Source organism: Lactuca virosa, chromosome 9 (genome assembly GCF_052849685.1).
Source record: "Lactuca virosa cultivar CGN04683 chromosome 9, Lactuca_virosa_CGN04683_v6, whole genome shotgun sequence".
Classification (NCBI taxonomy): Eukaryota; Viridiplantae; Streptophyta; class Magnoliopsida; order Asterales; family Asteraceae; genus Lactuca; species Lactuca virosa.
The window spans coordinates 288,872,249-288,944,337 of NC_136434.1; positions in this window are offsets into that span (position 1 = coordinate 288,872,249).

A 72,089-nucleotide genomic window follows, 5' to 3' on the forward strand; every position below is an offset into this window, starting at 1 on the left:
CTAAGAAGTTACGATGCAAGATGGTCGACTTAGTGCTAGTCTGATGGAAACATTCGAATGGGCCAAATCTCACTTGGGAAACAGAAAGTGACATGATGAGTCGCTAACCACATCTGTCTGCCGATGCATGATTCCGAGACGGAATCATCCTAAGGGGGAGAGAATTGTAACGCGTGGGTTTCGGGGCTAAGCATTATCAGATGATGTAATAGTCTAGGTTAACTATTGTAACTCTTTTTGAGATAATAAAGATGAAATATTTGAGTATTATGTGAATTATGTGCCTTTATATGCTTATTTACTTATTTATAAATGTGTAATAGATAAAGAATAAAAATAAGCGTCAAAATTTAAGTGTGAAATAAACCCAATATCTCTACATAAAGTTGTAGTGGTCTAAACAAGGATTCCGGAGATATAAAGAACGCCGAAATCCGAATTATAACGAAGAAGTTATGACCCGTCGAAGTTTCGCGACGGAACCGGCACGGCACCGGGAAGCGTAAATAGTGAATTTATGATAGAGCGACTTTTAGCCTTAGCGATCTAAACGAAAGTCGTAGAAAATGTTAAACCGAGAGCGTCCATAAAAAGAACGCCCAAATCTGGCTTCGTATGAGGAAGTTATGATTTTTCGAAGTTTCGGCTTAGCAGTGTACATCCCGAAGTTCGAATATTAGATCGAGCGGTTTTTAGCCGATACAACCTAAACGAGAATCAAAGATCTCGTTAATAGTAGCATAACGATAAAAAGACAGACGAAAACGGACGTCGGATGAAGAAGTTATGAGTTTTTAACGGACCAATCCTGTCCCGGCCTGTTAAAAATATAACTTTCAAAATAAATTCAAAATTAGCCGACGGAGTCTAAACGAAAGTTGTATAGTACGTTCCCGCCTACGCGTGGATATAAAGAACGTCGAAAACGGAGCTCGTATGCGAAATATACGAATTTTAGAAGTTGAGAGTGCAATATGGGAAATCTGATGCGAATAGCGATGACGTGGCAGCGCCACAGCCGTCCGTTGATGATCAGGAACACACTTCGGATTCAGACACGTCGCCCCTTGCTACGCCCCGCGTCCGAGGCCAAGTACGCCCAACGTAATTCAGTTCTTATCCGTTCCGAGTGCGAGACAGCTGGGAGCTCGCTCGCAGCCTTATCCGAACTACGCCCAGCGTAGTGCTGCTGAACACGCAGCGTAGTCTGAAGATGCTCAGCCTATAAATAGGTGCGAAGGGTTCCGAGGAAAATGCATCAAATCTCTTTCCCTCTCTAAATACTTTCTCTCTCTAGGGTTTCTAACCCCCCCCTAAGCCTAGGTAAACCCCCTAGCACCCGAAGGAAGCCCCGAGGCTCCCGGAGTCCCGAGAAAAAGGGTCTTTCGTTTCGGAAATGCTGCTCCAAGCAAAGCCCGTTTTCTATAAAACCCGCTGTAAGTGAACTACGCCTACGCTATTTTTAATATAGCTTTTATTTAATTATAGTAACATTATTAGGACCTTAAAATAATTATTTGGGCTATTATTATTAGTTATATAGAGTGTTGTTTAACGCTTATATAATAATAATAATAGCTAAACTATTAATTAGTCGCGGTTAACGTTAGACTAAACCCTAGTGGTATTGATACTAGGTTTTGTCAAGGGAAAAATTGTTTTGAGATAACGAAGCGCTGTCCGAGTACCGAGTCACCACCCTAAGAAGTGAGTGCATAGTCACTTTCATCTTACACATAGATATGAAGTATTTAATATAAATTACGTGCTATGTGTGCATATTGTCTGAATACTTGCTGTCTATGCTGATGAAAGATTTTTTATATATGTTTTAAATGATTTAAACTGTATATGTATTTTATATCTACAAAATGTTGGGGTAAAACATGGGTAGATGTAATAGACGATGTGTGATAAAATGATGAGAGGCCTTGATGTTGTTGTTGTTGATTCTGTCATCTAGCGGAGTATGGATGACAACCACGGACTCTTCTAGACAGTCCAGTGGAACGCTAGCAGGCTCGCAACCTGTAGGTGTTTGTGAACGATGTGTTCACCGGTGTACTCCATCCCCTTCATGGTTGCCTTTAGGACATTTATTGCTGAGGAACCCCCTTAGCAGTAGTGTCCATCCCGATGATGATCCTTAGGCTAGGTCCCTTATGATAGGTGTTTAGGGACGTAATGTGAGGATAACGGGAACGGGTAATCGGGTTATTGTTGATTGATGAAATTAATAAACTTATTTATTGTGAGTTGAAAACCCTATGTGCTCACCAGGCTCCCAAGCCTGACCCACTCAGTTTCATGTATTACAGGTAGTGGGGCTCGAGCATAGATGTGATGTTTTGGATGAGGGATTACAGATATAGGCCTGTAGATATGAAATAATGTAGTAAGGCTTATATTGTACTGTTTATGCTTTTGATCTATATCGAACATGACATCCCGAGTCTTTTTAATGAAATACATTTCTACGGAAATGCTTTGATAAATCTTTATCATATTTTTATTTTAGGAACAAATTCCGCAACACTTTTACGTAAAATGTTACTCTGATTTTCAAACAAGCATAAACAAAATCGGTATTTTCTGGCCGTGAAAATGGGGATGTCACAGTTCTGAACGGTACAAATTCATATGAATTAGTTGGTCTTAAGGGGTTGACTACCTTGTTCAAAGTAGTGCTAGTTTGAGTCACGATACTCATGTAGAAGCGAATGTGATGATCGACCCAAGGGTTTCAGCCTGAGGATGGGTGGTCGACCGATGGATTAGGACATCACTATGATCGGGTTATGTTCTACAAACCTCCCACGTTTGAGGGGGGGTAGGGAAGGGATTGGATGTGTATCAGTCGATAGATATAAGAAAGGGAGGGTGTTCTCCACATATGTTTTGTTGTAAGCGGGTATCGTTTGATTCGTGGTAAATCATATTCGTCTTTCAGCAAGGGAATGTTCGAGACTCGACTGTTCTTTTGGTTTGGTGGCCTAGGTGAAGACCATGTCGCGAGTCAGATATGTGGCACTGTTTTGAGAAGATCGGGCGTAACCAAAGGGGATCGATATGTTCTAATTCGGAAAGGAGAGTTCTATTGATATGCTAAGTCTCTCGGAGCTATTAAATAAGTGTATTTAAGGGATTCTTGAAGCTCCAGAGGAGGATAAGGTCGTGGATAAATTCTTCTAATGCGAGTTTTAGTTGCACGAAGTTATGTTCATAGGATTCCTAGTCAATCCAACAGTATTATGATCGATTTCATTAAGATTGGGGTGCCGTTGATGGAAAGAGTTTTCAAGGTCTCCGTCTGAGGTTCAGGGCTTCTTTATGATTGTTGGTGATTATTTGAAGGATTTTCATATGCCATTTTGCATACCGAGAGTTAGTGTTGGAGAGTACATGGCTGAGTTGGTATGAGGCTTTAGGATTGCATGTGTTAATCAATAGTAGTTCGAACCCCAAGTGGGGGAGAACTAGGAATTCTGCTTGGAAGATTATTGGTCTACCTGATTTTGTGGGGTCATTGTAGGTGGAACGAGGGAATCTATGCTCAAGTGTGCAAGGTTTTGGTGCAGGGTTATTGTTGCTAAAAGGGACGAAGTTGCATTTTTAGGAGGTTTTCTAGTGGCGTTTTTCAAGAGTCTGTCAAACCTTCCTTGGTCGCGAAGAATTTAAGGATTTGTCAGATTGTGAGTGTTGAGCAAGTTGTCGTCAGACTTATGTCTTTAAGAATGCATATGTTGTTCACTCAGTAGGAAGCCGATGGATAAGAACATCGTTGTGGTCCATAGTCCCTAGTAGAAGGGCCAAGGATCTTGAGAGAGAAGCGTTGAACCACTCAGGTTAGGTATCAGATATAGAGAATGTGGTTAACTCACGGTGTGGGTTGGTTATCTCTGGTTGAGATGGACAACTATTGACCCGTCGGTCGGCCTTGGAGTTCAGAAATAGTATTTTATCATGTACCTTGTTCAGTTGTGTGGGATCATTGGGTTTAGTTTTCGAACCATTTCCGGTCGGCTGGTCAGTTCATACCTCACTAGCATCTAGGAGTCTTGCGAGGGTGTCCAAGGAGTATTAGTGGAAGGTGCAATTGATGTGTCAACCGTTTGTCACGTTTTATAATGTGTATATATTGGTCTCTGTGCTTAGGTACCCTTACTTATTTGGTTGTCAAATTATAGTCTCTAGTAGGATCGAGTTTGGCGATTGTCCTGGTAGTGGAGATTCGAATGATGCACTGTCGTTGGTAATCTTCCTGGTATGACCTCAGGTCTGCTTATGGTCTAATTTTGGCATATCGTGCCAACTAGGTTGGTACTTGGTTCAATTTAATGGCATGTTTCTTGTCTGATTTATTAATTTCGAGTTGGATTAGGCGTTTAACTGTCTATCTTATTTTATGGTTGTGTGCGACCATGTTTTCGTTTGATGATGCATTGGAAGAAGCCTGAACTCTGGAAGGGTTGCATGTGATAGAATGGTATGACTCTTGTGGTTTTTGGTAAATGTTAAGTGGGATGCCGACAGGGTTTCTGCTGGTCGGTGGGATGATGGTTGTGTGCCTATAGGCCCACTGGGTGCTGTTCGGGAGTCTTCATGTCTGTGGTTGGGTGATGGCAAGAACGGTGAGGAACCATGAGATTCTCATCCCAATGGTTGGATGGTGTGACAGCATGTCGTGAACCATCGTGGATTTCACTTATATATGTCGGGCCGAAATTTGGGTCGTGGAGATCCGTATATTTGGTTTGTTGGTCATTGTCATAGTTGGGTATTTTGAGCAGTATGGAAATACTACTGTTGGTTTAGTACTCTATGGGCTTGGGTTGGGCTTTGGTAGGATTATGGCTTGTTGGAAAGGTCACAATTGTTTCAGTTGTTCCTCACGGAGTTTTCATAATGGATCTTTATGTGTGGTTGCAAGAACCATTCCAAGTGAGTTGAGTTTCCAGTGATGAAGCTAGGAATCTTGGATGATTTGTTAAGTGGTTATACCCGTGAGCGCATGGAAGTGTGGTTCCTGCCTAAGATTTTCTTTTTAATTGATGTTACGCTCATGGGAGCGGTGGGATAGAGATGACTTGTCAAAAAGTCAAGTATATATATATATATATATATATATATATATGTGTGTGTGTGTGTGTGTATTTGAGAACTTTTAGGCGATTTTTGAATTTGGGATGGGTGGAATGAGACCTTTTATTATTTGTTTAGTTGTTCCTCTGTTTAAACTTAAGGGTTGTTAGGGCCATGTTGATGTATAGGCTAGGTTAGCCCGTGCTCGCTAGGCTTTTTTTTGGAGTCTATGTTCTTCCGTGAGTGTGAGTGTGGGTCCCAAATTTTTTTATGGAATTTAGTCTTCAGTCTATCCGTTTGATGGAGCAAGGTTGGTAAGGAACTCGGCCAGAGCGGACCTGTGAGTTCCTGGTCAACAAGGTTGACATATAGGATAGGTTTGTTCTCCACGTTGTCGGTCACAACCTCGGAGCCTTCGATTTAAGGGTAAGAGCTTGTTTTCTCAAGATTGGTTAAATGTTATGTTTGGGCTGTCATATCATCATCGGATCAGTCCAGTGAGTCGTGATCAGCACAGTTAAAGTTTGGGAGACTCTATATATCTGGAAGTCAGACATGATTATAAGATCCTCAGATTATGGTTAAGGTGTAGTTCTTCTCGATGTGATCTAGTTGGGAGACATTAGTGTTGTCTCCTAGATGAGTCACATATTTCTTGCTAAGGATTGAATTGGATTTTGGGATATAAGGAAAATGTCTGTTTTGAGCATTGCTCCAATGTTGTAGCGGTCATGAATTCAATCTTCTCGAAGATTCTGCTCAGGTATGGTTATGCACTTGGTTTCGGAGATCTTTCCTTTTGTGATTATAGATTCTGTCACTCGCTGTGGTTTTGGATGATGGTAGGAAGTAGCCTTAGGAGAAAACACAAGGAGTTCAAAGGGTGTTCAGGGAGTTCTTGGTAAGTGTTGGGTCACTCAATTGTATAGATTTGATGATGCAAAATATATACACTATAGTTATAGTTAGTTAATCTGAAGATATGCTGATGAAAGTTCATTTGTCGAAGACAGAAGAATATCCCCTGATGATTGAAAGACCCGAAAGACTTTATCAACACCAAAGGCATGAAGACACCATATACTGAAGACTAATCAGTGTTCCAAATGCTTATGGTTATACACTGATGACACATTGATCATATAATACGCTGATGATACTAACTAATGGTCATTCACTATCTGCTGAAGCTGAAGCTAGTCAGCTTGAACCTGACGCTTATGACTGAACCTGAAGTTGATCTCCCTGACACTGAAGTTGATGCTCTGATCAGCTTCTGAAGTGTTGGTGCTGATATCTGAATCTGGAGAAGATCTGATCTGATCCATTCCATATTTACATGATTCATTTTATATTTGGATTAGATACAATCCCTTGATTGAAGGGATTCACCATATTAGATTAGTATATATACAACACTAGGGTTAAACCCTAGTGTGTGAGTGTATTGTAGAACGACTTGGTGTCGTGACTGTGATTGTGACAACCTGTTTTCTTGGTGAAAACAAAACTCTTTCTTGGTGAAAGAGACAATTTGGAGAATCTCTTATGTTCTTTACTTTTTCTATTATTCATCGTTCTTTATTGTTCTTTCTTGTTTATATTTGATCTACGAATATACAAAGGGTTTGGGACTTTCAATTGGTATTAGATCAGGTTAGAACATTTTTTCTAGGATCTGTTGAAGATTTAGAAGTTCTTTTACTATTTAGAAACTCGAAAATCAGAAGGAGAAGAAAAAGAAGAAGATATCCTATACAGTCATCCAAATATGAAGAATACATCATACATTCAAAAGAAAGAGTATAGTATGTTTTCCTATCTTTGGTATTATTTAACTGTATCCGGTATGTTTGGTCCTTATAATGTCTCTCATATGAGAGAAGAATTCATAAGCGGAAGGATCAAAAAAGATACAAACGTTCTTGATGAAGAAGAAAAACATAATAGTTCGAAAAATAAAAGAGCGATGCAAGCCCTTTATCATGTTTTCTAGAGCTGGTGTATGATCCAAAGGTTCCTCTATCTATGTTCTTCATTGCTGAACTTGATCTGAAAGACAAAATCATCAATCAAAATAAAGAAGATATTGAAGTGTTGAAGAAGGAACTGATTGAAAGGAAGAAAGAAATATAAGATCTAAAGGAGAAGATTAAAGAAAATGGTGTGAAGAAGAAAGTACCCGAAGAATGTTCATCTTCAAGAAGCCGTAGCCATCAGCATGATGAACATCACATAAGATCTTGCGCCAACAAGCCTCATGCTGACAAGCTTCAAGCTGTGGAAGTTGGTCACGCTGGAAAGTCAGTTCACGCTGACAAGTCGAGTTACACTGCCACTCCAGTTCAAGATGTGAAGAATCCATCTCACATTGTCAAGACTCATGCTCCAACTCCATCCTCAAACATCAAAATATATCTTGCTAGTAAGTTGTCTTATGTATGTTCTTGTTTTAACAACTCTTTTCACAGAGCAAATTTCTCAAAGAAAAGGAAGTCGAATCACACTACACCAAAGATGGTGTGGGTTCCAAAGAAGCCATCTCCAGATTCAAGGAAGATGAAGCCAGTTTGGGTTATCAAGAAATCATCTTCTAAACCTGAAACAAAGCCATGTAAAGAAGTCAGATCAAACAAATGGAATTTAAAATGTTTTGGAAAGGTTGTTGATGAATGTTACAAAAAGAAAAGGAGAATTCAAAATCCTAGAGTTGGTGGTTCTTCATCTAATCAAAGGTATTCTGAAGAAGAAATGTATGTTTCTAAATCCAATGTCATATGGGTTCCTAAAGTCGTTTGTTAATTTCTAAGGATTTGAGGGAGTTTAAACTTTTAAAAGTCCATATTAGTTGTCTCTCTCACTGAAGAAAGGTTTGATTTAAATTATTGTTGTAACTTTTTTAAGTTTTTCATAGTTTTAATTCAAATTTTAGTTAAATAAAAAAAAACATTTTCATGTTTTAATTAGTTTTCATTTTAGTTTAACTCTTTTTACTTTGATTTTATTTAGTTTTGATTCATTTGAATTCTATCTTTTATATTTATTTTCTCTTCTTATATTTTAAATCCAAAAAATAAAAATAAATAAATAAATAAATAAAATCTTTTAATTTCCTTTTAGATAAATTTTCTTTTGTATATTTTCGTTCACAGTTGTTAAAATTATTTCATTTTAGTTTTGTCTTTTATATTTTTTTGTTATGGTTTAAATCTAAAAATTCATAAAGATGTGTTGTGCAGGTTTTCCCAGCACAGTTTTTCAAATGTATATTTTCTATCATCTTCGTAGAAACATAAATGGGAGAATGCATTGAAGTTTCAAGGAGTCAACCTTTCATCTCCGGGGGACAAATTTAACGATGTGTCTGATGTTCAAATATCTATGAACATTAGAACTTATTTACCCCCTAAAGCTCCTAACAGTTACATTTTTTTTGTGTGTTCAAAGTTTCTTGATTTCAGACACCGATTTACAATTGAATGAGAGATAGCATGGATGTTTGATCATGTGATGTTTTTAGATGGTTTCAAATAGGTCTTGGTGATGGTATACTTAATGTGTCAATACACATTTGGTTCAGAATTTGCAAATTCATTTACACCATTTTGATAAAACCGACGAGAAATGGCATGATTTATGATCATACATTGTGCTTACAAAGTGTCTCAAACAATGAATCACAAGCATAGGGGGAGCAATCAAGGTTGACAAAGGGAAATGAGCTAAAATTAACAGGCAGATAGAAATGGTTTTTGAAGTTGATACCTATGCTTCATCTGACTTGGTCTTTGTGATGATATCAATGTACCATACATGACTTGACGATGGCATGTCTTTAGCCAAGTATGTAACTTTTGACTAGATAGTGTCCCTAGAAGCATGCTGATTTATGTGCCTAAATCTCTCTAAGTATCTCATCAGTGAGACCATATGTCGAGATGAAGTTGAGTCACCGGATCATGCTGATTGTCTAGAATTGTCTATACTTTCAAAGTGAGATTGCCAGGTCCACATCAAAAAATTATTGCAAGGGTTGGGTGTTTATTTTTCTTGATTAATCATCTTTTACCTGACTCTGTCCCTGGAAGTATGCTTGCCGTATGCATCAAGTCTCGTGTTCTGATGAAACATCGAGCATAACTTAGTGGTATACCGTAATTACATAGTCATCGTCGTAAGAGATATTTTTAGGTCCTTAAATGACAAATGGTTATTCATGTCCTTGACCTCCTAGATTGAGGTATGACATGGTACCACTACGAATTGACGATGGATATATTCCAAGATTTTAACTCTTCTCTACAAGTCTTCTAATATAGAACTTGATGATTCACTATGCAATACCACACACTAATAAAAGTTCAAAATTCTGTGCCGATGGTTAGTCTATGTACCCTAGGCTATCACACACACCAACCCATTCTTGCCCTTATCATTTTTCTTAAAAGTTTTATGATTCAGTGTCAAATACCCGACACTAATGAGAACTTGAAAACTCTATGTCGATGGGTATATCATGTATCGTGATATATTACACGCACCTATCCGCTCTCGCTCTTTATTCTTCTAATAAAAGAAGTTAATGATTCAACGTTTAAAACCATACGTTGATGAGACTTCGCAATTCTGTGTAAATGATCTACTATTGCACCAACACAATAGTGTGATACACCTATCTTATCCTCTAACTTTGTTTGATGTTTTCTTTTTATTTCAGGTTACTTGTTGTCTTCTTAAAAAAAATCAAAAAGAAGGCAGTACCTATTGATGTTATCAAAAAGGGGGAGAAATGTCTAGTTCTGCTACATTGTTACTTGATCATTCTTTGTATAGCAGACACTCCTGAAAGAAGAAGTTTATTAATCTGAGGGGGAACAAAACTTAGATGTTGTTTATCTGAAGGGGAGCAAAATCTAAGGGGGAGAAGACATTAACATTCTACTTCAGATGTAGTTATTCATTCATTATTTCATTATTTATTAGCTTAGTTTTGACATCATCAAATAGGGAGAGATTGTTGGTCACTCAATTATATAGACTTGATGATGCAAAATATATATATACTATAGTTATAGTTAGTTAATCTGAAGATATGCTGATGGAAGTTCATATGTAGAAGACTAAAGAACATCCCATGATGAATGAAAGGCCCTGAAGACTCTATCAGCACCAAAGGCATGAAGACACCATATACTGAAAACTGATCAGTGTGTCCAGACGTTGATGGTTATACACTGGTGACACACTGATCAGATGATACGTTGTTGATACTAACTGATGGTCATTCACTATCTGCTGAAGCTGATCATCTAGAACCTGATGCTGATGACTGAAGTTGAAGCTCATCTCCCTGATGCTGAAGTTGATGCTCTGATCAGCATCTGAAGTGTTGGTGCTGATATCTGAATATGGAGAAGATCAGATCTGATCCATTCCTTATTTATATGATTCATTTTATATTTATATTAGATGCAATCCCTTGATTGAAGGAATTCACTATATTAGATTAGTATATACACAACATTAGGGTTAAACCCTAGTGTGTGAGTGTTGTGATATGTCTTCAGCTTAACTCCGTTTCCTTGAGGGGAATACAAGGTAAGCCTAAGGATCACAACAAAGAAAACAAGATTGCAAACGTCGTCCGGGAGGCGATCCCGGAATGAGGCTCTGACGGTCAAGTTAGTGAGTTCCTTTGAGGAAAAGTCTACAACGGAAAGTAAGAGACTGGGATTCAAAAGTTGATCCCTTGTCTTGGGGGAGAAAGGACCTTTTTATGCCTGTGGTCAGGGGGACAGATCCCCGATAGTATCTTCTACTTTTTCAGGTATGGGAGGACAAGACGACCTTTGATTGGTAGATCAGGCCCTGTTGGTGGCTGTTTACTATTGGTGCAGAACGGCCAGTTGGCAGATCAAGGAACACTACAACTGCGGCTCTGGGGAAACTGGTACTCCTTTGTCTTATCTGGAACGGGAATTTCTCTCCTAAAAGGAGTCCAATCCTGATGCCAAATTACCAGTGCTAGAACATGGGGTCTTATGGACTATAGTCCGCTCCTGGCTCTTGTCGAGTAATGGGTTTTTGATGGGTTGTTCCTAAGTTGACGGCTCTGTTATCCTTTGACGTTTCTTCAGGTGAGATAGATTAACAAATCCCCTAGGCTAGTGGACGTCAGCGTTTTCCAGGGCTAGCGAGGTGTTCATCGACTGTAGTTTCTGCTGGCTGTTGATGCGACGGAACCGTCTGGGTTGGCGGTTTCATCATTGTAACTATTCGGGTTTCCCGCCTGCATTTAAGACCTTCCACACCCGATCTGATTTTTGTTTTCCTTTGCTTCTACTTTCCTCTAACATTGCTTCTTTCTTTTCGTTCCTTCCGCATTTCTTCTTCCTCATTTTCGTTTCCCCTTTGCTATTAGGCCATGGCAACTCTGAGCACAGGTGTCGCACCATCTTCTGAAGAGTTTTTTCGGGTTGTAGGAATGATTCGGTTTCCTCCCCGATCATGGGGTTGAGTTTCCACGCAATGAAGTCGTCATCTCCCAGCCACCAGAGGGTAAGGTCGGAATTCCTATCCCCATCTTCGAGGCAGGGCTCCGGCTACTGACGACCGCCTTTTTTGATGAGATCATGCGTCACTATGGCTTCACTGTCGACGACCTTATCCCCAACGCTATCAATAAAATAGTTGGCTTTGAGATGACATGTCGGGCTCTGGGTGTGATTCCCCAACTGTGGGCTTTCAAGTACTTCTTCAATTCATTGACTCAATCAGGAATTCACACTTTTTCTCAATGCAGAGGTGTTCATGCTTTCATCATGAACCAGAAAGCGCCAAAGAAGAATTGGCAGGACAGGTGGCTCTGGGTGAATTGGAAGTTGTTCGGTTATGGTTATCCCTGCAGAACCAACTTTTCTGGTCGGATTCCTACTCTTTGGGGGGCTAGTGAGCAGGTTGCCAAAACTTTGAAGAGCGTCTTTTTCATTGGGGATGACTAGGTGTACTGTATGTTGGCCGTTGTGGGTATGAGTGCAGCTTGGAGGTCTCGAGGAATGATGCCCCAATTTTTCATTGTGAATGATGGTAAGCATTTCTCCCTTCCTCCCTTTTTGTTTTTCTTTCCTTCAGTTGTGTTTGTGTTCCATAGTGTGGCATGCCCCCCCCCCCCCGCCCTTTTCTGTTTGCTTGATCTTCTTTTTTTGTTGTTAGGTTATGAGAGGGCCATTCCCTTCGAGAAACTTCTGAGAGGTTGTTTCCAGGGTGCCTATCTTCATCAGGAGGTGTCGTTGGTGGAAGTGCTTCCGCCGCCAGTTAGCATCGACTGTGCATTGGCTCTCTTTGGGCTGATCACTACTCCAGATCTAATGCCTGACACTCAAGCTGATCCGAAACTGGTCTACGCTCCTGTCGGCGGTGTTTCTCATGATGATCCCTTGCCTTCTGACACGGAGGAGGAGGCCTCGACCAGGCTGGAGCGGCAGGATACCCGCGTTCCCTCCAAGCGACGAATTTCTTGGTTGGATTCACAAAAAGCGGAGTCTACCAGGACTAGCTCCTCGGGCTGACGCCTCCTCAAGAGGCGGAATGTGGACTTCCTTCTTGGGGAGTCCACCATGGTAGTGAACATCCCCGATGATGACACTCCGAAACAGTTGGAGGGGGTGAAAGAAGGGGCGACGAAACTTCCCCGTGAACCCAAAGAAGAGCCAAAGGAACCTATTGCTTTTGGTGAAGGCGTTTTTCGGTGTTGACTCGGGCGTTGCTCACAAAGATGTTCCAGACTCTTCAGTCCTGCTTCTGACTGGGGACGGTGCTACTGGGGATTCGACTTTTGTTCCTCTAACGGCACCGACCATATATGTGTCGGAATGGGGGATCACTCGGGAGTCTCGCCTCACACAGCATGCGGTGACGTATGAATGGGTTGCCACACTTTTCCCCTGCCACCATCAAGGCTTCGGAGCTTCTATCTAACTCTCATCTGTCAAACTGTCTTTTGTATGCAGCTGCTCAGGTTGGCTCATACATGGTGGCGACTGCTCATCGCCTTCGTCAGGACAACTTGAGTTCTAGTAAGCTTGCCTTGATTAGGGCCGAGCGAGATGAACTGAAGGCGAGGATACTGGTGTTGGAGGGAGAAAAGCATACATTTGATTGCCATTATGATCTTTTGGCCAAGGAGAAGGCCTATTGGGAGGAACAGGTTGCAAAGCTGGATGGATCCATGGAGCGTTTGTCTCAGTGTGTGGAGGTGTTGGTTGAGGAAAAAAGGGTATTGGAGGGCCGCGTTGAGGAGTGTTGTGGGCAGCTGGAGACAGAGAAGGTGAAGTAAGAGAATGTGGAGGCAGATTTGTCTTGGATCCTGAAGAAAGGGATTGTTTGGATTGTTGATAAATTGATGGAGAGCTCCGAGTTCACACTTGGGATTAAGCGAATGAAGGCTGCATGTATGGAAACCGAGGTAGAGGGTGGTAAGTAGGTAATCAGGGAGTAGGTTGTTGCCGAGACGTTTGCACCTGGTGAGCCAAGCTCCCTTCTAGAATATACCCAACCTATGCATGCTGAGGTGAAGTCTTTCTTTGAGACCGATTTCTCCTCATATCTCCACCTTGGCGAGCTGGACCCGAATGGTCTTTGCTTGTTGTGTAGTGACCCTGATGTTGAAGGGGAATGCCCTGAAGGAAATACTTTTGGGGTCAGACCTTCTGCCCCTGCCCCAGGTATGTGATCTCTGCTATCTCTCTTGTTATGTGCGAATTGCCTTTGGTCGGTGATACCCATACAATATTTTCTTGTGGATGGTTTTTATTTTAATGAACAGTTTTGTCAATACTCGTTAATCATTCTTTGAATGGCCCTGTGTGGTCATCTGCTAAGCTTGGGGTCTGTCCGGTAGACACTTTGTTTTATCATATGAAAAAACATAGCTTTGTGCTTTGTTTGTGATTTACTGGTGATTTGTTCGATTTGATTCGTGGGGGGTTTATGTTGGCCACCCCAGGGCTGAGTTCTTTTTTGGACCTTGGTCAGTGCTGGGAATGCTATTCTATGTTGTTGTTCCTGTTTAAATTTGTATTAAGTGATGGATTGACAGACAATTTTCTCTGTTAAGCGAGGGTTAGCCACTTTGGTTACTGTCCTTCAATTCTCTTCCCCTCTTTTTTCTTTTAGACTTTTATTCGGAGGTTTGGGATCCCGAAGCCCCTGTCTTCAAGTTTGATTATCTTGGTTGTGCCAGGATTGTCATCCTGGGGCTTTGACTCTTAGATATTGCTTTTGTTGTGAGGCGAAGGTTATGACCCTTCATAGCCTCTATTTATTCCACATCCTAATTCTCACCGTCCTTGGCCAGAGCGGGATTTTATTAGGGAATGGTTGTGAGGCTTTGAGGCCTATGGTTGTGTTTTTTGTGATGATTTCATGTATATGGCGCGGATGATCAGTCTGTATTTGTTTTCCATTTGAATGAATGTATGTTAATACGCGTGTGTTTCAAATTGATACTTTTCATTGTATATTTTCTAGTGTCTTAAAGAGATCTACATCATTAGATAGGTATTGGGGGTGGGATAATTGGTGCTATTCTAGGCCTAGCTCCTGGGCTGGCTCGTTGGGGGTGTGATTATCCGTTAGGAGTTTGATCACTTGGCCCTTTCCCTGGATTCCCCCTCCCCCATTTTAAGCCCGTTGGTTCGGGCTTTGGTGCTCCCAGGCTATCGGAGTGAATTCTTCTTCTTTGTCTTTCTTGGTTTGTGTCCCTCGACAACTTGTGTCTATGAGCTCTTCAATGTTTGTGCTCGCACGCAGGCCATGATTTGTTGTTTTTGGTTTGGCCGTCTTTCGGAGGACAATGTTCATTTTTCTCTATTCCCCGGTTCTGGTCACCTGGTCATCCTCTGGGGATGAGTTCGTCTTGTTCGATGTGGGTTTCTACATTATTATGACCCTTTGGCTCCTTTGTGGTTTGATACTACCTCTATTGTTTGAATGGTTCCTGACTATAGATCATCCCGAAAGAAGCCTTTTCCAGTTGTAGACCCTTACGGTTGTGGTGGGTCTCCTATCGTCATTTTCCTTTCTGGGGTAGTTATCTATCCTCGTTGTACCGAATTTAGCGCTTTCCCCGCTGCATTTCTGTTCGAGCTACGAGAGTTCGTGGTTATTCCATGTTGTTTCCTCTTTTTCCGTGCTCTGGTCTTTCGTCGTGCGATGGAACATTGATAGGCTTAGCGGTATCCATCCTTGCCCGGTGTTCATGCTGACTATCCTTGATGTTTCTGGCATGGTAATGCTGTTGCTATCACGCCCTTCTCCACCCGGGTTGTTTATGTAGGGGTGGTGGCTGTTCCTCATGTGTTGGATGTGGGTGGTAATTATTGTTGTGCGCCGCCTTTTTAGAATGTGCATGGTGGCCCAGGCGGCCATCGCCCGTTGTTGCTTTGCCCGTGGGTTGAGAGCGGTCACTGTTTTCGAGCCGTTGGTGGTCCTGAATTTTACTGTACCATGTATTGTTGACAAGATGGCTTGGAGTCGGAAAAGGGCTGGCCGCCCAACGATCATATCGTCATTGGACCTGTGTTTTACTACTGAGAATTCGATTATCCTTGTTACGTTTTCCTTCCCATCATGATTGAGTATTGTCACTGGTAGGGTTATGGTTCCAAGCGGCCATAGCTTGTGTCCTTTGAAGCCGACGAGTGGGCCTCGCATCGGAGATTTTAGATTCTTTTTCCAGGGTGGTGGGAGTCATTCGAAACAGTGCTCATAGAGGACGTCGACGCTGCTGCCACCGTCGAATAAGACTCGCCAGATCTGATGTAGTTGGATGTAGGCGGAGATTATGATCGGGTCTGTGGGATCCTAGTCGGGAGTTCGTGGTTTTCTTTGTAAGAAACTTATGTTTAGAGTATCGCCAGGTAGGGTGCCAATGCTGTTGTTTTCCGATCGGTGCCTGGCCCTTTTCTGGGGCTTCGCGATTGTGAAGATCTCTTCCTTTTTTGATTGGTTGTTTATTCACTTCTTTCCGGGTTCGCCCTTCTTTTTGTTCGACTTCGAATTTTGATCGTAGGTTCTTCTCGATCTCCGCGAGATCTCCATTCAATTGCTTGTCCGCTACTTCCCTTTTCAGGATCGTGCACTCCCCGGTGTCATGGGTTTTTCTCTTGTGGTATTCGCAGAACTTCCCTTTTCCTTTTTCCGCTAGCTTCCATAGTATGAGTCTCTGGCCTGTGGCTCCTGGGCTCGTCCTAGACGAATGGGCGAAACCTACGGGATGGATGTCTCGAATGTTTGCCATGCTAATCGTGACTTCCATCATGACGCTCCTTGTGGATATGGCGGGAGTGGGAGTCGGCTGATTCTTATTTGAGGTATGCATTCGCAACGACTTTTAGGTTGGTCTCTTTGTGCTCTTCTCCCTCAATTTGTCTAAGGTACTTTTCGACCCTAATAGTTCAGTTCGTCCCTAGATTTTGGCACTGTTCCTTGCATCCTCCTTAACAGGGGGGTTGGGAGCAACCCCTGGGTGAAAGCACTTGTGACTAGGAACTCCTCATGACCGGGGACGCTCAGCGTTGTGAGGGTAAACTGGTCGTAGTACGCTCGGACGGACTCTCCCACTTTTTGTTTTCATGCCATAATAGAGTTGGCATCTCCTTTGATTTTCCTTAATTGCATAAAATTGTTGAGGAAGAGATATCTCAACTGTTCAAAGTTGGAGACACTTCCCAGACGCAATGTCTTGAACCATTTGCTAGCATTTCCTGACAGCGTAACTGGGAAGTAAGTGCAGGTAAAGCTCGTGTCCATCCATAATGATGTCATTGTCCATTTGTAGATGTCTATGTGCTCATCCGGATCCGTCGTGCCGTCATACTTTGGAATGTTTGGGATCATGGCGGAATGCGGTATTTTGTACTGTAAGAGCTCTTGGCAGAATGCCGAGCTGGCAGGTGGCGGTCGCCATAAACTAGCAATGAACTCCGCTGCAGACCCGACTACCGGCGTTGTCGGTGTTTCAGTGGGTGGTTGCCCTTCCAGTGTCCACAGACCGCTCCCTTCGAGGAACAACATTGGTCTGGCTGGGCTGGTATCATTGCCGTTTGGCCGTATGGGTCCATTGTCCGTCATTTTCGGCACCTAACGTCTTTAGATGGGTTGTGCAGTAGTGAGTGCACACCCGGATGGAGCCAACTGTTGTGATATGTATTCGACTTAACTCTGTTTCCTTGAGGGGTGAAAAAGGTAAGCTTGAGGATCACAGCAAAGAAAACGTGATCGTCAGACGTCGTCCGGGAGGTGATCCCGGAACGAGGCTTCGACGGTCAAGTTAGTGAGTTCCTTTGAGGAAAATTATACAATGGAAAGTAAGAGACTGGTATTCAAGAGTCGATCCCTTCTCTTAGGGGAGAATGGGCCTTTTTATACCTATGGCCATGGGACAGATCCCCGACAATATCTTCTACTTTTTCAGGTATGGCGGGATGAGGCGGTCTTTGATTGGTAGATCATGCCCCACGTGTGGCTGTTTACTATTGGTGTAGAACAGCCAGTTGGCAGATCAATGAGCACTACACCTGCGAATCTGGGGCAACTGGTACTCCTTTATCTTATCTGGAATGAGAATTTCTCTCCTAAAAGGAGGCCAATCCCGAGGCCGGATTACCGGTGCAAGAACGTAGGGTCTTATGGACTATGGCCCATTCCCGGCTCTTGTCGAGTAATGGGTTTTTGATGGACCGTGCCTGAGTTGACGACTCCGTTATCCTTTGACGTTTCTTCAGGTGAGATACGTCAACAACGAGTGTCTTGTAGAATGGCTTTGTGTCGTAATTGTCTTTCTGACAACCCGTTTTCTTGGTGAAAACAAACTCTTTCTTGGTGAAAGAGACAATTTGGAGAATCTCTTATGTTCTTTACTTTTTATGTTCTTTATTTTTCTTTCTTGTTTATATTTGATCTATGAATCTACAAAGAGTTTGGGACTTTCAGTAAGGATTGATTTCGAGGACGAAATCTAATTTTAGTGAGGGAGAGTTGTAACACCCGTTTCCTAGATTGGATCCATAAATGGTATAAAGGGAGTCAAAGGCATGGTTTTTGAAGAAAACCATATGTCATGATGTGACAGGAAGGATGTCACGATGTGGAATAACAATTATGTGAACGCGTTTCTAGATGGATGTCACGACATGACAAAGGTATTGTATTGACATGACAATAGTTGCAGCTTAAGCCCATGATCTTTTAGGGTTTCCTCCATATTTAAACCTCTGCCCCATAAATAGGGCATCATTTTCAGCCTTCATCTCCCTCTACAACCTTCAAGTAAACCCTAATCCTCCATTGTTAATTTTGAAGATGCTTTTTGGTGATTTTAAGCCTTGAAGAAAAAGAGAAGCCATTTTGGTGCATCATCTCAACTAGCAAACCATTCCCTCATCATCATGAGCTACTTTAGGACATTTGTAAGTCCTCAAGTTCCTGCCTTTTTAGCTCAAGCATGTTATATCTATAGTTTTACCCAATTTTCTTAATGAGTAAGAAAGTTTGAATGTTGGAAACTCATAAAGTTGGCAACTTTATGAGTTCTTGAGGCTCATTTGTGATTACTTGTTCCAGATCTATAGAGTTAGTGAGTTTTGAGTCCATGCATGAGAATAGATCTCATTTTCCTTCATTTTGACCTAGCTTGTGTCCAAGACATGCATATCTAAAAATCTATGATTTTTATGGTATTTTGAGATGGAGAAAGCATTCTGGAAAGTTTGATTGTGTGGATGGGAGGATTAAGAGCTTAAGGCATTAAGTTGTCCAATGCGTTCTTCATGACGTAATGATTTGTTAGTCACGACGTGACGAGGGACTACTTCGAGATTATACTTTTTTCACTCTGCCACGACATGACCAATAGGTGGTTACGACATGGCGACCGACTGTATGACTCTTGAGTGTTAACATTGACTTTCACCGTTGACTTTTTGACCAAGTTTGACTTTAGGTAAAATTTTGGGTTTTGGGTCTATGATCGGTGCTATTATCTTCTAGACTGCAAGGTGAGCTTACTATATAGGTGGCCTGTAGTGCTGGTTATTGGATTTGTGATCGGTGTATGACTCTTGATCCATGTTTGTTGTATAGGTGGCCTACATTTTGATTATTGGATCTGTGATCAGTGATGTTATCTTCTAGACTGTGAGGTGAGTTTTCTCACTATACTTTGTGTTGTAGTATGTATCCTTTTATGTAGGATATTGTTATACTGTAGTGTTCTATTGGACTGGTAGATCTGTTATGATTACCTGTAGTTGCTTGTCATTGTTTTGTGCATAATACGGTTGGGTTGAGGTTGTACAACATTGTGTTATAATCCAACAAACTCAGGAGAAAGCCAGTCATAAGCTGAGGATTGGGAGAGTAATCTGGTCTTATGTTGTGGGCTCAGTAGCATTTCAGTCATAAGATGTAGGTCAGGAGGGCGATCTAGTCTTATGTTGTGGGCTCAGGAGCAATCCAGTCTTGTTACGTGGGCCCAGGGGCAATCCAGTCTTAAGTTGTTTATTCAGGGGCAATTCAGTCTTTGTGGCTGTGGGCTTGGGGCTAATCCATTCTTCGGGTTGTGGGCTCGGGGCAATCCAGTCTTCGTGTTGTGGGCTCGGGTTCAATCCATTCTTTATAGCTGTGGGCCCGGTGTGCATGCACTGTATATGTATTGTTGCGTGGGGTGTTTTGGGGGAACTCACTAAGCTTTGGCTTATAGCTGTGGATTTTAATGTTTACATGTACTTTTGATGGCGGGGCAAGGTGAAGATGTGATTTTACACATCCTCCTACTGGTTTATGTTAGAGAGATTATTTGATACTCGGATTTCTATGGATTTGATTTGAAAACAATGGTTGATTATCTTATGGTTCTATGAAAATATTTAAAAAAAAATGAAAATTTTTTCATGGTTTTTGGGATGTTACACATAATATTCAGAACCTGTTTGAAGTGAAGTTGGGCTCTCCGTCGAGTCTCCACTTGGTTGTCGAGTCCTGGAACACAAGGGAAGAAACGTCATCCGTACTCCAGGAGGAGATACCAGGAGGATGCTCCAGTGTGGTTATGTTGAGAAAAATATCTTTGGGTGAGCGGAATTGGGAACTTACCTCTTGGAGGGTGATCTCTATCCTTATATAGTTGGTTTGGACGATGCTTTTCCCTCTCAAGGGACACGAATGTCAGCTCTGATATGGGACATAGCTGATCATTGGAGGAGATATGCTCTTCTCTCTATTCTTGAGTGTGATTGGTCGGGATGAGGTGTTGATGGTGTGTGCACCACTAAGGTTGTCGACTGACATTGTCGCTAGGAGACTCTCCCGCCGCATGCCAGGGCGGTGAATTTCCAGGAAAACTACTCTCATGGACGTAGTTTCCAGGATAACGCGAGATCATTCCCACCCAGTCTCCTGTGGTGTTTCTGAGGCACCGCCGCCTGGCGTGGACCTATGGTACACTATCAAATATCCATAGTCTTAGACATTATGACGTAGAGTTGCTTAGACATGATGGGTGGACTAGCTTGTACAACTGTCCTGCGATGGTTGAGTATACATCTATCAGTTTTCTTTGATGTGATTGCTATCTTCGGGGGATGTCGATTGTAGTTTCCCATTATTAAGGTTTTCCATCCCATTTCTTCAGACACTATATATTCTCTTGTCTTCCTTATCCTTTTACTCTTTTCTGCCTCTTTCTTCTCATTTTATTCTTCCATTGCTTTTTTCTTCAAAAGATCTTCATGTAGACTCCTTATAGTATCTTGCCTACTCCTTGAAAGTGGGAAGCTTTTCAGAATCGTTATGGGTTTCAGATTGATGATAGGATCCTGATTCTGGTGGAAGGTCCTATCATTACTCATCCATCTCCTGGTAAACTTGTAATTTATCTCAAGCACTTTGATGTTTGTTATCTTCCGCTATCTTTTAGTTTTCTTCTGGAATTGTTAGACCACCTCAAGATCCAAACAGATTAGCTTTTTCCAAATCATGTGAATAAAACTTTTGCTTTTGAGATGCTACGCTGGTGTAATGGTATCGTTCCTGACATTTGGGTGTTTCGTTAGTTTTTCCGTCTTTCGGCTTCTTCTACTGGTGATAACTACACCTTTTTTGTGAGGAAGTATAGTCAGATTCTTGTGAATGATCGGAAGGGGTTCCCTAAGAATTAGTACAACATGGATTTGGGTTGATGGTGAGAGGGTTGGTCATATGTTTCTCCATTTTAAGTCTTAATGTGATACTGCGATAGAGTTATTCCCGGAGAAATAGAATGTTGGTAGGGTGTTGAGGGTTTTTGAGGTTGTTGTTGATGATTTTCATGAGTACATTCTTGTTGGGGCTAGCATGAGTACTTCCTGGTGTTTACGTGGAAACATTTCTGAGTTTTTTTGTTGTTGGTAATGGTAAGTTCTCAATTCCTTCTTCTTTATCTCTCCCCCACCCCTCTTTATACATATATATATATATATATATATATATATATATATATATATATATATATATATATATATATATGTGTGTGTGTGTGTGTGTGGTATGTGTATCCTTGTTATGTATGTGTAGATAAGCGTGTGCACTTCACATGTGTTCTGGCCAAGAAGTGGGCTGGAACTCTTAAGTTTTAGGAGGTGCCTCTTATGGATAGGGTCCTTCCTTGTTTTAATTTCAGACTTAAGAGTTTATTACGAAAGCCACCACTGTGTAACGTCCCAAAAACTAGAGTAGAATTTTTCATTTTAAAACACAGTTCCATAAATTTACAAGTTACCAAAACATTGTTTACTAATCATAATAAGTTAAAATATCAAATCAGAGTATTAATCAACATAAATTGTGGGAGGATGTGTACAATATTGCCTTCGCTTATCCTCGCTCATCAGAAGTACCTGAAACAATGAAATCCAAACTATAAGCCAAAACTTAGTGAGCTTCCCAAAATACCCCAAAACACAAATGAATACAAATATAATACAAGCATGCATACAGGGTTTGTTGGCCCTTCACCTCAACCCAATCATACCGGGTTTGTTGGTTTACAGCACAGAGCAGTAAAACCTCAACCCAACCATCCAACATTTGTTGGCACGTTGCCTCAACCCAACAATCCATGTTTTTTGGCACGTGGCCTCACCTCACCATAACGGGTATGTTGACTTTCAGTCTCAACCTAACCATACGTGGTTTGTTGGCACGTGGCCTCAACCTAACATTCCATATGTCGACATATACACAACAAATCACACATATAACTATCATAAAAATCCTACATCTTAGGATATATATATATATATATATATATATATATATATATATATATATATATATATATATATTCAATAAATGGGCCGGCTTGGTGCCTTAGACCTATTGGCATAGTGAGAGAACTCGCCTTTCAGTCTGAACAAAAGCTGAAATAAATATCGGCTCCGAATACCGGCTCTACCCATCACTTATTATTCAAATCATTGCCCAACTTAAATTTAATATCAAAATCCCCAAAATACCCTTTGGTCAAACTTTGTCAAATCCTGGTCAAAGTCAACAAACCAGCCGATTCAACCCAGTCATGTCAACGCAGCCGATTATGTTGGGTGTTCCCAGCTGTGTTGGATATTTAGTGTTGCGTCTTTTGGGCCTTTTACTTAGTATTTTTGTGTATACGGGTTGGTCCTGTCCACCTGTGTTTAATGATTAGGGTTTTACTATTTAAGGTGCATGCATGCATCGTGTATTAGGTAATCGTGTCATTGTAAACCCTACACACCTCTACAGTAGCAGTTCTTTATCGAGCTCTTCTGAGGCTGTGACTTATAATCATTTGACACATTCTTGATTCATATTCTGTGTTTGATTGTTATTATCTGTTTAAATCTATTCGATCTTTAGAGTTCTTAACTCATCAAATAGTATCAGAGCAGGAGATTGTGTAATCTATACGCATCTCTTCTGTTGAAAGAGTTTTTAGGATTTCCGCTATTATTGGATCTGGTTCAGCCGTCATCACTGTTATTGATGCGGATCTTTGTTCTTAATATTACCCCAAAACAATCTTAGTTTACACATCTGATTCATACAGGTTATAATCGATCTTGAAATATGTCAGACGACTCTCAAGTTAACTCCATAAATCTTTCAAGCAGCATTGGATCCATAACCAGAATCCCTATTCTTTTCCCCAATGATTATGAAGTGTGGGCGTTGTATTTTGAAGACTACGTCCTTGGGCTTGAAGACCATGACTATTTGATATGGGAAGCCATTATTTTCCAGACGTTTACTCATACAAGAACAAGAAGAGAAATTAAAACTCAGCGAGACTACAACAGACTTCTTCTTGATGTAATAGACGTATCGCAAGATGAGAAGGATAGGCTGATAAGCAACGTTAAAGCAATGAGGATTATCAGATTTGCTTTGCCACCAGACACTTTTCGTTTGGTTAGTTCATGCGACACAACAAAAGCCATTTGGTATAGGTTTAAGGAACTATATTCTATTGATGCTGATCTTGAGCATTCCACGTAAACTCTACTGCTTTCAGAGTTTGGTGCATTTGCACAAAAGCCTGAATAGAGTCTTGATCAAACTTTCAATCACTATAATCATCTTCTTAGTAGGATGATGAGGCACAAGATTGGACGTGAACTGATTGAGCAAAAATTCACGTTCATGAACGGGCTAAGATCTGAGTGGAAGGTTGTAGTTTCTACCATAAAAGCACATGAGCAGTTCAAGAACTACACGTTGGCAAAGCTGGTTGGAATAATGAGGTCACATGAAGATTAAGTGACGAAAGAAGGGAAGATAGTTTCTGGGATGTGATCACTGGCCCTTGTTGCAAAGGGTAAAAGGTTGTAGATGATGATGGTTCGGAGTCTGATCTCTCCGATTGTGAACTCTCCAAGGAAGAATATGCATTCATGGTGTCCAATCCAAGGAAGTTTGCAAAGAAGAAGTTCAGTCGCAACAAAAACCGAAAATGGCAGGGAAGTTATAGCTCTGAAAAGGTAAAATAAGAGAGTGCGAATAACTCTCAAAAAGAAGAAGCAAAGAAGGATAAAAAAGCTTATGGGGGACTCCGACTATGATTGTAATTACTGTCATGGTGAAAACCATTTGGCCAAGGAATGCATGCTGAGAAGATTGAACGAGAAGAAGGAGGAAGAGGATGATGAAGCATACTATCTCCGAAAGCTATAGGAGATCAAAAAGAAGAAGAACTCTGATAACACTATGTCTGCTTTAATTTGTGCAGGAAAACGAAGCTGAAGATGAATTTGGTAGAGTTGAGGTCTGGTCAACTGACTCTGAAGATGAAGAATTTCGTAAACCTACTTATGGAACGAGCTTCGTAGAAAAGGATGAAGTTTCACAGTTCAATGGAAGGTGTTTGATGGTTACGAGTGAAGTGTCAGAGCAGAGAGGCTATGCAACTGATGATGGACGTGGCGCCGATAGCTTTTTCGCTGTGAAACCAGTTCTTGAGCAGATAAGCGAGTGCGAGCAGGTGATCAACAAGGTAAACTCCATTCTTGAATCTTTGAATATACATGTGTCTAGATATGAAACTGAACTGAACGACTTAAAATACACATTTTCAAGTTTCATTGATAGTTTAAAACAAACTCGCTTAACAAATTCTAACTTAACCAATCAACTCGGCAGGGTTTTGTCAAAAAGTGAAGAGAGACGCATGTGGATTGAAAAGTTGGAGTCTGATTTGTCTAAGTCTAGGGATGAGTCAATTTATTTACAAAAAGATAATTTAGGTCTTTTAAAACAGCATAACATTTTCTGTTTGATTGCCAAAAGACTTTATTTTAATATTACTCGGTTACATCTAAATTGTGAGATTGGAAAAAAATTCACAATATGATTTTGCCCTATCTTGAGTTGAAAGAGGACGAAATCGTCGCAGAGTGCCATAGGTGCGAATCCATCGTCTCATCAGACGAAACCTCAGATGCACACATAGTAGGACTGGACAAAATTGAATCTTTCATAAAGTCCAAAGATCACAAAAACATGCTCAAACAGCTTTTAGATGAAAAAGACAAAGAGAAAATTAAATCCGAAACTGTACAGAAGTTTGACTAATTAAGCACCACGTTAAATTCAGAAAATAAACTCGATGTTGAAAACGTTTCTGAATTCGACGATGGAAGTGAAATGAGTGAAATCTCTGTGGAGGATGAGGTTGACTGCTATGAGTTTGTCAAAAGCGAACCTGTACCTGCGAAAGTACTAATTTCTGAAAATTCAGTTGAGTTTGCACGTGTTTCTAAAAACAAATCTAAATTTTTAAAAGCTAAAGCAACTGTTTTCCCAAAAGTTCAAACTGTTCCTAACCAATTTTTTACAACTAAAGGACTGAACAAAAATCAAACAGTTGAATTAATGTCCATGGTCGAGGATGATAACAAAGATGGTTGTGATGAGTTCTTCTGGTATGCTCCAATCGATAATACAGACGAAACCAAGGGTTTATTTGAAATGACCTCTTGGAAAACAAAGAGCCGATACGTAGCAGAACCCCTAAATAAAGTCAATTCAAGCTACGAAAAGGGAAGTCCCATTGGAACTAAGAACGTTCCAAGTGAGACATCGTCAGTTCGGCCGAAACTCCTACCAGAAAGCCAAAACCTAGGGCGAGTATTCATAAATCCTCTTAGTAGTTCGCAGCTCAAAAACGCCAAAGGAATGCAAGATACACAAAAAATCTCAAGGAAAGAAAGCAGTTCTGGCAGTCTAAGAATCCCAACTTCGTTCATAGAGAAAAATCCAATCCAAATGTGAAGGTCTCTTCACCTGTGAAACCTAATAATTCTCAACGAAATAAATCTACACAAGTTTCAAATCAAAAAGTTTTTCAAAAATCGTCCTTTCCAAATCTTGTGAAACATGTGCAGAAAACCAAATCTCACTTTTCTCCTAATGTGAATGTTTTGCATTCAGCCAAGACTTCACATGATGTCAAAGGCAAAGGAAAGATTGTTTCGGAGCCTAAAGTTCCTTTCAAAAGATCTGAAACTAATCTCAAGAAAGATGAGAACAAATTTGTAAAGCATCAAATCCTAAATAAACAAAAGAAAATATCTCTTAAGGATACGAACTTAAAAGACAATAGGATTATTGTTTTTCAAATCACAAATAAGGATAAAACAACCTGAATAAAACGAACTTATTTGGTTGATCCTGCTATTTCTTTTCCTGTGAAAAACTCATGTGGGACCAAACAACTTTGGGTTCCTAAATTTGCTGAACTTTTGCAGGTAATACATGACGAGCAATTTGACTCTGATTAGTAAATCGACAGTGGCTGCTCACGTCACATGACAGGTAGGAAGGGGGAACTGCGAGAGTTTAGAGCACTAAAAGATGGAGGCAGGGTGAAGTACGACAATAATTCACTTGGTGAAATCAAAGGTTATGGAATGATAACCAATGGAGAGTTTTCAATTCACAAGGTCGCGTACGTGGAAGGACTGCAACACAACCTCATTAGTGTTTCGCAGCTAGTAGTTGGTACAGGACTTAAAGTATCATTTGACGACGAAGGATCAGAGATAATCGAAAAGAAGTCCAAGACTGTGCTCCTGAAGTCAAAACGAAAAGGCGAAATGTATCCGCTAAATCTGAATCCCATCAAAATGAAGCCTGCAATCTACTTACTTGTGAAAACTTCTACTGATGACAGTTGGTTGTGGCACAAGAGACTCTCGCATCTCAATTTTAAAGATATCAACAAGCTTGTTCTTGGTGATCATGTGCGAGGGTTACCACTCCTGAAATTTGACAAAGAACATCTATGTGCAACCTTCGAAATGGGGAAACAGAGCAGGAAGAGTTATCCAACGACTGTGAACACGAAAGTCGTTGAACCACTTGAACTCTTGCATATAGACCTTTGTGGTCCTTCTACAATTGAAAGCATTGGTGGTAATCGATATATTCTCATTATTGTAGATGACTTTTCCAGATTCACTTGGGTGCATTTTGTTAAATAGAAATTAGAAGCCACTCCTAAGATGAAGGACTTTATAAAGCAGATAGAGATACAACTGCGAAAGCTGGTTCGTAACGTTCATAGTGACAATGGTCTGGAATTCAAAAACCAACCATTTGAATAATTCCTAACTGTGAAAGGAGTAACTCATAATTTTTCATCTCCTTATACTCCTCAACAAAACGGGGTAGTCGAAAGACGAAACCGTTCGTTGTGCGAAGCTGCGAGAACCATGTTGTCATTCGCGGATCTGCCACTTTACTTCTGGGCGGATGCAATAGGAACTGCTTGCTTTACTCAAAACCGATATATCCTCAATAAGTGATTCTCTGTCACCCCATATGAAATCATAAATAAGCGAAAACCTAATGTTAAGTTTTTACATGTTTTTGGTTCCAGGTGCTTTATCTTCAACTCAAAGGAACAACAGAACAAATTCGATGTGAAGGATGACGAAGGTATCTTCCCATGGTATTCTTTAACTTCTAAAGCATATAGGGTTCTCAACAAAAGATCCAGAAAGATAGAAGAAACCTACTATGTCACTTTTTATGACAATTACTTGAAGATATTTCGGAAGAATGACAGTCCATCAAAGGAAATCTTTCTCAAAACGAATCATGCTACCATCTCACTCTCCAATCTTTATGAGGAGTTCTTGAATTTATTTGAAGAAAAAGAAAAGGCAATCACCTCAGAGTCCAAAGCAACAGACAATAAGGAAGACAAATTGAAGAAAATTATTGACGATGCTGCGAAAGAAATGGAACAGGAACACACCGCTACTAAAGATCCTGAAGTTCCATTTCAACCTACAGATGCAGATGCTACACCGCAGGGGGAGGGTACTTCTTCAACCTCCTAATCTGATATACATGTTCAAGGGGAGAACGCAACCCCTGAAATCAGCTTAGAACCACCTTTCCAGGGGGAGAATCCGAATCTAGAAGAATACATATATACATCATTCGAGGGGGAGAATGGAAATACGAATGATGATTCAGATGTATAGTCAGAGTTTGAAGAAGTGAATGTCGAATTGGATAAAACATATGATCCTAATTACCTCCATTGGCTAAATGTACCAAAAATCATCCAAAAACTCAAGTCATAGGAGATTCGTCTTCATGAGCTCTTACGAGAGCACAACAAATTGCGAAACGAACTGCATTATTTTCTAAAGTGGAATATTGCTTGTTTAATTCGTTTATCTCCAAGATTGAACCTAAAAATGTTGAAATTGCTCTTGATCATTCGGATTGGGTGAAGGCAATGTAGGAGGATCTCAATGAATTTGAACGAAAAAAAGTCTGGAGACTTATTCCCACTCCAAAGGATGCATCTGTTGTCGGTCTTAAATGCGTTTTTCACAACAAGCTGGATAAGGAAGGTAACATGATAAGAAACAAGCAGAGGCTCGTTGTTAAAGGGTATTTTCAGGAACAAGGCATCGACTACGAAGAAACCTTCACACCCGTTGCAAGGTTGGAATCTGTTCGCATATTTTTGGCATACGCGACACACAAAAACTTTGAAGTTTATCAGATGGATGTAAAGTGTGCATTCCATAATGGGGAACCAGAAGAAACAGTATATGTGGAACAACCACCAGGGTTCATAAACGAAAAGTATCCGAACCACTGCTACATTCTGGACAAGGTAGTTTATGGTCTAAAGCAAGCTCCAAGAGCCCGTTACGAAACTCTAACTCGTTTTTTAAAACATGCTAAATTTAAACAGGGATCGGTCGACCCAACCTTCTCTCGTAAGAAAGATGGTGACCACTTGATGATAGTCCAAATTTACATTGATGACATCATTTTCGGATCAACTAACCCCACCTTAACAGCTGAGTTCCGAAAGTTGATGGAAACTAAGTTTGAGATGAGCTCCATGGGTCCGATTAACTTTTTCCTTGGCTTGAATATAAGACAGAGTCAGGAAGGTATTTTCATCAATCAGGAGGCTTATACAAAGACTTTACTCTCCATGTTTGGAATGGTGGGAGATTCAAAATTCAAGGTTCCAATGGCTTTCGAAACGAAACTAACTCCATCTCTGGACAAGGCAGCTGCTGATATGACACTCTATCGTCAGATTATAGGTTCATTGATGTATCTGACTGCTAGTCGTCCAGATATCATTGATGTATCCTCATTGGAAATATGGTACCCTTCGAGTTCAAGTTTCTTTGTGCAAGCGTTTTCGGATGCTGATCTTGGAGGATGCGGTCTAGATAGAAAGAGTACAACGGGAGGATGCCAATTTCTTGATGGAAAACTCGTAAGTTAAAAATCTAAAAAGATAACTTGTGTCTCCCTATCAACTGCTGAAGCAGAGTACATAGCTGCTGCATCTTGCACTTCACAAGTAATCTGGATTTAGAGTGAGCTTCATGATTATGGCATCAACATGAAGCGAATTCCCTTGTATTGCGATTCAGAATGTGCCATTCGCATATGTCACAACCCAATGCAACACTCAAAGACGAAACACATAGCAATGAGGTATCACTTCATCATAGATCATGTGGAAGATGGAAATGTCGATATACACTTTTTAAGATTCGCTGATCAATTAGCCGACATCTTCACGAAAGCCTTACCAGAACAATCCTTCAATCGCATTCTATAAGGCTTAGGAATGATAAAAGCTGAATCTGTTCTGAAATCACCTTCGCAGTCATAAGTTTTTGATAGGCCTGCGAATCGGTGTGAAAGCTTGCAGTGACTCACAGTCATCGTTTTGGCCTGCAAATTGGTGAGAACGCTCACACTGACTCGCAACCAACTGTTCACACTGCGAATTGATGGGAATGTTCGCAGTGACTCGTCGTCTACTGTTCATTCGTGGTTTGGAACTCCTTGTATCTTTTGTACATTTTCTTTATCTTTTTTTATTATTTCTTTCTATTTTTAATTTCTTTTTCAGAAAAATCAAAAATCCAAAAATATTTTATTTCTTTCTGTTTTTAATTTCTTTTTCAGAAAAATCAAAAATCCAAAAAATATTTTATTTCTTTATGTTTTTTTTTTGAAAAACAAATATACAAAAATATTTTCTTTATTTTCATTATTTATTTCTATAATAAAATTATAAAATACCAAAAATATTAGCTAATTGAGCAGGTTTCAAGGTAAACATCTTGGTGATCTCAATTACGAATGATGGGGCAGGTATAAATTCCGAAACTTTGCACTAGTTAAGTGTCCCTAGAAGCATGTTGCTGCATTTCGTCCAAAGCCTCAAATACTTTCTATGTTGAAGCCTTAATGAATCGATAATACCAATCGTTTCTTCCCAATAAGACTGTTCATTCACATAAGTCCAGAGCTACCTGACTCTTCTCACATCGAGTTAAGAGTTACCTGCTTTGTCACTTTCGCATAGCAGAGGTACATTCTTTCTTTGGAACCACCTCATACCATTTCTCTATCAACTTTCGCATTCACAAATGTAACCCTTGAGACTCTTAGAAGTTGCCACTGAGGTTTATGGTTACAACCAATTCTATGTTTATGATCTTAAATTCGTTATAACCACGAATTGAGTGAAACCCAACATCCAACACACACACACACACACATACATATATATATATATATATATATATATATATATATATATATATATATATATATATATATATATATATATATATATATATATATATATATATATATATATATATATACACGAATTGACGCTGAACAATATACATGTTCTAGATATTTCACCATGGAACTAACGAATGTCCACTTTCGTGGTCAGTACCAAAAAATCTCTTTTTCTTTTTGAGTGATCTTAATGAGACGTTATAGCCCTAAGACATTTCTTCCTAATAGATCCAGTTTTAATTTTTTTGAGATTTCTATTCTTACTCTAGTCACTTAAAATAATTCCATAGCATACTTGTTTTCATGGCTACACCGGTCAGACAAGTACTTCATCTGAACGTTCGGACTTATATCAAGTTTTGTAGTTTGGTTAAAGATAAAAGCCACCCTCAAAGCCTAATGAAAAGACGCATTTCACTGTTTCTCAACAAACATGTGATCGTAATTCAACAAGAAACCACACAGACACTTTAGAGTCTCTCTTGACTCTGAAGGAAGAAATCACTGACCAGGATCCACTGCTTTGTATTTTGACAAGACATCACTAAAATCCCATACAATTTTGATTTATTTCTTTATCTTTGGCACACTCTCGCACGAAGATCCTTGTGATTTTCCAAAGTCTGGTTCGTGGCACTCATATTTACTTTTAGTTTCGTAGACATGATGAAGACTATTCACCGCGAATGTTCATAAAAGAATCAACTGAGAAAGCGCGTTGCTGATGCACATTTTAAAAGATAAGATTGGGCGTGAGAATTTGAAACGGCGTTGATTTGATGCTGCCTGACACACGTCATAGCTGTCAGTCACGCCTTTTTAGGCGCCTTTTCAATAACCGATGCAACCAATCTACGATTTTCTCTAACCTACGACTCCGTATAAAAGGATTTCGACGCTTCATTATCTGATTACTACTCTAAAAAAGCAAACAAATCCTCCGACGATTATAGTCTCTATTGTTCACCGTCTTCTTCATCAAGCTTCAATGGAAGCTTCTTCAGAGACTCCTTCAGTTGCAGAAAATGTGGCCCGGTCCTCAATCCTCAACCTGAAAGCAAATCAAAAATTGATCCTCGATCTTGACCCGACGAAATATGAAGGGATTCTCCAACCAATCGTCGAGTGCCTGAGGTATTCTCCGTTTTTTATTGCACTTACCTAGTCAGACATTGTTCCTCTTGTGTATCTCTCCAAAGCTTACTCCACTGCCAGTTACTCAAAAGGGTTATGTAAACTCCTAGGGCTTCCTCAGGATCGTGACCTAATTAACCCTGAGAGCGTCTCCAACTCAGCAATTCTAGAGATGTTCTACCAGATGGGCTACAAGCATTCATTGATAGTCGTTTCAAAGTTCAAGAAACCTAATTTGCCACCGATGTGTAACGGTCTCTTCACGCTACTCTTCAAAAGATTCTCAGAAAGGGTTATCGGCTCTGACTGTGCGAGCAAGATGTTCATGACTACGATGTACGACATCTACTCCGGAATCAACTTGGATTACGGGCCCATTCTCTGGGCTTAGTTGGTTCAAATCACTCTTTCAACCACACGACACGGTGAAATCTCCTGTGCTCGTTTCTGGACCATCATCGTTCAAAGGGTAATTACCAAACTTAACATTCCGGTCTTGGAAGGGTCTTGTATGGCAGCCATTCAAATCTTTCACACCTCCAACATCATCCTCGCAGACAACTCAAAGTTCAGTTTCATCGGCTTTATTCCTGAAGCAATGCTTCTTGACGTTCCTCCAGCGAGTGATGTACTGCGAGCCTATCGCAGTTTGCCAATCTCAGGCTTTCGCCCCTTGACAGATGAAATGCGAAATATTCTCAAAGAAGCAGACATACCTAAGAAGGGAGGCAAAAAGAAGGGTACAAAAGTTGGTCCGTCTGAACTAGCACCATCTCTAAAGAAGGCTGGGAAACGAAAACCTGAAGCCGAACCTTCCGCACCAGCTAAAGCACCTAAAAGGAAGAGAGTCAAGAAAATGGCTCGTCGAACACGAACTCCGACACCAAGCGATCACGAGGATTCGCAATCACACACGGTTTCGGATGTTCCTATTCAAACAGAAGTTCACAACGAAGAATATGTTACATATCAACCGAAGGTTTCGGAGCCTGCCACTACGAATCCTGAGGTAACGACTGAAATCCTAACTTCTGTTCTCATTACTGAAGAAAAATTCCAAGATTTTTATGTCCCTTCTTCAACCGCCACTATTTCCACTTCCATTACAATTACCCATGCCCACCAGTATCATTGGGAGTTTCACAAGTCCAAACCCCGTTCTTTACTGATTCTATTGCCACCACCACTACCTTCACTGTTGATCCTCCAGTATCTGTCAACGCATCTGATGCGGGGGCAGGTGCTTCAGGTTTCACAGTCGTTCATTCTACTCCACCTATCTCTCCTTTTCGCCAGGCTGATCCAGATGCGATCTACGGTGGTGACAATGACGACTTCATAGGATTCACCTACAGTACATTTAACGTTCGGACTGAAAGTGATGACGAAGCCCCCGTCACAAAAGAGCAACTCAGGACTATCAATGAGAAACTGGACTCGTTGCTCCAAGCTTCTAAAGCATCATCCTGTGACGACTATTCACAAGCCACAATCAAGTCCTTCCTAGAGACCCTTACGAAAGAATACTCCGCTAACCTTGAAAAGACAAACAAAGCGGTTGATGCTTCTGCTTCAGTGTGCAACAAAACGACTGAAAAAGCCGATAAACTAATATAGATACTCGTCTATTCATGGAGAAATTTCAAACCTCTTTTGAGTCCAACACAGCGAAGGCTAATGAAGTTATTTCTAGCCTTGGCTCAGCACTAAAAACGAAGAAAGCGAAACTTGAAGAGGTTCGCACTGGTCTTCAAATAGACAATGCCGAGCTCAAGTCCTCTATTTCATCGTAGATCAAGAAACTTCAAGATGACTTGGCAACTGAGAGCAAGATAATAGATGCTCTTGTTGTAAAGACTGAAAAGGTGAAAGGTATAACAGTCAAGTTGGAGCATACAGAGAAACGAATCATTGATCTGTTGTCCGGAAAGTCAGTTATGAAAATTTGTGTAACAGATGTGAATGCACTGCTTTCAGACATCATTGAGACTCGCGACTCGATGATCACGATAACAGTCAAGAATCATCTCTCTAAAAAGCTGAGGCCATTATTCGCAATGCTCAATAGACTGGAAGGTGTTCCGGAATCCAGCTCAATTCCGAAACAAGGGGGAGAAGAAATGAAACAATCCAAGAAGGAAAACCCCAAACCTTCAGTCAAGCCCACTGTCAAGCCTAAAAGCGAAAATGAACCAAAAGGCAAAGTGAAGCTGATCAATGAAGAACAAATAATTGATAACAGTGAAGATGAAGAGCCTGAAGAAAACAAACTAAAGATAAGAGGAGATCGTGAAGCTCGGATAGATGAGCATCAAAGAATTATTCGCGAGGCTGAAGAGAAAGGAAAAGTCGAAAGTGAAGCACAAGTCACTCTGGAAAGCCGAAAGCTTTTGTTTCCAGTGTGGAATCTGAAGAGAATTCTGAGTGAAGCTATGGATATGCCAAGTCAGTATTAGTCGGAACCATTTGTGTCATTTGATCTATAGAATACACAATATTCGCAGCTGGACCTTCCAATCACACCGAAAGCCTTCAGGTTTCGTAGTTTTATGAAAGTTGCGAATGTCCCAACAACAGACAGCGGCGCAGACCACTTGGTTTTCTCGTTCTACCTTAAGCATATGAAGCCACAATATGAGACATGGAGTGCAAGCAAAATTACAGTTGTGAAGGTCACCGGTCCAATCGAAACTGATAGCTTCTCAAATGCGAAATTCAAGGTTGCTAGAGGTTTAAAGAGTCAGCTACATGAGTTTACCCTTGTTGATCTGCCATGCTTGAACCCATATGATTGGATCATGCTCTACAACTTCTTGCTGAGGGATGAACAGAAATATGAGTCTGTTGTTACTCACCTCAAGCAAATGTTAATTTCTTACATTCAAGAGGTTGGGCAGATGGATGTTGAGATTGATGCAGTGATGCGAAGGAAGCCAAGTGTACTCCCCAAAGATAACCCTGATGGCTTTGACAAAATGAAGCTTGGGAAGTTACAAAAGGATGGGTGGTGTGTAGCTTTTCAATTTAAGGAACGAACTGATGTAGACTTTCAGAAAGTCTGTTTCTTTCTCGACGACAAACATTTGTTCACCACTTCATGCCTGGAGTATGTCATGGACTTCGTCAACAATCACAAGGGCAACAACAAAGGCGACAAGAAATGCTTTTTGGCTATGATTCAGTGGTATATCCCAGTTTGCAAGGTTCTGCTGAGCGTGATTCCAAAAGTATTTGAAGTGCAGAAGCAAACTTAGCAATGAAGGACTTTCGCCTCAATTGACGCAAAGGGGGAGATTGTTGGATATTTAGTGTTGCGTCTTTTGGGCCTTTTACTTAGTCTTTTTGTGTATACGGGTTGGGCCTGTCCACCTGTGTTTAATGATTAGGATTTTACTATTTAAGGTACATGCATGCATCGTGTATTAGGTAATCGTGTCATTGTAAACCCTACACACCTCTATAATAGCAGTTCTTTATCGAGCTCTTCTGAGGCTGTGACTTATAATCATTCGACACATTCTTGATTCATATTCTGTGTTTGATTGTTATTATCTGTTTGAATCTATTCGATCTTTAGAGTTTTTAACTCATCAAGCTGAACACGGGGTGTACTCGGACGTTGACCAGATACGGGGGCTTGACTGCGTACGTGCAACATACCACTTAGTAAGCCCAACATACGTAGCTGGATCCCTTCCCAAATTATTAAGTGCTTAATACTTAATCCCTTACATCCAAATTACATATCCATGTCATAAATGTTGTCCTTGACCATAAAGTTTCCAATTTTATGGTCTTGCATGGCCATTAAGTGCTAAATACTAAAAGCCCCAACATCTTAAGCCATTAAGACAATCATACTCATGCATGGGGAAGAACCAAGAGTCAAGATCCTATTTTTATTACTCTAGACATAGAAAAACGTCCAAAAGGACAACCCATATGTTCTATAGCATGCCATGTACAAGAAATTCATAGTTTGGGGACAAAAGCTCATAATATCATCATAAAAAGAAGATCTATCAAGTTAATCACCAAGGTATGAACTTTATACCTTCTGGAGATTGAGAATGATGCAAGACTTCTAGATCTAAGCTTACTTCTAGCTTCCAAGCTTCACGACCACCTTCTCCTTCCTTTGAAATAAACAAAAACACACTCTCAAGCTTCAAAATGCAACAATGGGGGCTAGGGTTTGCAAGAGGGAATGTTTATAGTGATGGAGGTTGGAAATAGGACTTAAGATTCAATATATAGGGTCCAAACCCTAAAGATTAGGGTTTATGTTCAGATAGAGTACACCCATCGTACTCAGAGTATGCCCAGCGTACTCCTCAAAATGCCAACATTTCGCCTTATGCCCCTTGTGCCCAGCGTACCATCCAGGTAAGCCCCACATAAGGGCAAAAATTACAATTTAAAGGGTAGAAAGGGAAACTTACCAAGACTCGAGTGTAACAATTCTCCCCTACTTGGATCAGACTTTGTCCTTGAAGTCCACCGAAGTGAACAACTCTGGATAATGCTCCCTTATATCCGACTCCGGTTCCCAAGTTCACTTGGAGCCCTTCCGATGTTGCCCCTAAACCTTGACCAATGGTACTACCTTGTTGCATAAGGACTTCGTCTTCCGATCAAGAATCAATGTCAGTCTCTCAATGTAGTTTAGGCACTCGTCGACCTGAATGTCATTTAGTGGTACCACCACCATATTATCCACCAAGCACTTCCGTAACTGAGAAACATGGAAAGTGCTATGAATCCGACTGAGCTCCTTCGACAAATCCAACCGTTAATCCACCTTTCACACCCTAGCAATCATACGAAATGGTCCAATGAGTCGGTGTCCCAACTTTCCTTACTTCCTGAAGCGTATCACACCTGTCCAGGGTGACACCTTCAGTAAAACCATGTCCCCAGCCTGGAACTCCAGCTCAAAACATCGTTGGTCTGCATAGCTCTTCTACCGGCTCTGATTTGTATGTAGTCTCTGTTTAACCAACTGAATCATCTCTGTAGTATGGAGCACTACCTCAATGCTCCCCATAATCCTCTGTCCGACCTCACCCCAACATATCAGGGTGCGACACTTCCTCTTGTAGAGAAGCTCGAAGGGAGGTTCACCAATACTGGAGTGGTAACTGTTGTTGTATGAAAACTCTGCCAAAGGAAGGTAGGAATTCCAACTCCCACCAAATATCGCCTGATCCTCAGGCCCCTAAACAAAATCCACACCTTTCTTAGTCTGAAGAGTGAGAGGAACAAAAATCTTGGAGAAATCCTAAATGAATCTTCGATAATACCCGACCAAGCCCAAAAAACTCCTGATCTCTAAGGGGGTCGTCGGGACCTCCGACTGCATCACTGCCTCAATCTTGGTTCGATCGACCAATATCACATTATGGTTGATGAGGTGTCCAAAAAATCAAACCCTACGCAACCAAAACTCGCACTTGGAGAACTTGGCATATAATCTCTCCTTCCTCAGAACCTCCAGAAGGTCCCGTAAATGCTCCTCATGCTGCTCTTTGGCCTTGGGGTAGACCAAGATTTCATTGATGAACACAATAACAGACCGATCGAGCATCGGTTGACACAGCCTGATCATTAGATCCATGAACTTTGCCAATGCGTTGGTGATCCCAAATGGAATCAACACAAACTCATAATGGCCATAATGAGTACGGGAAACCGTCTTCTCTTCATCCTCCTCTCTAACTCTCATCCGATGGTACACTGACCTTAACTCAATCTTGGAGAATGTTAGGTAATAAATTGTGGTTTATACTTTGCTTTTCATAAGATATTAGAGTTCTCGGTCTAGGACCAAAAACACCACGTTTTGGTGTTGTTTGGACCGAAATCACATGTGATTTCGGTTAGGCTATATATTGTTTTGTTTGGGTTTTGGGCTTGGGCTTGGTTATTAGGTCTAGGTATAAATAGTGTTATTTAGGCCTTGTAATGGGTTTGGGACGTTTTTGGGGGCTTACATAAGCTTAGAACGTGATTTGGAGAGAAAACAAGAGACAACCAAGTGTAATCAAGAATCTTATGTACCCGACTATTGAATAATAGTGTGCATTGAAGATTAACCATTGTGTTCTTATTCTATATTTCGTCTTGTCTAATTCACTTGATTAGGATTCCGCACCATCATAGTGAAGTCTGATTGATACATCATAGCATTTTGGGGTTTTACAATTGGTATTAGAGCTAGGATCGGTATCATTCGGGTCATTGCAAACAGTTTCTCTTGGAGTTTCTTTGTGTTTTCGATTTATATTTTACGAATTTTTGGCTGTTTGTTCTTCGTGTTCGTCATATTTTTGGAGTTTTGATAGAGTTTGACTTTAAAAATTTAAAAATTCGTGTTTTTGGAAAGTTTTGGGGTTTTACAATTGGTATCAAACCAAGGGGGAGATTTTTAGGTCCTAACTTGCTGGTTTGTACTAGGCATGTACATGTTGGGCTTTGTTATTCATTTATAGAGTCTTAATATGGGTTTTTAGTTAGGTTTGGACCGATATCAGTCTTGATTTCGGTCCTTAGGCGTGTTGGGTTTAGGGTTTCCTTGTATAATTGTGTTCCCTATATAAGGAGACTTATATGGCCGATTCTAGTTTAACTTTTCTGTCATATCATTGTGAAGGGCAACCATTTTTAAGATCTCCATTGTACTAGACGATTTCATCAATATAATTGTGTGCATTGGGTTGATTACGCGTTTGTTCTTGATTTACTTTGCATTGATTCCGCCCTTGCTTAGTGATTTCGATTGATTACTAGTTGGTTCATGATTTTGGGACTTACAAATGGTATCAATCGGATTCCACTATGATGGTGCGGAATCCCAATCAAGTGAATGATGCAAGATCAAATATGGAATAAGAACACAAACATTAATCTTCAATGCACACTATTATTGATGAATAGCCAGGTACATAAGATACTTGATTACACTTGGTTTTCTCTGTTTCTCTTTAAAAATCACGTCCCTAGCATATGGCCACCACAAAAACGTCTCTTACTCCTATCTAGGATAAAATAACACTATTTATACCTAGACCTAATAACAAAGCCCAAGCCCAAAACCCAAACAAAACAATATAAAGCCTAACCGAAATCACATGTGATTTCGGTCCAAACAACACCAAAACATGGTGTTTTCGGTCCTAGACCGAGAACTCTAATATCTTATGAAAAGCAAACTATAAACCACAATTTATGACCTAACAATCTCCCCCTTGGTTTATAGATTTCTTTTCTTATGACCGAACAACCTCCCCCTGGGTTTGTAGCTTTCTTTTCTTTTTAATATTCTCTTCGTTCTTGACTTCAGCTTTTGTCTTCGATTTCTTCACAACTTCAAGATGAACATATGAGTTTCTGCATGAATGACTTTATATTGAACAGTTGGACTTCCTTCAAAGATTTGAACTTGAACGCACATTGGGTGTAGGGGCTTCTTGTAAAGATTCTTGAAAATCAGCGCTTTCAGCTTTGAAATACTTCAGAGAAAATAACAGAGAGACTGATTCTTCTGCATCACTTCAACAAGTTCATAGATAGCAGCAAATTGATTGAGGAGGCTTCAATGCAATCTGTCACATAACTTCAAGTACAACTTCACCTTGCTTCTGGGGTTGAAAAATTGAATGTTGAAAGATAATATTCACTTCTTGTTCCTTCGAATGAGTATTCTTTAACGATCACCGTTGTTCCTTGAAAAGTAACCATGACTAAAAAGTCCTTGTGGATCACAAAATCATAAAGACCCTTCTCACCACAGTTGTTCAAAGACCCAACGTTGGCTCAGAAGGAGACTACTCGTAGTATTTGTGTGAACACGGAGGAACGCACTACGATTTGTTGAGTATCGGAGAACTACTCATGGACTTCTTGATGTCAGCCCCTATATATCCTAGATCAAAGATCTCAATACAATTTTTCAAGTTAACAAGTTAACTTGGCCCTTGGCGAGATGTTCAACGATAATCGTGCCTAGCGAGGTGCATTGTCTTTGTGCCATGACATATGTACAGTTTTAGACTTTTAATTCCTTAAATACGACAGTTCTTTGAAAGATACTGCCTAACTGACATATTGTACAGTTTCAGTCCTTCAATTCCTTGTGAAAATAGAGTGAAGAGTAATAACCATCAACTCCTTTCCAAGTTTCTTCTCGTTGCTCAGAAAATTCCGATACAGTCTCCTTGTGTTTCTTCTTCTTTTTGAATTCGCTTTTTAAGACAAACGAAACTTTGAGATAAAAAATAAAAATAAAAATAAACTTAGCACACAATAGAAATAACTAAGAAATAAAAATAAAATTTAAAATACACTAAATTCAATTTTGCTGACGACGACCAAGGATATTGTTGTCCACTTAAATTCAGCAGCGAGATCTACAGACAACCTTTAATCATGAACCAATTCAATTTTAAGCTCACTAGAACGTGTTCCCCAGTTCACGACATACCCTAGCAATCAAGGAATTTGAAAGAGCTCTTTACTTTAGGTGAGTGCTCAATTATTTGAGAGAGGATATATATAGAGATGCATATGTTGTGCCCCGGTTCGGATCTCTTCCAATCACGCAGAGGGGACAACATATGACTAACACAGATAATGGAATAGAGAGATAGAAAGTTGCATATGTTGTGTCCTAGGCCAGATCTTCCGATCACGCAAAGGGAACATCATATGACTCACATAGATAGATAGAAGCATAGATAAAGATGTATAGATATAGAGGTGCATATGTTGCGTCCCTGCTCGGATCTTCCGATCACGCAAAGGGGACAACATATGACTGGCATATATAGATAGAGAGAAGCATAGATAGAGATGCATGGAAATAGAGTGCATATGTTGCGTTCCAGGTCGGATGTCTTGCAAATTTTGTGAGATCTCGGCGGGATCTTCGGTCTCGGGGGCCAGCAACAAATTTTGGAGGCTCAGCAGCGTTTTCGGTCGGCCTCGCAAGCTTTCGGTCCGGGTTCTCGGTCTCGCCTTCTCGGTGCGAGGTTCTCGGCGCGCCTGATTTTGGTTCGCTTCCTTTTATGGTCTACTTCTCAGTGTTTCTGGATTTCGGTCCAAGATTTCGGCCTTGTTCTCGGTTCGGATATTCAGCCCTCGCATCCTCGGCTGTAACTTCGGATTTTCAAGTTTTTGGCTTGTTTTCAGTCCTAAAGCCACGTTTTTGATCCAACAAATTCGTTCTCGGTTCTAAAGCTTCGTATTTGGTCAAAAAGTCACTTATTCGGTCAAATACTCTCGTTTTTTGGTCAAATACTCTCGTTTTTGGTCTTGAAATTTCGTTTTCAATCTAGAAATTTTTGTTTTCGGTCAAAGTTATTTTTTTGGACAAAAAGTTTGACTTTCATCTTTGACTTTCAAGTCTGACTTTTGACTTTTAAATTTGACTTTTGACTTTTCAAGTTTGACTTTTTAAGTTTGACTTTCAAGTTTGACTTTTGAGGTTTCAAGTCAAAGGGCATTTTTTCTTGGTTTCACAATCACTTCTATTTTTGGTAAATTACTCTTTTTGGTGAATAATGAGTTCTTCAATCACCGAGGTTAATGAAACTTCATGTTCTCAGTCTTGTGAAACTAAAATTAAAGTTTATCATGATCAACTTGATTTATTAATTAGGGAAATTGAGGACTTTAGATATAAAGGATACACTCTCAGAAAGGCCCAAAAATCCTTAAAACAACAATTAGAGGCCAAAACCAAGGACTTTAGAAAACTTCAAGAAGAATATAGCACTAAATGTGAATGCTACGATTATGCTCAAGTAAAGATTGTCAGTCTAACTGCCGAGCTTGACACATTGAAAAATAAGTTTGAAAATGTAGACTTTAATTTTAAAAAGTTTGATGTGTCAAGTAAGAAAGTTGAGTCCATGATTGAAAAACAATTAAAATTTAAATATATTCATAATAAGGGTCTAGGGTATCACAGTGTTCCACCTCCCTTCAATGACAACTATACCCCACCCCTTGAAACTAATGAGGTAGATATACCTGCTCAATATGGCTAGCCCCCTGTACCAGCTTCAGTTAAGACTGAACAATCTGGACCAACTGAGAATATTGAGGTGAATGATACTAATGTTTCTACCTCATGTGTAGAGCAGGTCACTGTGCATGATGGGCATGAGCAGAACACAAATAATTCATGTTCTGCTGATAATGATGCAAAAGCTTGTGTTGAGGTGAACGATTCTAACGCTTCTAATTCATGTGCAGATAAAGAAGCAGTGCAAGATGGGAGTGAGCAGATCAAAATCAATTCTGAGTCTGCTGAAAGTGTTTCAAAAGCTTATGATGATGACACTCCCACTATTGAAAAATCCCAGCCACAAAAATCTGTCAAGCAGTCTAACAAATGTTCTTGTGCTTGTGCTTATGGAAGTTCTTTGAAATGAACTTCTGTTGGACAAGGACCAAGTCACAATCTGATTTATATGAAAAGACAGACTCGCTTGTGCTTATGGAAGTTCTTTGCCAGAAATTGCCCACATCATTTATATGTTCCTTACTACAAACAAGGTTGGCAGAACGTGCCAAGAGGGAGATCTTACAAAAGAAACCCTTCGAGGTCACGTTCAAACAATGGTGACTGGAATGCTAAGAAGGGCAAGAATCAAACTCCCAAGGACAAGAGGGGAATGTCTAACAAGATTCCAAATTCAAGAGATGGCTATGTTAGATCAAGATCATTTAGGTCGAATTCATCTCAACGGTCGGTTTCAAGTTCTAAAGCAAGTGCTGAGGCATCCATCCAATCAAACTAGAAATGGGTTAAACCCGACTACAGATAGGTACCGAAGGTTTACACTCCCAAATCATCTAATGATTCTAACATTTCTTCATCTTCTGGATATGTCATGGGAGAGAGTACCTTGTGTAGATGATAAAGGTCAATCCAGCTTCAAAATGGACTGGTTCCAAAGACCAACTAATCCCGCATTCTGTGCAGGGGCAGCTATGGAGGAATATCATTAGACTTCGGTTTGTTGATAGTGGTTGTTCCAGGCACATGATATGAGACATCTCTCATCTGTACGACATTCAGAATCTTCATTGAGAGTATGTATCTTTTGCGAGAAAAGAAGAAAGAAGAGGATCATAAATGGGGATTGTACTTAACAATGTGAAGAATTTTTGAATATGTTCTAGAGTTGAAACACAGCTAAGGTTGAATGTGTTGTTGCATATGCGTGCTGTTCTTAGATCATCTGGATGCAACTTCAATTGCTGAATTACGGTTTGAGTTTTCTTCTCAATACTTCTAAGTTTTTCTTAAAATGATTCATTTTGAAGACAATTTTTTAAATTTGCGCATTTATTTTATTTTATTTCTTCCCCATGCACAAATTAAGGGGGAGAAATCAAAATACAAAAAAATTTAAAAAAATCAAAAATACAAAAAAAAATGTTTCTTTCGTAAGTATTTTTGGGAAGTGATATGAAGTCTAGTGCTAAAGGGCAATATGAGAGGTGTGTAATGCACTGAAGCTGAATTGTTTAGACTTTATGCTCAATGTGCTGGTAGCTACGAAGGATTCAAAATTAATGGACTAGACACAGCTGAAAATGAAAGGACTAGGCAATGTTAACTCATCTGGACTTAGATAGTTTCATTTGGACTGATTATACGACGCTTGGATAGATTGAACAGTGAGATAAACAAGGGAGCCTATGAGATACATTAAATTTACTTATCATCTAGAACTGTAGCTCAACACTTCTTCGATGTACGAACTTATGTCCTTAATTCTGGTGCTGATAGGGTGACTGGGGGGTTTTGATAAAGTATGTCGGTGTGAAATTGTTTTTCTTTCTTGTCCTCACTGTCAGTCATATGTTGCCCCCTTTGCGTGATCGGAAGATCCTACCTGGGACGCAACATATGCACTTCTATTTCTATATATCTCTATATATGCTTCTCTCTATCTATCTATGTTAGTCATATGTTGTCCCCTTTGCATGATCTGAAGATCCGACCTGGGACACATCATATGCACCTTTCTATCTCTCTAACCCTCTATCTATGTTAGTCATATGTTTTCCCTCTGCTGATTAGAAGACACCTGACCTGGGATACAACATATGCATCTCTATATCTATCTTCTCTCTCAAATAATTGAGCACTCACCTAGAGTAAAGAGCTTTTTGGAATTCCTTGATTGCTAGGGTATGTCATGAACTGGGGAACACGTTCTAGTGAGCTTAAAATTGAATTGGTTCATGATTAAAGGTTGTCTGTAGATCTCGCTGTTGAATTTAAGTGGACAACAATATCCTTGGTCGTCGTCAGCAAAATGGTTTATTTAGGAATATAGGTGTAATGTCTTGTCACTTATAATCTGTCCAACTTGTCAACATCCTTTGTGTTTAAGTGGACCACAATATTGGTGATTGACCAGAACTAAACATGCAGGTGTGTGCTGATAAACGATATTGAATTGCTTGACAACTTTGATCCCAAAATGTTTTAAATTTAGTTATTATTTTTGTTTTTGTTAAATTTGTTCATATTTTTCTTCTATGCACAAATTTAGGGAGAGAATTAAAAAAAAAAATCAAACAAAAATCATAAAATTTTTTAAAAAAATCCAAAAATATGTTTATTTCTTTTTCAGAAAATTAAAAAAATCCAAAAATATTTTATTTTGAGTGTATTTTTAATTTTATTTTTATTTCTTAGTTATTTCTATTGTGTGCTAAGTTTACTTTTATTTTTTTATCTCATGGTTTTGTTTGTCTTAAAAAGTGATTTTAAAAAGAAAAAGAGACTCAAGGAGACTGTATCGGAATTTTCTGAGCAAGGAGAAGAAACTTGGAAAGGAGTTGATGGTCATTACACTTCAATCTATTTTCACAAGGAATTGAAGGATTGAAACTGTACAAATTGTCAGTTAGGCAGTAACTTTCTAAGAACTGTCGTATTTAAGGAATTAAAAGTCTGAAACTGTACAGATGTCATGGCACCAGGGCGATGCACCTCGCAAGGCATGATTATCGCTGAACATCTCGCCAAGGGCCAAGTTAACTTGTTAACTTGAAAAACTGGATTAAGATCTTTGATCTAGGATATACAGGGGATGACATCAAGAAGGCCATGAGTAGTTCTCCGATACTCATCAAATCGCAGTGCGTTCCTCCGTGTTCACACAGATACTGCGAGTAGTCTCCTTTTGAGCCAAGGTTGGGTCCTTGAACAACTGTGGTGATGTGACAACCCGAAACTTTTTCCGTTTCCGTTAATCAACTTCCGTTAATAAAAATTTGAATTTTATTGAGTCTCTTCAAATTCTTTCAGTTTGGAAAATCATTTAGTTATATAATTGAACTTATATACGAGTAGGGACCAAAAACCGCGCGAAATCGAGTTTTCCTTCGAACAAAACAGCAGTTCACGGCCTGACAGGAGTTCACGACCATAAACCTGTTTACGACCGTAAACTCGTTTGCGGTCAATGCTAGGTGGACCCCACCACCGACGACGAAAACCCCCTATAAATACGTTTCCCTACCCTTCATTTATACTTTTCTGGCCGAAAACTATCTCCTTCTCTCTCTAGACTCTTGACCGTAAACACCAAAAACGCCATTGTTCTTCTGGAAATCATTGAGAATCACCATTGGGAGTCATTTCGGAGCATTTAGAACACATTTTCATCGAAATCCAACATCATTGTTCTTGAGTTTACGGTCGTACATGCTTCAAATCATCAAATCTTCAAAGGTCGTAAACTCGTTTATGGCCGTACACTCATCGAATCTTTAAAGGCTGTAAACCCTAGTTCACGGCCGGAAACTCTTCACGGCCATAAACCCCCCCCCCCCTTTACGGCCGCAAACCCTTCCTAAGTGCTGAAAACCCGTTTTCCTCGATTCAATCAAGTCCCGGTAACATTCCTTAACCGAACACAAGTGTTTTTCTAACACTTTACTTAACGAAATCGCTAATTTAAATGCATATATGTATTTATTGATATTAGGACTCCGTTAGGTGCCATGTACAACGACCCGAGGATCTTCGTTTCCAGTCGACGTTTTCACACAACAACTGTGAGTTCATACCCCTACGTTTTTATGACTTTTAATTTTTTCAGGGGGGGGGGGAATACAAGCCAAACACAAACGATTTTGTGAAACAAAAACAAAAGGATTTCAACGAGTTTAAAACTTATGCAATTGATACATTTAGATGGTTTCCCACGTTTTATGAAACATTTAGACATTTTATCCCTTTTGTATTATGATGAGCATAAGGGATGTTTTCAACTTGGAAACAAAATTGCATAGTTTTTAGAACAATTTACAAATCAAGAACAAAACATTTCAAGCAAACTATAGTGGGTATAGTTTGGGGATTTCAATACATAGCTTTTACCGATTCAGATTTCATTCATGGGTAAACATATAAACTATGACCGATTTAGTTTATGATATACACTACTACGAGAGTACAACATTTAATAACTATTTAAGTATAATTATTACCTCATACAGTATACATACGGATTTCAATACAGTATATCACTACAAGAACTACATGTAAACTAGTTAATACAAAATTGTGAGACACTACTTTAAAAACTGTACCCTTTGGTGTACTGAACGAAATCCTATCATATTATAACCAGAGTCTCCTGGAGGGAGAGCGTGAGATTTGTGAATAGATCTATTCGGGATTGACAATCCCACACCTGAACTGCTGGCTACAGTTAGGCAGGCATGCCTGGGGTGACAAATGTCATTTAACCGACACTTGAAGAACGTCATAAAGGTCACTAGGTCACATCAAGCATAGTTATACGACTCACAATAAGTATAAACTAATCATTTGTTTACGGGATTTCACTCTTCATTAGTTTTATTTTAAGTAATAAAACATACTATACATACTGGTGATAGCCAGGGTTTTCAAACAGAACGTACTATACATACTGGTGATAGCCAGGGTTTTCAAACAGAACGTACTACACATACTGGTGGTAGCCAGGGTTTTCAAACAGAACATACTATACATACTGGTGGTAACCAGCATTTTCAAATGGAACATGATATACAGTGGTTTTTCATACAGAATTCATCATACTATACACTCTAGTAGAAATCAAGCATACAGACTAATATGTTTTATTCTACAAAGGATACCATAACAAACATTCATAGAAGGAACTGACAAGTTCATGCTTTATTTAAAGAAAATATTGGATTTTCTTGGAAACATACAAACATTTCTACAGATTCATCAACAACTTTTCACTACAAAACATCGCTTATGAACTCACCAGCTTTATGCTGATACTCTTTCAAAACTGCTTGTATTCTCAGGAAATCAGTAGACAGGTTTCACGTGGAGTTTTGAGAAGATGGAGAAATGATAGTCACGTCTTTATATTTTGCTTATACTTCTGATGTATACAAACAAGACTTAAACAGATGTAAACCTTTTTCATATATGTATTTACTGTAATGGTTGTGTTTACTATGATTGCTATGATACAATTGTTAAGATACTATACATGACGCCATCCACCCCCGAACGTTTCCGTCGTTCCGGTTTGGGGGTGTGACAGATTGATATCAGAGCCGTTTGTTATAGTGAACTAAGTATACCGAACCTTACATGGTATACAACTATAAACACTAAGGGGCTGAAGTGCTCTGAAAAAAAAAGTATACTTTTAAAATATAAGTATTTTATAAGAAGTATACAAGTATACATACATACCTAAACCAGAGTCATAGGTAGAACAAAACAAAAGTATTTGGATGTTGGACACTGTGGTTAAACCTGGGCAGCTATGTAATCATGTCTAGGGTCAATATAGCCTGATCAACTATATTTATTCGATACATGACCAACATGTGCTTAGGAGTGACTGTGGTGTTGCAGCAAGCCTAAAACTTACCAAGTATATATACATCAAATACCGATAGAACAAAACATATAGCTTAAAATACTATAGGAGTATTTTAGCTAGAGCCGAATACAGTATAGAGATTCATTCCAAGTGTTGTTACATGTTCCTTCTTAGCGATAGTTTACATGCATTAGTAACCCTTCTCTATTTATCGCTTTGTAGAACACTTTATCTATCAGGATGAGATATATCTTGTTTTATATATCTTGATTTAAAAATTTAGGGGACTTACCATCCTCTTCTTCCTGATTGCTTCTAGAACAAGATGTCTCCCCGAAGGAGACCCAACAGAAGGAACAACGATCCTCCATCGCCACCACCTCCTCAGTTCGACCCAACTATGTTCCAAGCAGCAGTTACAGCTGCCGTGGCTGCGGCGATGTCGCAGATAAATCAGGGCAGCTCTCGTGGATCTGGAGGTGGACCTGATTCTCAAAGTCATGATGGAGGTCAGGGACATCAAAAGGAGTGTTCTTATAAAGACTTCATGAATGCCAAACACAAGTCCTTCGATGACAATGGTGGAGTTATTGCCTTAACCCGATGGTTCAAGAAGATTGAATCCATCTTCGAAATTTGCGCCTGTCCCGAAGCCAACAAGGTGAAAATCGTCGCCTGCACCTTCATCGATAGAGCACTGAACTGGTGGAATGGTCGTGTCAAATCCCTAACCCTACTAGTAGCAAATGCCATGGGTTGGGATAACCTAAAGGAACTCATGCTTGCTGAATACTGCCCAAGGGGCGAGATGCAGAAGTTGGAGCATGAGCTCTGGAACCTGAAGATGAAGGGTTCTGACATTGCTGCCTACACAGCTAGATTCTGCGATCTGGCTCCCCTCTGTATGGGAATGGTCACCCCGGAAAGTAAGAAAATTGAGAGATACATTTGGGGACAGACTGTAACGTCATGAAAATTCAAACCAATTTTTCATTTTCAATTCATAAAAACATATATCATATTGTTCAACTCCAAATATTCATTTAACAAAGTTTTCAAATCATCACATAAAATCCAGGATCCACGGTAGCTCTTCCCAAAACATAGTGTGTGTGTGTGTACAATCATGCCGGTGCCTTCCCACGATCCTGATAAGAACCTGAAACACATAACACATAACACGGTAAGCACGAAGCTTAGTGAGTTCCCCAAAATACTACATACAACACATAAGCCACTCGAGGCTATAGCTCTACGAGACCTTCCGGTCAATGTGTCTCAGGGGCCTTCCGGTCCCACAATCTGAGTAGACCTTCCGGTCCTACTCTGTCGACCTTCCGGTCCATACCATATTGACCTTCCGGTCCATACACTGCTGACCTTCCGGTCCATACACTGTTGACCTTCCGGTCCATACCATGCTACTCATAACATACATAACATATACATCTCACATAACAACATATATCACATACTCGTCATAGTACATAAGACCTTCCAGTCACACATAATTACCACTCTAGGTAAGGTATAGTGAGAAGACTCACCTCGTATGATGAACAGCCACTAGTAATGCTGTCGCTATACTTCGTTCTCTAACTCTGTGCAAAAGCCCACAATTACCCCAATTAGGTACTAAGTTCAACTCTCACTCTTTAGGTCTAATAATAGCCCACTGACCAGCCCAATAATGACCTAAACCCATTGGACCCACCAAGGCCCAATTCTCAATCTAATTGGCGGGCCCAACACTATATAAACTTCCCAAGTCCACTAACGGCCCACTTTGCTAAACTAGGCCCACTCCCTCCAATGGGCCTCGCCCCAAGCTCAAATACATCATTGGCCCATAACTTTAGACTATTGATGGCCCAACTGCCCAAGGCATGGCCCAAAGCATGGCCCAAAACACAAAGTCCAATACAGACAAGTTACGCGGGGCGTACTCCTACGTACGCTAAGCGTACCGACTCGATGGCGAGTACGTTGGGCGTACCTGCACGTACGCTCAGCGTAACCTTCCTGTTAAGACCTTTTTCCATTAAATGCTTAATACTTCATTCCAGAGGCCACAAATTCAGATCCGGGTCCTTATTATCCTCTTAATCCTTAAAGTCATAATCTTGGTGACTTGTAATCCACCAAATAAGCTCAAACTCAAAAGGCATCAACATATTTCCATAACAAGGGCTAGATATCATGCATGAACTCATTAGGACCATCAAGATTGAAACTTTACTGCTTATGGGACCCTTTTAGCTCTGAGGGTGGCAACCCTAAGCTCAAAAACAAGATTCCAACATAAAGGTCCAAAATTGGGACCAAAACAACTCCAAAACTTCACTACACAAGATCTATGCATTCTTAAGTAAGGTTTTGAACTTTATACCTCAGAAGAGCTCCAAATGATGAGGACATTCCAGATCTATGAGCTCCAAACTCCCAAGTTCTTCCTTGCCAACTTCTTCTTCCAAGCTTACACCACCAAATGAGCTTCATATGGAGAAAATCACTTAAGAATGAAGGGATGGGGCGTTCTAGGGTTTTCTGAGGGTAAGGGAACAGATAAGGAGGCTAGGGTTAGAACCAATATGTTCTTTATATAGTGGCACACCCTAAATTTAGGGTTTCTATACTCTGGACGTACGCTGGGCGTACCTCCTGTACGCTGGGCGTATGCCAAGGAGCACCCGCGACCATTTCCCTTGTACGCTGGGCGTACCCACGCGCTTCCATTTCACATGCATAGCCTTCCATGCCAACTTTTCTCCTTAAGGGACCGTTTATGCCAAAAACTTCCAAGTGTCATATCTTCCTCACCCGATGTCCGTTTTCGACGAACTTTATATCCATGAAAAGGTAGCGAGAAGTTCTACACTTGAATCAACTTTATTTCTCCTAGAGCCCACTCGAACTCAGATCCAAAATTCATGAAAAGTCCAAACCAACACTTACCGATACCCTTGGGACCTAAAGCACAAACCGAACCCCTTTCTCACACAATCCACCCTATCCATATCCAAGAAGACCTAAACATTTTTTTTTAAATCTCGAAACCTTCTCATATTCAAATTACGGCCCACGAGTCTTGAATCGCAAACAATCTGAAACAGGATGTTACAATTCTCCCCCACTTAATTTAGATTTCGCCCTCGAAATCGTTCCTTTTCTTCGCGTAGATCGAAACCAATAGTCCGGGAAGCACAACCGAAAAATCTCTTAACATTCAACGATCCTCCTCCCAGGACATCCGAAACCAAGTAGAAATTCCCAAGCCGGAGAAGGACGGACCCCTTTTTCCCGTGGAGGTATCTGCTCTAACTCTCCAAAACTGGAAGACTATAGTTGCCTGTCTCCCCGCCAGACCGCCCATGCAGAATATCACCGTGATAATCGATCATCGATTAACAGACTCGGATAAAACACTTCCAACTCTAAGTACCAGGTCAGATCACGACCCAACGGTTTCACCTCCAACGGCTACCCCTTGCACACCCAATATGATAACTTTACAACCCTCCTGCTCGCGATAGCTAACTCAGCTCATCGTGACGCACAAGTCATGTAGTTCGCTTTACCCCAAGCAAATACTACAATTTATCGGATATCGTCTAACCTTCGACCTCTGCCGTCTACCATTCACTGATTCCATGCGTTTCGTGGTTCTTCCCATACCGACGAGCTAACTCACTCTGGTTTAATATATCTGATGGGGAACAATACTTATCAAAATGAACCCATCTACGAATCCGACACCTCATCTTGCCTACTAAACACACGAACGAATCCACACTCAAGCTCTAGAGTCGGATTCAACAACAAAATTGGGTCCACTAAATTCCAATCTGATACTCAACTCATGACCCAAGATTCGCAATCCACGCGTACACCACTTCTTCAATTCCCTTCGGTTGCGATAACCATGACTCAACTTAGAATATAGCGATTTCTGACAAATATGGAGACCTCGGCCTCGTCCCTGGTCCAACCACCAGGCTCCCAAAATCAATCATTAGGGCTACCCAAGCCTAAAACCCTTCTGCGTCATGCTATGACTAGTGAGTACTACGGCTCCCCGTAGTATCACAAGACCCTCTCACTGAATAGTGAGTACTACGGCTCCCCGTAGCATCACTGCAACCTCTCACTGAATAATGAATACTACGGCTTCCCGTAGCATCACCGCAACCTCTCACTGAATAGTGAGTACTACGGATCCCCATAACATCACCACAACCTCTCACTGAATAGTGAATACTACGGTTTCTCGTAGCATCACCACAACCTCTCACTAAATAGTGAATACTACGGCTCCCCGTAGCATCACCGCAACCTCTCACTGAATAGTGAATACTACGGCTTCCCGTAGCATCACCGCAACCTGTCACTGAATAGTGAGTACTACGGATCCCCATAGCATCACCACAACCTCTCACTGAATAGTGAATACTACGACTTCCCATAGCATCACCACAACCTCTCACTGAATAGTGAATACTACGGCTCCCGGTAGCATCACCGCAACCTCTCACTGAATAGTGAGTACTACGGCTTCCTGTAGCATCACCGCAACCTCTCACTGAATAGTGAGTACTACGACTTCCCGTAGCATCACCACAACCTCTCGCTGAATAGTGAGTACTACGGCTTCCCGCATCATCTCCGTATCCTCTCACTGAATAGTGAGTACTACGGATCCCCGTAGCATCACCGCCACCTCTCACTGAATAGTGAGTACTACGGCTTCCCGTAGCATCACCACAACCTCTCACTGAATAGTGAGTACTACGGCTCCCCGTAGCATCACCGCAACCTCTCACTGAATAGTGAGTACTACGGCTCCCCGTAGCATCACCGCAACCTCTCACTGAATAGTGAGTACTACGGCTCCCCGTAGTATCACCGCAACCTCTCACTAAATAGTGAGTACTACGGCTTCCCGTAGCATCATCGCAACCTCTCACTAAATAGTGAGTACTACGGCTTCCCGTAGCATCACCGCAACCTCTCACAATCTCATCCTCAGTTCGACGCCGCACGACGATCATTAACTCATGTCCTGCAGACCAACCACCTCGAAAAATTTCCTATATACCACCAGGCCTCTGACCAACGGGCACCTGCCGTGCAGACACTCATCCTTTCTTGAACACGTACAACATGTATTAACTCTCTCTGCAACTCACTTCGACCACTAATAACCCTGGTCTCACGAATCCATAGTGCATGTCTCCATCCAGCTCCCTAACCGCTCTTGAACAAATATTTGATCCTCTCGATAGAATATCTAGTTCTCCCCCACTCAGGGTTCGAACCATCACCAATTGGCGCACCAATAATCTATTCCACAGATTGTTTCCACCAGAAACGTCACACTTACTCTTGGAAGGTACTACGCAATGCTCGGTGGTCTCCCTGATAGAGACCTCACAACTCCAAATACCCCGAATCTCAGATGAAATCCTCAGAAACTTCTCATCATGGTTGCCTCTAATCATACAGAATCTCATACCATCCCATTACCGGACATCTCAACTGTCCAGTAGTAACTCTGACTCTTAATCTGAAAGTAATGAACTATCATACTCCTCATCCTCAACTCCTCAACCAACGTTCCATCACGTGGGTCGTAATAAGAGCGGAGACCTCATTACTACACTCGATACTCATCATAGACAATAAGGGCCACTGCCCCACTATCCTCTTTTTGATCGTCCACCGCTGCAGCTAATACATGCCCTACTATGCTCAAATAGGATGTATCCTTGTCCTTAACCATCTCAGTCCCCACTGACAACCTGCTCATGCTGTCACATTACCCTCGGCAGACATACTACCCAAATATTCTGATGGAAAGTCGCCATCAATGCTAACCCGCAGGGTTATACCCCCAAGTTCAGAAACCGAAATCCCAACACCTATTATGTTTCCTACAGGAAATGGAAATAACACCACCCAGGTCACAGAAAGTGACATCTTCACTATCGGCCGGTCGCTCAGCCCAGACCGTATTCTTCCATAATGTACCATCCCTACACATTCCTGAGTCTTGCGACTCCAACTGGCATCTCACCAACAATTCCTTGGAGCTAACTCGATTCCCCTCTCAAGGGATGCTCCATTAAACTCGTTCATCATGGTCTTCTAGCCCCATACTCTTTCATATCTGATCTCAGTCTAGATAATCACCACGGAATAACTGGTAAAACAAGAAGAACTAACCGCCACATGCCATGGTGCTCAAACCGTGTGGCCACCTCTCGATCTGCTATGAATCATGGTACCAGTACCATGTTATCTCCTCTTAATCTACTACGAATCACGGTACTCGAACCATGTTCTCTCTTCTCAATCCGCCTCAAATCATGGTACTCGAACCATGATGTCACCTCTCGATCTGCTACTTATCATGGTACTCGAACCATGTCATCACTTCTCAGTCTGCTACTTATCATGGTACTCGAACCATGACATCACTTCTCAATCTGCTACTTATCATGGTACTCGAACCATGTGATCACTTCTCAATCTCCTACTTATCATGATACTCGAACCATGACATCACTTCTCAATCTGCTACTTATCATGGTACTCGAACCATGACATCACTTCTCAATCTGCTATTTATCATGGTACTCAAACCATGACATCACTTCTCCTCATCGCTAATACCGCTGCGCACCGGTGTGTGTCGTGTACCCACCATGATATCTCACATCATAAAAGAAAATAGAGACTCGCTCGAGTATGCTTGCACTCGATCACTCAGCCCTACTTGTTCCTTAGCATCCCAAGGATTCTTACTTGGACTGCTCACTGATCCGGTGTTTCCAGTAGTATGGGCCCTATACTACCTTCCACACCACATCATTTTTCACCCCAAGTCCTCCTCCTAGGATTCCAGATCACAAGTACTCTACATCTTATCACACACATACCACTTTCCAGTAGACCTCTCATAAGCTCCTCTCTGCTACCTACTCATTCTCGAAGTAACTCATAGTAGCAGTAACTCCTAGGCTAAGGCATCACAAATCAGGCCACTCTAGTCCTAGATATGAATACCTAGCCTACTCTCTAGCGTGCATAACATATCACATAACATCTCATAACATATAACGTAAGGGTATTTTGGGAAATCACCGTTCGGGCGCTGGCTGATTGTACACACTGCTCCTTTCCGCTTTCTTGAAAATCTTTTACTTATCTTAGAAAATCGTTTCTTTTTGAAAACTTTTCTCAAATCCTTAGTTTGAGTTCAGATATGACCGCAGGTGTATCCGAATCCCTCAAACCAAGGCTCTGATACCAACTTGTAACGTCGTGAAAATTCAAACCGATTTTTCATTTTCAATTCATAAAAACATATATCATATTGTTCAACTCCAAATATTAATTTAACAAAGTTTTCAAATCATCACATAAAATCCAGGATCCACAGTAGCTCTTCCCAAAACATAGTGTGTGTGTACAATCATGTTGGTGCCTTACCGCGATCCTGATAAGAACCTGAAACACATAACACATAACACGGTAAGCACGAAGCTTAGTGAGTTCCCTAAAATAGTACATACAGCACATAAGCCACTCGAGGCTATAGCTCTACGAGACCTTCCGGTCAATGTGTCTCAGGGGGCTTCCGGTCCCACAATCTGAGTAGACCTTCCGGTCCTACTCTGTCGACCTTCCGGTCCATACCATATTGACCTTCCGGTCCATACACTGTTGACCTTCCGGTCCATACCATGCTACTCATAACATACATAACATATACATCTCACATAACAACATATATCACATACTCGTCATAGTACATAAGACCTTCCGGTCACACATAATTACCACTCTAGGTAAGGTATAGTGAGAAGACTCACCTCGTATGATGAACAGCCTCTAGTAATGATGCTGCTATACTTCGTTCTCTAACTCTGTGCAAAAGCCCACAATTACCCCAATTAGGTACTAAGTCCAACTCTCACTCTTTAGGTCTAATAATAGCCCACTGACCAGCCCAATAATGACCTAAACCCATTGGACCCACCAAGGCCCAATTCTCAATCTAATTGGCGGGCCCAACACTAGATAAACTTCCCAAGTCCACTAACGGCCCACTTTGCTAAACTGGGCCCACTCCCTCCAATGGGCCTCACCCCAAGCTCAAATACATCATTGTCCCATAACTTCATACTATTTATGGCCCAACTGCCCAAGGCATGGCCCAAAGCATGGCCCAAAACACAAAGTCCAATACATACAAGTTACGTGGGGCGTACACCTACTTACGCTAAGCGTACCGACTCGATGGCGAGTACGCTTGGCGTACCTGCACGTACGCTCAGCGTAACCTTCCTGTTAAGACCTTTTTCCATTAAATGCTTAATACTTCATTCCAGAGGCCACAAATTCAGATCCAGGTCCTTATTATCCTCTTAATCCTTAAAGTCATAATCTGGGTGACTTGTAATCCACCAAATAAGCTCAAACTCAGAAGGCATCAACATATTTCCATAACAAGGGCTAGATATCATGCATGAACTCATTAGGACCATCAAGATGGAAACTTTACTGCTTATGGGACCCTTTTAGCTATGAGGGTGGCAACCCTAAGCTCAAAAAAAAGATTCCAACATAAAGGTCCAAACTTGGGACCAAAACAACTCCAAAACTTTACTACACAAGATCTATGCATTCTTAAGTAAAGTTATGAACTTTATACCTCAGAAGAGCTCCAAATGATGAGGACATTCCAGATCTATGAGCTCCAAACTCCCAAGTTCTTCCTTGCCAACTTCTTCTTCCAAGCTTACACCACCAAATGAGCTTCATATGGAGAAAATCACTCAAGAATGAAGGGATGGGGCGTTCTAGGGTTTTCTGAGGGTAAGGGAACAGATAAGGAGGCTAGGGTTAGAACCAATATGTTCTTTATATAGTGGCACACCCTAAATTTAGGGTTTCTAAACTCTGGACGTACGTTGGGCGTACGCCAAGGAGCACCCGCGACCATTTCCCTTGTACGTTGGGCGTACCCACGCGCTTCCATTTCACATGCATAGCCTTCCATGCCAACTTTTCTCCTTAAGGGACCGTTTATGCCAAAAACTTCCAAGTGTCATATCTTCCTCACCCGATGTCCGTTTTCGACGAACTTTATATCCATGAAAAGGTAGCGAGAAGTTCTACACTTGAATCAACTTTATTTCTCCTAGAGCCCACTCGAACTCAGATCCAAAATTCATGAAAAGTCCAAACCAACACTTACCGATACCCTTGGGACCTAAAGCACAAACTGAACCCCTTTCTCACACAATCCACCCTATCCATATCCAAGAAGACCTAAACATATCTTTTTCAAAATCTCGAAACCTTCTCATATTCAGATTACGGCCCACGAGTCTTGAATCGCAAATAATCGAAACAGGATGTTACAATTCTCCCCCACTTAATTTAGATTTCGCCCTCGAAATCGTTCCTTTTCTTCGCATAGATCGAAACCAATAGTCCGGGAAGCACAACCGGAAAATCTCTTAACATTCAACGATCCTCCTCCCAGGACATCCGAAACCAAGTAGAAATTCCCAAGCCGGAGAAGGACGGACCCCTTTTTCCCGTGGAGGTATCTGCTCTAACTCTCCAAAACTGGAAGACTATAGTTGCCTGTCTCCCCGCCAGACCGCCCATGCAGAATATCACCGTGATAATCGATCATCGATTAACAGACTCGGATAAAACACTTCCAACTCTAAGTACCAGGTCAGATCACGACCCAACGGTTTCACCTCCAACGGCTACCCCTTGCACACCCAATATGATAACTTTACAACCCTCCTGCTCGCGATAGCTAACTCAGCTCATCGTGACGCACAAGTCATGTAGTTCGCTTTACCCCAAGCAAATACTACAATTTATCGGATATCGTCTAACCTTCGACCTCTGCCGTCTACCATTCACTGATTCCATGCGTTTCGCGGTTCTTCCCAAACCGACGAGCTAACTCACTCTGGTTTAATACATCTGATGGGTAACAATACTTCTCAAAATGAACCCATCTACGAATCCGACACCTCATCTTGCCTACTAAACACACGAACGAATCCAGACTCAAGCTCTAGAGTCGGATTCAACAATAAAATTGGGTCCACTAAATTCCAATCTGATACTCAACTCATGACCCAAGATTCGCAATCCACGCGTACACCACTTCTTCAATTCCCTTCGGTTGCGATAACCACGACTCAACTTAGAATATAGCATTTTCTGACAAATATGGAGACCTCGGCCTCGCCCCTGGTCCAACCACCAGGCTCCCAAACTCAATCATTAGGGCTACCCAAGCCTAAAACCCTTCTGCGTCATGCTCTGACTAGTGATTACCATGGCTCCCCGTAGTATCACAACACCCTCTCACTGAATAGTGAGTACAACGGCTCCCCGTAGCATCACTGCAACCTCTCACTGAATAGTGAATACTACGGCTTCCCGTAGCATCACCGCAACCTCTCACTGAATAGTAAGTACTACGGATCCCCGTAGCATCACCGCCACCTCTCACTGAATAGTGAGTACTACGGCTTCCCGTAGCATCACCACAACCTCTCACTGAATAGTGAATACTACAGCTCCCTGTAGCATCACCGTAACCTCTCACTTAATAGTGAGTACTACGGCTTCCCGTAGCATCACCACAACCTCTCAATAAATAGTGAGTACTACGGCTTCCCGTAGCATCACCACAACCTCTCACTGAATAGTGAGTACTACAGCTTCCCGCAGCATCACCGCAACCTCTCACTGAATAGTGAGTACTACGGATCACCGTAGCATCACCGCCACCTCTCACTGAATAGTGAGTACTACGGCTTCCTGTAGCATCACCACAACCTCTCACTGAATAGTGAGTACTACGGCTCCCCGTAGCATCAACGCAACCTCTCACTGAATAGTGAGTACTACGGCTCCCCGTAGTATCACCGCAACCTCTCACTGAATAGTGAGTACTACTGCTTCCCGTAGCGTCACCGCAACCTCTCACTAAATAGTGAGTACTACGGCTTCCCGTAGCATCACCGCAACCTCCCACAATCTCATCCTCAATTCGACGCCGCACGGCGACCATTAACTCATGTCATGCGGACCAACCACCTCGAAAAATTTCCTATCTACCACCAGGCCTCTGAACAACGGCCACCTGCCGTGCAGACACTCATCCTTTCTTGAACACGTACAACATGTATTAACTCTCTCTGCAACTCACTTCGACCACCAATAACCCTGGTCTCATGAATCCATAGTGCATGTCTCCATCCAGCTCCCTAACCGCTCTTGAACAAATCTCTGATCCTCTCGATAGAATATCCAGTTCTCCCCCACTCAGGGTTCGAACCATCACCGATTGGCGCACCAATAATCTATTCCACAGACTGTTTCCACCAGAAACGTCACACTTACTCTTGGAAGGTACTACGCAATGCTCGGTGGTCTCCCTGATAGAGACCTCACAACTCCAAATACCCCGAATCTCAGATGAAATCCTCAGAAACTTCTCATCATGGTTGCCTCTAATCATACAGAATCTCATACCATCCCATTACCGGACATCTCAACTGTCCAGTAGTAACTCTGACTCTTAATCTGAAAGTAATGAACTATCATACTCCTCATCCTCGACTCCTCAACCAACGTTCCATCACGTGGGTCGTAATAAGAGCAGAGACCTCATTACTACACTCGATACTCATCATAGACAATAAGGGCCACCGCCCCACTATCCTCTTTTTGATCGTCCACCGCTGCAGCTAATACATGCCCTACTATGCTCAAATAGGGTGTATCCTTGTCCTTAACCATCTTAATCCCCACTGAAAACCTGTTCATGCTCTCACATTACCTCTCGGCAGACATACTGCCCAAATATTCTGATGGAAAGTTGCCATCAATGCTAACCCGCAGGGTTTTACCCCCAAGTTCAGAAACCGAAATCCCAACACCTTTTATGTTTCCCATAGGAAACGGAAATAATACAACCCAGGTCACAGAAAGTGACATCTTCACTATCGGCCGGTCGCTCAGCCCAGACCGTATTCTTCCATAATGTACCATCCCTACACATTCCTGAGTCTTGCGACTCCAACTGGCATCTCACCAACAATTCCTTGGAGCTAACTCGATTCCCCTCTCAAGGGATGCACCACTAAACTCGTTCATCATGGCCTTCTAGCCCCATACTCTTTCATATCTGATCTCAGTCTAGATAATCACCACAGAATAACTGGTAAAACCAGAAGCACTAACCGCCACATGCCATGGTGCTCAAACCGTGTGGCCACCTCTCGATCTGCTATGAATCATGGTACCCGTACCATGTTATCCCCTCTTAATCTAGTATGAATCATGGTACTCGAACCATGTTCTCTCTTCCCAATCCGCCTCAAATCATGGTACTCGAACCATGATGTCACCTCTCGATCTGCTACTTATCATGGTACTCGAACCATGTCATCACTTCTCAATCTGCTACTTATCATGGTACTCGAAGAATGACATCACTTCTCAATCTGCTACTTATCATGGTACTCGAACCATGTCATCACTTCTCAATCTCCTACTTATCATGGTACTCGAACCATGACATCACTTCTCAATCTGCTACTTATCATGGTACTCGAACCATGACATCACTTCTCAATCTGCTATTTATCATGGTACTCAAACCATGACATCACTTCTCCTCATCGCTAACACCGCTGCTCACCGGTGTGTGTCGTGTACCCACCATGATATCTCACATCATAAAAGAAAACAGATACTCGCTCGAGTATGCTTGCACTCGATCACTCAGCCCTACTTGTTCCTTAGCATCCTAAGGATTCTTACTTGGACTGCTCACTGATCCGGTGTTTCCAGTAGTATGGGCCCTATACTACCTTCCACACCACATCAGTTTTCACCCCAAGTCCTCCTCCTAGGATTCCAGATCACAAGAACTCTACATCTTATCACACACAGACCACTTTCCAGTAGACCTCTCATAAGCTCCTCTCTGCTACCTACTCATTCTCGAAGTAACTCATAGTAGCAATAACTCCTAGGCTAAGGCATCATAAATCAGGCCACTCTAGTCCTAGATATGAATACCTAGCCTACTCTCTAGCGTGCATAACATATCACATAACATCTCATAACATATAACGTAAGGGTATTTTGGGAAATCACCGTTCGGGCGCTGGCTGATTGTACACAGTACTCCTTTCCGCTTTCTTGAAAAGCTTTTACTTATCTTAGAAAATCGTTTCTTTTTGAAAACTTTTCTCAAATACTCAGTTTGAGTTCAGATATACCCGAAGGTGTATCCGAATCCCTCAAACTAAGGCTCTGATACCAACTTGTAACGTCGTGAAAATTCAAACCGATTTTTCATTTTCAATTCATAAAAACATATATCATATTGTTCAACTCCAAATATTAATTTAACAAAGTTTTCAAATCATCACATAAAATCCAGGATCCACAGTAGCTCTTCCCAAAACATAGTGTGTGTGTGTGTGTACAATCATGCCGGTGCCTTACCACGATCCTGATAAGAACCTGAAACACATAACACATAACACGGTAAGCACGAAGCTTAGTGAGTCCCCCAAAATACTATATACAGCACATACGCCACTCGAGGCTATAGCTCTACGAGACCTTCCGGTCAATGTGTCTCAGGGGCCTTCCGGTCCCACAATCTGAGTAGACCTTCCGTTCCTACTCTGTCGACCTTCCGGTCCATACCATATTGACCTTCCGGTCCATACACTGTTGACCTTCCGGTCCATACCATGCTACTCATAACATACATAACATATACATCTCACATAACAACATATATCACATACTCGTCATAGTACATAAGACCTTCCGGTCACACATAATTACCACTCTAGGTAAGGTATAGTGAGAAGACTCACCTCGTATGATGAACAACCTCTAGTAATGATGCCGCTATACTTCGTTCTCTAACTCTGTGCAAAAGCCCACAATTACCCCTATTAGGTACTAAGTCCAACTCTCACTCTTTAGGTCTAATAATAGCCCACTGACCAGCCCAATAATGACCTAAACCCATTGGACCCACCAAGGCCCAATTCTCAATCTAATTGGCGGGCCCAACACTAGATAAACTTCCCAAGTCCACTAACGGCCCACTTTGCTAAACTGGGCCCACTCCCTCCAATGGGCCTCACCCCAAGCTCAAATACATCATTGGCCCATAACTTCAGACTATTGATGGCCTAACTTCCCAAGGCATGGCCCAAAGCATGGCCCAAAACACAAAGTCCAATACATACAAGTTACGCGGGGCGTACACCTACGTACGCTAAGCGTACCGACTCGATGGCGAGTACGCTGGGCGTACCTGCACGTACGCTCAGCGTAACCTTCCTGTTAAGACCTTTTTCCATTAAATGCTTAATACTTCATTCCAGAGGCCACAAATTCAGATCCAGGTCCTTATTATCCTCTTAATCCTTAAAGTCATAATCTTGGTGACTTTTAATCCACCAAATAAGCTCAAACTCAAAAGGCATCAACATATTTCCATAACAAGGGCTAGATATCATGCATGAACTCATTAGGACCATCAAGATTGAAACTTTACTGCTTATGGGACCCTTTTAGCTCTGAGGGTGGCAACCCTAAGCTCAAAAACAAGATTCCAACATAAAGGTCCAAACTTGGGACCAAAACAACTCCAAAACTTCACTACACAAGATCTATGCATTCTTAAGTAAAGTTATGAACTTTATACCTCAGAAGAGCTCCAAATGATGAGGAAATTCCAGATCTATGAGCTCCAAACTCCCAAGTTCTTCCTTCCCAACTTCTTCTTCCAAGCTTACACCACCAAATGAGCTTCATATGGAGAAAATCACTCAAGAATGAAGGGATGGGGCGTTCTAGGGTTTTCCGAGGGTAAGGGAACAGATAAGGAGGCTAGGGTTAGAACCAATATGTTCTTTATATAGTGGCACACCCTAAATTTAGGGTTTCTGGACTCTGGACGTACGCTAGGCGTACCTCCTGCACGCTGGGCGTACGCCAAGGAGCACCCGCGACCATTTCCCTTATACGCTGGGCGTAACCCAGCCTTACGTTGGGCGTACCCACGCGCTTCCATTTCACATGCATGGCCTGCAATGCCAATTTTTCTCCTTAAGGGACCGTTTATGCCAAAAACTTCCAAGTGTCATATCGTCCTCACCCGATGTTCGTTTTCGACGAACTTTATATCCATGAAAAGGTAGCGAGAAGTTCTACACTTGAATCAACTTTATTTCTCCTAGAGCCCACTCGAACTCGGATCCAAAATTCATGAAAAGTCCAAACCAACACTTGCCGATACCCTTGGGACCTAAAGCACAAACCGAACCCCTTTCTCACAAAATCCACCCTATCCATATCCAAGAAGACCTAAACATATCTTTTTCAAAATCTCGAAACCTTCTCATATTCAGATTACGGCCCATGAGTCTTGAATCGTAAAATATCTGAAACAGGATGTTACACTGACGCCCCCAACTCAAGGAAATGTCCTGGCTGCTAAGCCTACTACTTTTGATAGCGCCAAGTGTCTGGCACAGACTCTGATAGAGCACGGGGTCGATCTTGATGAGGTAACAGCCGCTCCCGAACTACCAAATGCTAGTGGTGGAAAGAAAAAGTTCTGAAACAGACGAAAGGGCCAGTCTTCGCAGGAGCCCTCCAAGAAACAGGAAACAGTGACAGTTCATGCTGCTACTACTCCAGCTGCTGTTCCAACCACCCAATCACCTACCAGTGGATATGCTGGTACTCTTCCAAAGTGCAACAAGTGTAACTTTCATCATCATGGACCCTGCCGTGATTTGCAATGCAACAGCTGTGGAAAGAAGGGACACAAGGCTCGATACTGCAAGGCACCAGTCTAACCAACCAATCAGGCTCCTGGAGCGGGCGCTGGTCAAGCCTATTATGGCTGTGGAGAGGTTGGGCACTTCAAAAGAAATTGCCCCAAGGCAATAACAGCTGGCAACACAGGGAGGGTACTAGCTATGGGCCAGGAGGAAGCAGTCGCTGATCCTACCGTTGTTACGGGTACGTTCCTCCTTGACAACTTTTATGCATGCATTCTTTTCGATTCTGGTGCGAAGAGGAGCTTTGTTAGTCATGCATTCAAACACCTACTCAAATGTAAATCTCAACCTTTAACTGAAACATTTACCGTCGAGATGGCTAACGGAAAGAAATAGAGCACTAACGACATATTCATAGGTTGTACTCTTACCCTGAACGATCATTCCTTTCCTATCGATCTTATGCCAGTATCCATAAAGAGCTTCGATGTCATAATCGGCATGGATTGGTTGAGCCCCAATCGTGCTGATATCCTTTGCTACGAGAAAGCTATCCATCTCAACCTTCCCTCTGGCGAAGCCCTCACTATTTACGGTGATAAACTCAGCTCGAACCTTCGTATCATTTCATGCATCAAATCCCAGAAGTATCTGAGAAAGGAGTGTCATGCATTCCTAGCCCATGTCGTTAACGAAAAGCAGGAAGTTAAGGACCTCGAGAGCATCCCCGAAGTCTGTAACTTTCCTGATGTCTTCCCCGAAGATTTTCCAGGAATCCCTCCCGAGCGCCAAGTCGAGTTCCGTATGGACTTAATCCCCGAAGCTACTCCCATATCGTCTAGCGCTTCATGGATCTGATGAATCGGGTGTGCCGGCCTTTCCTAGACAAGTTCGTGATCGTGTTCATTGACGATATACTTGTCTATTCTTGGAGCGAGAATGATCATAAACAACACTTAAGACTAGTGCTAGAAACTCTAAGGGCGGAAAAGCTCTATGCAAAGTTCTCAAAGTGTGAGTTCTGGATCAGGAAGGTAACTTTCCTTGGTCACGTGGTTAGCGAGGAAGGCATACACGTGGACCCTTCCAAGATCAAAGCGATTGAGAATTGGTCAGCACCAAAGACGCCCACAGAAATCCGTCAATTCTTGTGTCTCGCTGGCTATTATCACAGATTTATCCAGAATTTCTCCAAAATTGCTAATCCGTTAACCACCCTAACTCAGAAAGGTGTACCCTTTAGTTGGGGAGAAAAGCAAGACACTGTGTTTCAAACATTGAAGCAGGCCCTATCTTGTCCTTGCCCGAAGGGACGGAGGACTTCGTTGTCTACTGTGATGCATCCAAGCAGGGCCTAGGCTGTGTGCTTATGCAGCGAGGAAAGGTTATTGCCTATGCCTCGAGACAGCTGAAAACTCATGAAGTCAATTACACAACTCATGATCTAGAGTTGGGAGCGGTGGTATTTGCGTTGAAGATTTGGAGACATTATCTCTACGGAACCAAGTGCACTGTCTTCACCGACCATAAGAGCTTACAGCATATCTTTGATCAGAAAGAGTTAAACATGAGGCAGAGGCGATGGGTAGAGCTGCTCAGTGATTACGAGTGCGAGATACGCTACAATCTCGGCAAGGCCAATATGGTAGCGGATGCCCTTAGTCGGAAAGAGTATTCAGGTCGTAGGGTGAAGGCACTGACAATGACCATCCATTCCCAATTATCCGCACAAATCAGAGAGGCTCAGCTGGAAGCCTTAAAACCGGAGAACATGCGGATGAAGCCTTGAGAGGAATGGAAAAGAACTTAGAGGTCAAGGGAGACGGAGTTTACTATTTCATGAACCAGATCTGGACCCCAAACTACGGCGGGAACAGGGAGGTTGTCATGAATGAAGCTCACAAGACTGGATACTCCGTTCACCCAGGATCAGATAAGATGTATCTGGATCTCAAACAACTATATTGGTGGCCGAACATGAAAGCAAAGATCGCTACTTTCGTGGGCAAGTTCCTGACTTGCGCCAAGGTGAAGGTAGAATATCAAAAGCCCTCAGGTCTCCTTCAGCAGCCAGAGATACCTGAGTGGAAGTGGGAAAGGATTACAATGGATTTCATCACAAAGTTACCCAAGTCTCCGAGTGGGCACGACGCCATCTGGGTAATTATCGATCGACTAACTAAATCTACCCACTTCCTGCCAATCAAGGAAAACTTCAAAATGGAGAAACTCACACGAATCTACATTCGAGAGATAGTCCGCCTTCATCGTGTACCTGCGTCCATTATCTCCGATCGAGATAGCAAGTTTACCTCGAGATTTTGGCAGTCACTATAGAAGGCTCTTGGAACTAAGCTGTATATGAGCACAGCTTACCATCCACAGACAGATGGGCAGAGTGAGAGAACCATTCAAACGTTGGAAGATATGTTTAGAGTCTGCGTCATCGACTTTGGCATGTTGTGGGACACTCATTTTCCCTTGGTCAAATTTTCCTACAACAACAGCTACCATACCAACATCAAGGTTGCGCCATTTGAAGTCCTCTATGGCCATAAGTGCAGATCCCCTTTGTGTTGGGCTGAGGTGGGTGACAAGCAGCTAGTCAAGGGTCAAGTCCCCGACAGCACTCTTACGGGTCCTGAAATCATCCGAGAGACGACCGAAAAGATCGTACAAATCTGAGAACGACTAAAAGCGTCAAGAGATAGACAAAAGAGCTACACCGATAAGAGACGAAAACCCTTGGAGTTCCAGGTTGGTGACCGTGTTCTTTTGAAGGTCTCACCCTAGAAGGGCATGATACGCTTCGGAAAGCGTGGAAAGCTAAATCCAAGATACATTGGACCATTCGAGATCCACGCTAGGATCGGTCCCGTAGCATACAAACTTCATTTACCCCAAGAGACACTTGTGATTCCCCTTAATGAGATCGCACTATACGAGAACTTACATTTCGTAGAGGAACCCGTAGAAATCATGGATCGAGAAGTAAAGCGAACAAAACAAAGCCGTATCCCGATAGTGAAGGTTTGCTGGAATGCCAAGCGGGGACCTGAATTCACTTGGGAGCACGAAGATACAATGAAACAGAAGTAACCCCATCTCTTTCCGAGCCCATGATTTGTATTCTATGCTTGAATTTCGGGACAAAATTCCCTCTAACGGAGGGATGATGTGACAACCCGAAACTTTTTCCGTTTCCGTTAATCAACTTTCGTTAATAAAAATTTGAATTTTATTGAGTCTCGTCAATTTCCTTCGGTTTGGAAAATCATTTAGTTATATAATTGAACTTATATACGAGTAGGGACCAAAAACCGCGTGAAATTCGAGTTTTTCTTCGAACAAAACAGCAGTTCACGGCCTGACTGGAGTTCACGGCCGTAAACTCGTTTGCGGTCAATGCCAGGTGGACCCCACCACCGACCACGAAAACCCCCTATAAATACGTGTCCCTACCCTTCATTTATACTTTTCTGGCCAAAAACTCTCTCCTTCTCTCTCTAGACTCTTGACCGTAAACACCAAAAACGCCATTGTTCTTCCGGAAATCATTGAGAATCACCTTTGGGAGTCATTTCGAAGCATTTAGAACACATTTTCATCGAAATCCAACATCATTGTTCTTGAGTTTACGGCCGTACACGCTTCAAATCATCAAATCTTCAAAGGTCGTAAACTCGTTTACGGCCGTACACTCATCGAATCTGTAAAGGCCGTAAACCCCAGTTCACGGCCGGAAACTCTTCACGGCTGTAAACCCCCCCTTCACGGCCGCAAACCCTTCCTAAGTGCTGAAAACCCGTTTTCCTCGATTCAATCAAGCCCCGGTAACATTCCTTAACCGAACACAAGTGTTTTTCTAACACTTTACTTAACGAAATCGCTAATTTAAATGCATATATGTATTTATTGATATTAGGACTCCGTTAGGTGCCACGTACAACGACCCGAGGATCTTCGTTTCCAGTCGACGTTTTCACACAACAACTGTGAGTTCATACCCCTACGTTTTTATGATTTTTAATGTTTTCAGGGGGGATACAAGCCAAACACAAACGATTTTGTGAAACAAAAAAAAAGGATTTCAACGAGTTTAAAACTTATGCAATTGATACAGTTAGATGATTTCCCATATTTTATGAAACATTTAGACATTTTATCCTTTTTGTATTATGTTGAGCATAAGGGATGTTTTCAACTTGGAAACAAAATTTCATAGTTTTCAGAACAATTTACAAATCAAGAACAAAACATTTCAAGCAAACTATAGTGGCTATAGTTTGGGGATTTCAATACATAGCTTTTACCGATTCAGATTTCATTCATGGGTAAACATATAAACAATGACCGATTTAGTTTATGATATACACTACTACGAGAGTACAACATTTAATAATTATTTAAGTATATTTATTACCTCATACAGTATACACACGGATTTCAGTACAGTTATCACTACAAGAACTACACGTAAACTAGTTAATACAGAATTGTGAGACTCTACTTCAAAAACTGTACCCTTTGGTGTACTGAACTAAATCTTATCATAGTATAACCAGAGTCTCCTGGAGGGAGAGCGTGAGATTTGTGAATAGATCTATTCGGGATTGACAATCCCACACCTGAACTGCTAGCTACAATTAGGCAGGCATGCCTGGGGTAACAAATGACATTTAACCGACACTTGAAAAACGCCGTAAAGGTCACTAGGTCACATCAAGCATGCTTATAGGACTCACAATAAGTATATACAAATCATTTGTTTACGGGATTTCACTCTTCATTAGTTTTATTTTAAGTAATAAAACATACTATACATACTGGTGATAGCCAGGGTTTTCAAACAGAACGTACTATACATACTGGTGATAGCCAGGGTTTTCAAACAGAACGTACTACACATACTGGTGGTAGCCAGGGTTTTCAAACAGAACATACTATATATACTGGTGGTAACCAGGATTTTCAAAGGGAACATGATATACAGTGGTTTTTCATACAGAATTCATAATACTATACACTCTAGTAGAAATCAAGCATACAGACTAATATGTTTTATTCTACAAAGGATACCATAACAAACATTCATAGAAGGAACTGACAACTTCATGCTTTATTTAAAGAAAATATTGGATTTTCTTGGAAACATACAAACATTTCTACAGATTCATCAACAAGTTTTCACTACAAAACATCGCTTATGAACTCACCAGCTTTATGCTGATACTCTTTCAAAACTGCTTGTATTCTCAGGAAATCAGCAGACAGGTATCACCTGGAGTTTTGAGAAGATGGAGAAATGATAGTCACGTCTTTATATTTTGCTTATACTTCTGATGTATACAAACAAGACTTAAACAGATGTAAACCTTTTTCATATATGTATTCACTGTAATGGTTGTGTTTACTATGACTGCTATGATACAATTGTTGTGATACTATACATGACGTCATCCACCCCCGAACGTTTCCGCCGTTCCGGTTTGGGGGTGTGACAGGTGAGAAGGGTCTTTATGATTCTATGATCCACGGGGACTTTTTAGTCATGATTACTTTTCAAGGCGCAACGGTGATCGTTAAAGAATACTCATTCGAAGGAAAAAGAAGTGAAAATTATTTTTCAACATTCAATCTTTCAACCCCAGAAGCAAGGTGAAGCTGTACTTGAAGTTATGTGATAGATTGCATTAAAGCATCCTCAATCAATTTGCTGCTATCTATGAACTTGCTGAAGTGATCTAGAAGAATTGGTCTCTCTGTTATTTTCTCTAAAGTATTTCAAAGCTGAAAGTGCTGATTTTCAAGAATTTTTACAAGAAACCCCTACACCCAATGTGCGTTCAAGTTCAAATCTTTGAAGGAAGTCCAACTGTTCAAGATAAAGTCATTCATGCAGAAACTCATATGTTCATCTTGAAGTTGTGAAGAAATCAAAGACAAAATTTGAAGTCAATAATGAAGAGAAGAATAAAAAGAAAAGAAAGCTACAAACCCAGGGGAGATTGTTAGGTCATAAGAAAAGAAAGCTATAAACCAAGGGTGAGATTGTTAGGTCCTAAATTGTGGTTTATACTTTGCTTTTCATAATATATTAGAGTTCTCGGTCTAGGACCGAAAACACCATGTTTTGGTGTTGTTTGGACCGAAATCACATGTGATTCCGGTTAGGCTTTATATTGTTTTATTTGGGTTTTGGGCTTGGGCTTGGTTATTAGGTCTAGGTATAAATAGTGTTATTTTGGCCTTGTAATGGGTGTGGGACGTTTTTGGGAGATGCCATAAGCTTGGAATGTGATTTGGAGAGAAAACAAGAGAGAACCGAGTGTAATCAAGAATCTTATGTACCCGACTATTCAATAATAGTGTGCATTGAAGATTAACCATTGTGTTATTATTCTATATTTCGTCTTATCTAATTCACTTGATTGGGATTCCGCACCATCAAGTGAATCCAATTGATACATCGTAGCATTTTGGGGTTTTACAGAGAACCAAGATGCACCCTGCAGTTGATCAAAGCGGCCATCAATCCTTGGTAGTGGGTATCGATTCTTCACTGTCAACTTGTTCAGATCCTGGTAATGTATGCACGTCCGATGGGTACTGTCATTCTTCTTCACAAACAGAATCGATGCTCTCCAAGGAGAACTGCTCGGTTGAATGAACTGCTTGCCCAATATCTCCTATAGTTGAGAGGAAAACTCCTGCATCTCAGGCGGTGCAAGGTGATATGGTGCTTTAACGATCGGGGCTGCACCGGGTATCAGCTCGATCCTAAACTCTAACTGCCTCTCCATTGGTATCCCAGGAAAATCCTTCGAGAATACATCAGAGAAATCACGAACTATCAGGACATCTAACACTGAATGTCTCAGCTCCACACGGGTATCTACCACATACACCAGGTAACCTGAGCAACCATGCTAAATAAATCTATGGGCCCTCGCTGTTGAGCAAAACGATGAATCAAACCTGATACCTTCACCATATATGGTTAGCTCTCCCCCACTTAGGGCACGAACCACCACGAGCTGACTCTCGCAATCAATCTGATCCCCAAACCGACTAAAACAATCCCTCCAAACAATAATACTAACATCCTCCATGGGAATCAGTACCAGGTTGATTGAGTATGACACCCCAAAAATCTCCAACGTACAATCGCGGAAAACACTCGAAATAGGGACTCTGTCCTTGTCGACAATATAAATTTGCATAGGATGCTCAAATTCATCAAGATGAATGCCAAAACTCCTACTAAAAGTCGAGGATACAAATGACCAACTCGCACCCGAGTCAAATAACACTAATGCAGGCCAAGAGTTCACAAGAAAAGTACCTAACAAAAATATGAATCAAAAGGATAACGTAAAATAATCAGACAACAACATAAATAGATACATACCAGCAAAGACGTTCGGCGCCGCTCTAGCCTCCTCAGTCGTCATCTGGAAAGCATGTCCTCTGGCTCTCGGGGCCTCAGCCCTCCCCTGACGTCCGTTTGTGATCCGAAGAATAGTCGGGGTCAGTTCTTGCATAGGAATAGCAGCAAGCAGATGGCATTGGGTCTTCACATGGCCCATCTGATCGCAATGGTAACAATTATGTGCACCCGGCGAAGGGGTCTTCTATTGTGGTTGTCGGCAATCCCTTGCAAAATTGCCCTGCCTGCCACAATTGTGGCACCCTGTAGCTAGTCGACATGTTCCCTCATGTGTCTTCCTGCACCTACCACATGTGCGGCCCCTATGTCCCCCATAATGTGAATCAGTGGGATTGACCCGCTTCGTCGTCGGATACGACTGGACTGGAGCCTAGCGCTGCTCCCTATCCTGAGTCTCGATCTCAATCTCACTCCTACGAGCAGCAGACTGTAACTTGGAAAGAGTCGAATACTACTATGTAAACACAAACTCTCGTATCTTAGTCTTGAGCATGATCAGATATCGCGACATCTAAACCTACTAGGAAGAAGCGTACTCAGGGCAGAAAAGTGCCCTCTCAGTGAACTTCTTGGTGATTTCTGTCACCGAATCCATCGTCTGTCTGAGTGAAAGATACTCCTGGGCCAGACGCTCTCTCTCTCTCTCTCTCTCTCTCTCTCTCCCTCTCTCTACCAAAGGCACATACTCTGCACGAAACATCTCAGTAAACTAGCCTTAATTCATTACGGCCATCTCCGCAGGTAAGTAAGAACCAGTAACAAGCTTTTACCAGTCCTTCGCCCCAAAGCGTAGAAGGTTTAGGGCGCACCTGACCTTCTGTTCCTCCGAACAAGAACACGTTAAGAAACAACCCTTCACGTCAGAAAACCATCTCATCGCCACAATTGGGTCCTTGACCCCTATCAAACTTTGAAGGCTTCATGTTACTGAAGTTTTGATACTGGAAAGATCCTCCTACCCCAGTGGCGGCGACAGTTGCAGTG